This window comes from Rhipicephalus microplus, unplaced genomic scaffold, assembly GCF_043290135.1.
Source record: "Rhipicephalus microplus isolate Deutch F79 unplaced genomic scaffold, USDA_Rmic scaffold_24, whole genome shotgun sequence".
NCBI lineage: Eukaryota > Metazoa > Arthropoda > Arachnida > Ixodida > Ixodidae > Rhipicephalus > Rhipicephalus microplus.
The window spans coordinates 4,712,961-4,773,908 of NW_027464597.1; the positions used below are offsets into that span (position 1 = coordinate 4,712,961).

Genomic DNA, 60,948 nt, shown 5'->3' on the forward strand with positions numbered 1-60,948 from the left:
GAAAAGAAGACACAAGCACAAGAGTTGGTGGGATGAGGAAGTTAAGAGAGCCATAGCAAAACGTCAGGAAGCCTCTAGGGAACACAGACATGTTAAGAAACGGGGTAAACCGACAGATGATGTTGAAAGAAAATGGAAAATCTTTCTAAGCTGCAGAAGGGAAGAATTCCTCTTGATCAATGAAAAAATTAGAAGAAGGGGTGCTCAGTGGCTGGCAGAAGTACATAAAAAGGACAGAAAGGCAGCTCCGAAATTTTGGAACCATCTAAACTCCCTAAGAAATGAAACAACCCTGGAGCAGAGGTTTATAACTACAGCTCAAGTGCTAGGCTAGAAGGGGGCGAAGCTATTGAATATATAAAAACAAGGGTGACAGAAAATTTTCAACAAAGTGCCTTATGCACCACAATAGACAGGGATGGATCAAGTGGCACAATGGCTCCATTTTCACAATGAGAGTGGGAAAGGGTTGAGAAGAGGTTTCCAAGTGTAGTGCATCAACAGGCCCAGATGGCATTCCAATTATGCTGATAAAGACATTGGGTCCGAAGTCTAAGCAGGCTTTGAGAGAGGCGGTGAGCAAAATAATAATCGATGGTGAAGTTCCCGATGGATGGAAACTTAGCAGGTTGAGCATGATCTATAAAGGAAAGGGGGACACAGCTGACATAAACAACTACCGTCCTATAACAGTGACATCAGTGGTCTACAGGCTGGCGATGCAGATTATAAAGGAAAGACTGCAGGCATGGATAGAGGATAAGGGGGTGCTGGGGGAACTGCAGAATGGGTTTCGGAAACACAGGAGGTTGGAAGACAATCTGTTCTCAATAACGCAGTGCATCGAAATAGCAGAAAAGGAACACAGGCCCCTGTGGCTGGATATCAAGGGAGCGTACGAAAGCGTGGTTCAAGAGGACTTGTGGGGAATACTAGACACACTGGGTGTGGAAGATGGAGTCACTAATCTTTTAAAGGAAATCTATAAAAGTAACAAGGTAGTTATAAAGTGGAAAAAACGGGTATTCAAGCCCACAGAGATAAAACGGGGACTTAGGCAGGGGTGTCCACTGTCACCCTTGTTATTCATGATGTACCTAGAAGGATTAGAGGCCAATTTAGAGGGAAGTGGACTTGGCCTCGACCTCTCTTTAGTCAAACAAGAAAAACTCATTGATCAGGCACTACCAGCATTAATGTACGCAGATGATATAGTGCTAATGGCCAACAACAAGGAAGATTTGCAGAGATTGATGGACATCTGCGGTAATGAGGGAGATAGGTTAGATTTCAGATTCAGTAAGGAAAAATCAGCAGTTATGATTTTTAATGATAACAAAGGTAGTAAGCTTAGAATACAGGAGGTCACGCTAGAGATAACAGATAAATACAAATATCTGGGCGTATGGATAAGCAATAGGACCAAGTACCCAAGAGAACACGAAATATACGTGACGACGAAAGGTAACAGGAATGCAGCAGTGATGAAAAATAGGGCACTGTGGAATTACAATAGGTATGATGTTGTGAGAGGAATATGGGAAGGGGTCATGGTTCCTGGGCTGACGTTCGGAAATGCGGTCTTGTGCATGAGATCAGAAGTTCAAGCAAGATTAGAAATTAAGCAACGTGGAATAGGTAGGCTTGCTTTAGGAGCTCACGGGATTACATCAAATCAGGGAGTACAAGGTGATATGGGATGGACATCATTTGAGGGCAGGTAAGCTAGCAGCAAAATAAAATTTGAGAAGCGATTGTGAGAAATGAGGGAGGAGCGTTGGGCTAGGAAGGTATTCAGCTACTTGTGCATGAAGAATTTCGATGCAAAATGGAGGAATCGAAGCAGAAAATTGACCGGTAAATACTTAGAAAACAGTACGGGGCCAAACCAAAAAAATTATCGGTTAAGAAGAAGGTGAAGGAAGCTGAGACTGATATGTGGAGAATCGGTATGATTAAGAAGTCCGCACTAGAGATCTATCGAACTTTTAGGCAGGAAATTGCCAAGGAAAGGATCTATGATAATACTCGGGGTAGTTCTCTACTGTTTGAGGCCAGGACGGGAGTATTGCGAACCAAGACATATCGGGACAAATACGAAGGGGTGGACACAGTATGCAGTGCGTGTGGGGAGGAAGAAGAAACTACCAAACACTTGATAATGTTCTATAAAGGGCTTAACCCTATAGTTCAGGATGATGGCACGGAGTTTTTCAAAGCACTGGGGTTTAGGGACAGGGAGGGCAAAATATACTTTAAGCGGGTAGACCTAACTAGAAGGAGGTCATCTGATTGGTGGCTAAAGTCAAGGCACGAGTGAAAATTAAACCCTTCACTGCAAAGTACGAAAACTCACCCTCACTATTCAAAGAAAAAATATAAATCTAATGGTTAGTTTACTAAGTATTAAGGCTAAGTGGCGTTAGCCGCCGCCCGATCTGAAGGGTACAGCCACGTCCATCCATCCATCCATCCGGCGGGGGCTTGGAGACCGTGTGGTAGAATACCGCTGGGGTGTTGATGAAAATCGCCTCGACGATGGCGAGCGTGACTGGCACCCGGCAGATGGTGGTGCATGCTGCTGGGAGAGGTAGTTTTCGATTTGGCGTGGTCTTTGGCCGTAACGGTGTGGCGGTCAGTACGCAGAGAACCCGCAAAGCCCAAGACGGCGATATGGGCTCTGGCGGTACAAGTGATCAGCTACTCCGCAGTGAAAGCACAGAGGCCGGCGATCAGGTGTGCGCCAAACATCAGACTTTCGAGGAGACGTGTGTCGATCGTCGATGTACTGAGCTGGTTGCATTGAACGATGGGCGACAGAAGCGCCAGGGAGAAAGGGCAAGGGCGGTGGCGTGTACGTGCCTTCCTAGTATGGTATGTGCTGCGCTGACTGGAGTAAAACAGCAGGAACAGGATGGATGAATAATGGCGGCGATGCAGCAGGACGTTTGGAGGCTTCCGCATATGTTGTCTCACGGCGGTATTCAGCCGGAGCTGGCGCAGCTGCATCAGAAGGCAAGGGGTCCCGGAGGGTCTGGTGCAGCTCATCCTTGATGACAGTTGCAATAGTTAACCGTAGTATGAGGTGTTACACTAGCCTTTTGCAACTCTTCACGTACTATATTGCGGATGAGTTCACGTACACAGTCGTTGCTGGTTCTAGTGGCGGTGAAAATGTCGACAGTGGACATGCCACTAATTTGCCTGTCGTATTTGTTGGATCGCTGCTGCAGCATTTTTTTCCATTGTCACGGCCTCAGACAAGAACTCCGCGACCGTCTTCGGAGGGCTTCGCACGAGGCCGGCAAAAAGCTGGTCCTTGACACAGCGCATCAAGTGACGCAACTTCTTGTCTTCCGTCATTCTTGAATCAACCCGTCGGAAGAGGCGCGTCATGTCTCCTACGTACGTAGTCACAGTTTCGTTTGGCAACTGGACGCAGGCCAGAATAGCTCGTTCAGCTCGTTCTTGGCGATCAGCACTGGCATAGGTCTGCAGAAGTCTACGAGAGAATTCGGGCCACGTCGTCAGCTGCTCCTCTCGATTTTGATACCACGTACATGCCCCGTCTTCGAGATAGAAATAGACACGACCCAGTTTCACCACGTCGTCCCACTGATTCAAGGTGGCTACGCGCTCGAAGTCCGTCAACCAGTCCTCAACGTCCTCGTGCTCTGTGCCATCAAACGTCGCCGGTGCCCGTGGGCTTTCCAGCGTATAGCGGTTCGACGTCGTGCTTCTCGTTCCGGTTTATGATGTTTGCACCAAAGCGCTGGTCATAATTGTCGACGTGGTGGGAGCAGTATCATCGACTTCCGAAGGCAATCCCCTGATTCGGCGGCTGATCCGATGCACGGGAGTATTGACTGGCACTGGACTCGTATCACAGCTTCCTGGGGGGGGGGGGGCGGTCTGCAGCATCCATGAGACTACCCAGAACTTCCACCAGTTTGTCACGATGAGTCACAAGTACTGGGGGATTTATTAAACCACTGTGTAGCTAGTTCTGAGACGATGCGTCAGTCGTGGCTGGCTTGTCTTGTCTTGTCTTGTCTTGTCACCTAGGAGATATTGGCTCATACCCACAAAGGGGATTCCCCACACTGTACCTTATAATAGATATTTTTTACAACGCTTGCTAAAACAGGAAAAAGAGAGAAATTATATAAGAACAATAATGATGTTCCTTTGAAAAACGTGAGAAGTGCAGAAGAATTCGATAAACCAGAATATATAAAACATATTAACAATGATGAGGAAGGGGGACAAAGAATTGGATATATCTGGCAGTACCACTAGCAGCGTATCCTTCCGGTTGCCTGAATGAATTTATGTAGCACTGACAGAATAGCACTGCGGCCCACACCCAACTGACTGGCTCCAAACTATAATAGGGTGGATGTATTGACTGGCAATCCGAGCATACCAATCGGTCTTTCAAGAATTATTCGGCGCAGTGAGGCGAAGCGGCGGCATGTGAGAAGAAAGTGATCTATTGTTTCCGATTCATCGCAAACTGCACATATGTTAGTTAATGAAAATCCTGATTTGTGGAGATAAACATTTAACCGAGGAACTCTACAGCGAAGCTTGTGAGGGTCACCTCACATTGACGGGAAAGGCATTTTGCGGTGTTCCATGTGAATTGCAAGTGCCGAAATACTTCAGATTGTAGGAGTGATGTTTTGTTGATTTTTAAGATTAACAGGCGTTCAAATCGTTCAGCAGTAATGAAAGGAAACTGTGGAGCTACTAGCACCACCGGGAAATTTAAAGATGCCGAAGCGAGCGAATCAGCAATTTTATTTAGTACAATTCCAGCACGCCAGAGGACTCAAATAAACCGAACTTCTGATAGGCTATGCGGTACGAGAGACCAAAATATCCTGAAAAGAGGAGACTGCTTTGCGAACGTTAGATGTGTACATACAGACAAAAAATCCAAAATAAGAATTGCTTTTGATTGCTGATAATTTAGTTTGCGAAGAGCCAATGTAATAGCCAGGAATTCTGCAAAATAAATTGGTGTGAAGTTAAGCAATCGGAGCGCAAAAGACCATTTAGGCTGATGAGAAAAAATGCCTACTCGAGCTTTCTGAAGATTTTGCGTTCCATCCGTCGAAATTACTACGTAATTGTGAAAATGACTGAGATGGTCTTGAAGGAGGCCCTCCAGAACATGCTTTGGAAGTAACTTGGCATTTTTCGGTAAAATATTATCAAAAATTAAGTCAACTGGCACCGAGCATAGGGTTTGGAGAGTTAAATGCTGGAGGGAAACGTGAAGATTTGATAACAGAGACTCGACGAAAATGACTTGGGGTCTTTGATAACAAAACCACGGGCGCTGAACAAAAAAGAAACTGGATGTTTGATGAAAACTGTCTGTGAACAGAAGAGGGGCGCATCATAAAGTTTTAAAAATGTTTGCACAGTAAGCTATCAAAATCTAGCATCAAGTGGAATGATTCGAGCTTTCAAATAAAGCACGCTATTCGCGACACACCTAGGTAGCCCGAGACACAGCCGCAGAGCTTGCCTTTCTAGCAATATAAGAGGTCTTAATTTGTACTCGGCACTTCAAGAAAACAGAACGCAACCAAACTCCAGAGTTGGGCGTACGTAAAGTTTGTATATCATAAGTAACGTATCCCTGCGCATCCCTGAATTCTTATTGCAAAACCGGCGTAGCAATCCTAGGGCGCTTTCTGCTTTACGGGTGTTTGATTCTTTTTGTTGCTGCCATTTCAACTTGTCCACGTAAACAATGCCAAGATATTTTAGTGCTGTTACTAGTGGAATTGGATCATTTTGATAATGCAGTGAAAGAAATACGGGAATGGATAGAGGTAATACAAGCAGAGCACATTTGCTAACATTGAGTGAAAAAGACAGCCCACCAAGCCATACCTCAAGCTCACTCAAATATGACTGTAAGATTCGATACAAACTATTGATATCTCGGGATGACGATAAAAAAGCAATATCATCAGCGTAGACGTAAAGAGGAACATTTTTATGAACGGAAATGGATGATAATGATATCTTAAATAAAAGAGGTGACAGGACTGATCCTTGCGGAACACCTTTTGTTTGCTTATATGAGGCACAAGTAATTCCCTCTTTGCAACAAAAGAATTGTCTCTCAAAGAGAAACTCCTGAGCCCAAGATATAATGTACTTGGGCACCTCACAGTCTACTAATCTTGAAATTGATGTACTGTGTTCCACACTATCGTAGGCTTTTGCGATATCTAACGTGACTAATGCAGAAAGCTCACCAGATACTTTTGCAAGGCGATTTCGGCTTTCCAAATCAACATGAGCCGACCATATAGAGCACCCCTGTCTAAATCATACTTGTCTTGTTGAAAGTATGTCCGGACGAGCGATAAATTCACTGAGCCTTCTATCAAGAATTTTTTTAATTATTTTAACTAGGTTTGAAGTGAGCGAAATTGGCCGAATGTTATCCAGGACATATCCGTGGCTTGGATTTTTTCACAGCAACACAACGTTAGCAATTTTCTATGTGCTTGGAATCCATGTGTGCTGTAAGAAGCAGTAACAATATTCAAAAGCTCATCGGGATGGAAATTAATTATCAATTTAATCATAGCGTTTGTAATCTGATCTGGACTGGGAGCCGCTTGATTTACAGTTAGTATGGCATCTGCCAGTTCCACCATAGTGACTTCCCGGAAGTCCGAGGTTGCGCTTTTGAATGTCACAGGTCTGAAGCATGACGAAGCGAACCACGCTTCAAGTCCTTTCGCGATGCCCTCTAACAAATCTGTTGTCTCTTTAGAACAGCACTACTGTCACAAAACGAGCGCTCAAAAAGGGCGCGCCGCCAAATTTTCGCGACGAAACGCCGGAATGACGCTGCGAGGTCAACGATAAAAAAAAGAAAACAAACATCCAAAGACTCCCCGGGCGCGCGACTCTCTCCCTCGGAAGCGTAGGTTGGCCGACGAAACCTCCTCGCATAAGCGGCCAAGCGAGGCCTAGAAAATTCTCGATGGAAAGGGGCGTGGTGATGCCGGGTTGAGTCATCCGTCGCGGATGGCTTTCGAACCGTCTCGCCCTCTCCCCAGCCTTCGCTGCGTATCGCGCCGACAAAATGATGAGAACTTTCTGGAATCTCGCGCGGAAGGTATTTAATCGAGCAGCCGAGATGGGAGATCAGGAGAAGACGGAAGTTAGCGCCAGAGCGCGTGTAGTCGGCGAAGGTTTTGTCCGTAGTGACAAAGCAGGAGAAGAAGATTTCCACCTGAGGGGTGAAGGCTCGAGCTACAGGCAAGAGCGTGTGTCTACCGCTATCGAGCGAAGACACGTGGCAACAGCTGCGTGTGTGAAGCCGACGTGTTTCCGGCGAAGAAGTTTGAAGCTTGGAGAGTGGCCAGTTGAAGACGCGAGGTTTCCTGGAAGAGAAACTTCGGGGGCATCGGAACGACAACAGCGCTGGACTTTGAGTGAGTGATTCTCGGAAGAGTATCATCCAGACTTTTGTTCCAAGAACTTTGGACTGAATAGGTTTTCTATATATTTAGTCTTTATGTGTCTTGGTTGTTCAATGCATGCGACGGAATTGTAGTGCGTATTGTTGTCTGTGTCCGTTGTTTCGAATGTGGCTGATTGTACTGTGTAGCACGTTGTTTGATTGGTGACATAGTGTATGCAAATGTTGTGGAGTGTGCATCCTTGTGTATTGTTTTTGATCTGCCATTATTGAGAATATAATTTTGTTTTGTTTATCAACTCTCGGCTCTGACTTGTTCTTTGGGCCACAGCCGACGTCCGCTGGCGCGCCAAAAAGGACTACTTCTAAATTGTCCACGCTTTCGTGCTGCGGTTCGAAAGGCCGATACGTCGGCCCTTGGAATTAGCCCGGCGATTGCCTCCCTAATTAACGGGACCTGTGACAATTAATCTGGCGTGCGTGACGAGGACCCTTTGGTGCAGAGTGTGTCCAAAGTAGTGAGAAAGAGCCTCGAGTTGTTGATAGTGCTATCGGAACGATCTTGTGTGTTGTTCAGTGTTCTCGTTAACGAGTGCAGGAGACTGTTCCGATAGACTGATTTAGGCAGATATTTTTTGCACGCGGCAAGGTTTTATTTGCGAGACACAATGGATCTCGAAAAGTTAGTCAGTTAGTCGCTCTTGGTGAGAAGATGGGTCTTTCTGGCGCCGAACTGCGGAAGTGGGTCACCCAGAAGGAAAAAAAACGAAAAAGAGAGGGCCAAAGAAGAAAAGGCAGCTGAGCTGGAGAGAGAAAAGTTGGCAGCCGAAAGGGCGAGAGAAGAAAGAGAGGCAAAGGAGCGACAGCTGAAAGAAGAAAGAAAGCAGCAATTGAAGTTAGAGCTGGAGATAGAAAAGCTGGCCGCTGAGAGGGTGAGAGAAGAAAGAGAGGCAAAGGAGCGACAGCAGAAAGAAGAAAGAGAGGAAAGGGAACGGCAGCGACAGCACGAGATGGAACTCTAGCGGCTCCGTTTGCAACAGCGAAGTGAAACTCCGGTCCAAGCTAGAGTTGAAAGCAACGAACGGGAGGACCACGGCTTCCGCTTGAACCCAAGCAAGCTGCTCGTAGCGTTAGATGAAAGGAAGGACGACCTTGACGTGTACCTTCACAGATTTGAGACGATTGCAAGGAGCCATAATTGGCCGGAACATCAATGGGCAACTGCTTTGAGTACTTGCTTGAGTGGTGAAGCGCTCAGTGTGTACGGTAGGCTGACGCCGACCGATGCAGCCAACTATGCAAAGGTGAAATCTGCTTTGCTGAAGCGATTTAGATTTACTGTAGAAGTATTCCGGGACAGATTTCGGACAGGAACGCCAGCTGATGGTGAGACGGCTACGCAGTATGCCGCCCGACTTTGCCATTATTTCGACAGATGGATTGAACTTTCAGGGACAGCGCAGGAGTACAATGAACTTAGAGAGCTCCTAATTAGAGAACAATTTCTTACTAGTTGCCACCCAAGCCTGTCGCTGTACTTGAAAGAGAGGAGAGCTAGGTCACTTGAAGACATGCTTGAATTGACTGTTCAATTCTTGGAAGCGCAAGGTGGAACTAACTTGGCCAAGGTCAAGAAGGACTGTCCCGAAGATTCGAAAAATTCGGCACCTGAACAAAAGAAGCGTGCACCGGAGAGTGTTCCGCGATGTTTTCTGTGTAATTGAGTGAGTCACCGTGCTAACAACTGTCAAACTAACTTCACGAGCCCTACGGTTGTAAAATGTTTCAAGTGTGGTCAGACTGGGCATCAAGCAGACGCATCTGGCAACGGAGCGGGTCAAACTCACCAGGTATCCTGTGTGGTAGCAGCACCGAAATCCGATGATAATGCCGTCACCGACGGATTCGTAGTGTTGAAAACTGGGGAGAAACTTTCTATTGTGGGTGCTGTAATGACAAAACAGTCAACCGGTGTTACGAAGGGAATGCCAACGCTGCCTGGAAAAGTTACGGGCAAGAAGGTTACGGTGTTAAGAGACACCGGTCACTCCACTGTTATCGTGCGGAGAAATTCGGTACGGGAAAGTGAGTGAACAGGCAAAACGAAACTAGTTTGCCTAATTGACAGTACGGTTCGGATGCTTCCCGAAGCAGAAATCGAGGTTGAAACCCCATATTTCAACGGGAAGGTTACCGCTCTATGCATGACGACCCCCCTGTACGACCTTGTCGTCGGAAACATCGACTGGGTGCAAGGGCCGAATGATCCAGAACGATTGGGAGAAGACCCTTAGTTAGAGCCGTCGCCAACCCAGCGACCGCGCGATACAGTGGAGGAGCATCCTGTGACGGATCTCACTCGAACCCAAGGTGAAGCCTGGGCACAAGAGACAGCGAATGATAACATGATTGTATTAAATGAGTTTACGTGCTGGGCAGCTGGACTTACGTCGGCTCGACCTCAACTGACCAACAATGTAAAAGTGACGGAGTCGGCCAGCCAGGCCAAATGTCGTGACATGAACAAGCAAGTGAATAACCGGGCAGGATCGGTTGAGCGTCACGACCCGTTAACAATGTCGGAAGTGGCAACGATGGCTGAGACGCCTCCTCAGATACCGTCGTTGGAAGGGGCTCGCCGAAAAAAAACGTGGAAACACAAGAAGAGATCGAGCGAGCACCGCAAGAAAGGGCGCAAGCGCCGTTCGAAATGCACAGGATAAGTGTTGAGGACGAATCGAAATGTGTTTGACAGTGCTATATGTTAAGTTAATGTGGATGTTGTCCTGTGTCACAACTGTATGTTGAGTGAATCAAAATTTCTGTTACGGCGATGTGATGTATAGCATGGCACAAATGTTGTAAAGACAGACCTTTGTATATTTGTATTGCTTGAAGTATGTGATGGAGTATTGTATTCATGTACCTGTGTCTATATTCTATGTGTTGTGAGATTGAATTGTAATGTACAATTGTATTGAGTGATCTATTGCGAATGTGACGTGTCATGAGCGACGGACTATGTTACAGTCTCTGAGAGTGTGGGGACTGTTCGCGCTCATTTGTGTGGTTTTAAATATTATGAGATAATATTCCTAAAGTGGGGGGCAGTGTCACAAAACGAGCGCTCAAAAAGGGCGCGCCGCCAAATTCTCGCGACGAAATCCCAGAGTGACGCCGTGAGGTCAACAATAAAAAAAGAAAACAAACATCCAAAGACTCCCCGGGCGCGCGACTCTCTCCCCCGGAAGCGTAGGTTCGCCGACGAAACCTCCTCGCGTCGGCGGCCGAGCAAGCCCTGGAATTTTCTCGATGGAAAGAGGCGTGGTGATGCCGGGTTGAGTCATCTGTCGCGGACGGCCCCCGTATCGTCTCGCCCTTTTCCCCAGCTTTCGCTGCGTATCGCGCCGACGAAATGATGAGAACTTTCTGGAATCTCGCGCGAAAGGTATTTAATCGAGCAGCCGAGATGGGAGATCAGGAGAAGGCGGAAATTAGCGCCAGAGCGCGTTGGGATTCCGCCGTGTAGTCGGCGAAGGTTTTGTCCGTAGTGACAAAGCAGGAGAAGGAGAGGATTTCCACCTGAGGGGTGAAGGCTCGAGCTACAGGCAAGAGCGTGTGTCTACCGTTATCGAGCGAAGACGCGTGGCAACAGCTGCGTGTGTGAAGCCGTCGTGTTTCCGGCGAAGAAGTTTGAAGCTTGGAGAGTGGCCCATTGAAGACGCGAGGTTTCCTGGAAGAGAAACTTCGGGGGCAGCGGAACGACAACAACGCTGGACTTTGAGTGAGTGATTCTCGAAAGAGTATCATCCAGACTTTTGTTCCAAGAACTTTGGACTAAATAGGTTTTCTATCTCTTTAGACTTTAAGTGTCATGGTTGTTCAATGCATGCGACTGCATTGTAGTGTGTATTGCTGTCTGTGTCCGTTGTTTCGAGTATGGCTGATTGTACTGTGTAGTACGTTGTTTGATTGGTGACATATTGTATGCAACTGTTGTGGAGTGTGCATCCTTGTGTATTGTTTTTCATCTGCCATTATTGAGAATATAATTTTGTTTTGTTTACCAACTCTCGGCTCTGACTTGTTCATTGGGCCACAGCCGGCGCGCCAGAAAGGACCACTTCTAAATTGCCCACGCTTTCGTGGTGCGGTTCGGGGGGCCGATACTTCGGCCCTTGGAATTAGCCCGGCGATTGCCTCCCTAATTAACGGGACCTGTGACAACTACTGAATGCGAATATGCTGGTACCTGCGTCGATTTTTTGTTCCGTAGAAACCTGTACAAGGCAGATCTTTTATCAGGTTTTGATAAATGTGAATGTAAGTCAGAATTGTGTTTTCCTGTAGCTATATCAACTGTACGTTTAAACAGCGCTGCGTGGAATTCATAGTCAACCCAATTTTTCGGAGTATGGTTGTGGCATAAACGTTTCCAAGCAGCCTTACGTCGCCTATACGCAAGCGTACAATCTTCATTCCACCAAGCTGAATTTGACGGTGTGCTGCAGTATTTAACATAAAACTCTGCCGGCTGGACAGAGTCACTTAGACACACTACTACTGAAGCAGCTCGTTGCTGTCCGACACGACGAGAGTGCGGAGTTTAAAACAGTTTCATAAATTTTATAGTTGGTGAACTTTTATTGCCGGATCGCAGAGGTGAGTCGTGGTAGCATTATTTCATAGGTAAACGGTACATGATCACTACTCGTCCCATTATCAAACGTTTCCCACGATGAAATTATAAACTGGCTCCCCGAAAAAGTTAGGTCTAATGTTGATGAGCTTATCCCGCGTAGAAAGTAACATGTCCAGAGTTATGACAGCAAAAATTATTATCCTGCAACCAATTCCACAATTTTTCGCAACAGCCATCTGTTTTAAACCCCCAAGAAGTGTGATGTGAGTTAAAGTCCCCAGCTGATCAAATTCAATTTGACGAAGAATTCTTGATAACACATTCTAGGTGATCTGTGCGTCTTACTCCATTCGGAAAGTACGTATTAATTCCTGTAATCCTGTTGGAGTCAGGTAACAAACAATCTATTCCTAACAATTCACAATGCGGACAAATATGTTCAAAAGTTACTGTAACATGATGACACATTTTTGAAGATAATAGGGCCAATAATCCACCTTCTCTACCTGGCCGATCCAGTCTAAAAGTTCGAAAATATTTCAGAGTAAATTTTTAGTTTACTGAAAGCCAAGACTCTTGAAGTAAAATTATATTAGGATTTGTTTGCTGTATGATATAAATAAGATCTATGTAAGCGGAAGATACGGAACGACAATTCCACTGGAGAACTTTTACAGGCGCTATGATGGACTCAGTATAGTTGACTCGACTGCAGAACGCAAAATGTCCTGCTCATTGTTGGTATCAGTAATAACTTTTTTGGTTTCGACATCGGCAAACTGGTTGGAGACAATAGAGCATTGCGTCGTTTATGAATGATATTACCAAGTCTCATGTCACCAAATGACCCACTGGGCCGCACAGGGGTCGGCGACTGAGCGCTGACGAGCGTTTCTGGGGTAACATCTTGACGCCGGTTATTTTGTTCATTGTCGAGATGCTCAGCTTCACCCTGGACCGTGACAGTGTGTGCAGCGAAGGAGGGAATAAGGCTGTTTAACCTGGAGGTGAGCATCCTTGTCAGACCTTCAGCAAAGGTGTTGAAAAGCCGTTCCATAATCATCGGCATGGCCTTCTCTCGAGCAGAGGAGAAACACGCGATCTTCTTTTTCCTCCAGATTTAGAGCCGCTCTAGCTGTCGACCCACTACGCGCTGGTGGCCACTTCGTCTATAAAGAACTAAAATTTCTTGGACATGTAGTTAGTGCCGAAGTAGTCCGGCCCGATCCGGACAAGCTTGCCACTGTTGCTGAATTACCAGCTCCTGTCGATAAGAAAGCCGTCCGGCGCTTCCTTGGTTTGTGCGCCCACTATCGCCGGTTCATTCATGGCTTTTCACAGATAGCAGAACCTCTGACTCGTCTCACAAGGGACGACACGCCGTTTGTCTGGGAAAACGAGCAACAAACAACTTTTGATGAGCGGCGACAGCGCATGCAATCAGCGCCCGTTCTCACTCATTTCGACGATGATGCTGACATGGAGGTCCATACCGACGCTAGTGACATTGGGCTTGGTGCACTGCTCATTCAGCGTCAAGAGCACACCGAAAGAGTGATAGCCTACGCCAGCCGCTCTCTATCCCGTGCCGAGGCGAATTATTCCACTACGGAGAAAGAGTGCCTCGCAGTCATGTGGGCAATCACCAAGTTTTGCCCGTACCTTTGTGGTCATCCCTTCAAAATAAAGACGGACCATCGCGTCCTCTGTTGGTTGGCAAGCCTGCGCGACCCTTCAGGATGGCTAGCACGGTGGAGCTTGCGGCTGCAGGAATTTGACGTCACCATCGTTCATAAGTCCAGCCGTAAGCATGAAGACGCTGACACACTGTCACGCGCACCCCTTCATGTCGTCAGTCAAGAAGAAGAGGAAGACGAAGGCTTCCTGAGCACCGTTAGCGCATCACACTTGAGCAAACGGCAGTGAGAGGACGCAGAGATTCGTCCAATCATTGATCATTTAGAGGGCCAGGGCGCAATCATACCACGTCATTTATCCCGCTCGTTGACATCGTTCTGCCTGCGAGACGGTGTGCCTGCGAGACGGTGTACAAGAAGAACGCTCGTTCGAACAACCATGCTTACCTCATGACTTCTTTGCGCAAACACGTACACGGATACAATGAAAAGAGGCAAACAACACGCGCGCAAACTCACAACTGCTTTATTTTGAACAACAAACTGTACTTATATCTTCACGTAGCCCACACGCCACCCCCATCGGTAGATCCAGGAACACACAAGATAACCTAAAGAAAGCTTATTCAGCGCTACGTCATGATAAGAACAACAAAACGACAAAATTTGAAGAGTTCACGCATCTGCAGACGGATTGTTGCACGTGCCTTTCAAAAACTCAAATTCTTTATCGGACAAGGTGACGGAAGCTTGGCTAACACATGCTTACCTCCTGGTGGTTCCTCGAGACATGCGAGACGACGTCCTCTTCGCTTGCCATGACGAACCCACAACCGGTCATCTGGGCTACTCAAGGACACTTGCCAGAGTGAGCGAGAAGTACTATTGGCCAGGACTGTCGGCAAGCGTCAAGAAGTACGTCAAGAGCTGTTGGGAATGTCAGCGCCGAAAGCAACCATCTGTTAAGCCAGCTGGTTTGCTTCAGCCCATCGAAGCACCCTGCACGCCGTTCGACGAAGTCGGCATTGACATTCTCGGGCCATTTCTTCTGTCTGCGGACAGCAACAAATGGGTGATCGTCGCGGCCGACTATTTGACGCGCTACGCTAAGACACAGGCGATCCCACGAGCCACGGCTTCTCAGGTAGCACAATTTTTCATGCGCCACATCGTGTTACGACACGGTGCTCCTTCCAGTATAATAATGGACAGAGGGACGGCATTCACGGCGCAGTTTACGGACGAAGTTTTCAAACTGAGCAACACCAAACACCGAGGGACAACTGCGTACCACCCGCAAACCAGCGGGCTTACCGAGCGACTGAATAAGACCCTCGCAGACATGATGTCAATGTACATCGATGTACAGCACAAAACATGGGACCAGATCTTACCTTACGTGGCCTTCGCGTATAATACCGCCGTGCAAGAGACCACGCGATTCACGCCATTTCGGCTTCTATACGGCCGCGAAGTGCAGACCATGCTGGACTCTATGCTACCGTGTCAAGACGAAGACGAGTTGGCAACTGACGCCGAAGAATTCGCAAAGCGTGCTGAGGAAGCCCGGCAGCTTCCGTGACTGCACATCGGCCACAAACAGCAGGCAGGCGCACGACGCATTAACACTCGCCACAGAGAAGTGTTTTACAACCCCGGAGACCAAGTTTGGGTGTGGACGCCCGTCCGCCACCGTGGCCTTAGTGAAAAATGACTGAGCTGGTACTACTTTGGCCCATATAAAGTGTTACACCGCGTCAGTGACGCGAACTACGAAGTGGTTCCAGACTCAACACCGCATGCATGTAGTCGGACTCTACCGCGGCAGGACGTCGTTCGTGTGTTGCGCATGAAACCATTTATTGCGCGTTGTTCGTAACTTTTCCTTTACTGTAAAGCGTTCTTGTGGTTTTGTTTATTTTTGTGAACCTGCTTTCTCGTTCATTGACGTTTCCTATATTTGCACGCTCTTCAATTTCTGCTTTCACTTTATCCAAATTTCGAATTTATTTTTTTCGCTTGCCTATGTAGTAGCATCGCGGTGCTGCTGTGTACTTTTCTTTCCTCTTTTTGGGACTTGTTTCTTTTTTCTTTTTTTTAATTTAGGAAAGGGGGATAATGCCACCAGCACGTAGTGGGTTGACAGCAAGAGCGGCTCTCAATCTGGAGGGAAAAAAAATGGCAGTGGCTTAAGTCAGCTATGCCACAATATACGTAGCGTTAGCAAAGGTTCAGCTGATTATTCTTAGCTTTCCAGATATCTTGCTTACAGCTGTTCCAATGAAACACACACACGGTATACGTATTATGTGGGACATGTATATTTATTTTCCCGGGCAACTACTTCGAGATCCGATGAGTTAAGCTTCTCCGCTCTACTGCACCGTTGAGCAGCATTTGCACTCTCCTTCTCCATGGCTATACCACAGTGGCAAACGCCAGTCAGAGGCGCTATCAAGCGGCTCCAGCGCAGTGTCAGATAGCGACTGCACGGGGAAGGCGCGCGCGTCGGCGTCCATATGTCTACCAAGGCTATGACGGCACTCCTCTGGAAAGCCCACACCGGCGGCGGCGAGTCGCGCGCGGCCGATTGCGAGGGAGGTGCCGGCTCCGGTGCGTGACACCACTGATCGTCTGCGCAGCGCATCGAATTGCGCGCACACCGGCGGCGAGCCGCACGCGGAGGCTGCGGAGTATCGTTGCGCATACGCAGACTAGTGCCACGAGAAATTGGCTCAGCGAGGCCAGTGTAGCTAACGCTACAAAAGAAGATCGCGTGTTTCTTCTCTGCTCGAGAGTCAGCCACGACTGACGCATCGACCTAGAGCTAGCTACCCGGTGGTTTAATAATTCCCCCAGTACTTGTGACTCATCGTGACAATATGTTCGAAAATTGGGTGTGTGACACCCTTTAACCGTCACAATCACGGGACAATACGGCAGTTTCGGCTATTCTGGGGGCTTGCAACAAGGCGGCAGTAAAGGCCGTAGACTCCAGCACGTTGAGAAGCTGTGGTGGTCTAAAGCCGATAAAGTGGGAGAGGCTTGCCCTCACCTCCTTGCTCCTCGCGAACAAGTTGGTACGCCCATAGTCCGGGCCTGCCCATATGCACGCACTGCTGCATCGGCCGGGTGAACGAGAATTCTCTCGCGGATCAGCTAAGCGCTGTTGGGAGGTTGTCTATTGTGCGGAGGTTTGCACGATTCGTGCCCTCCCAATGTGAAAATTGTAAGATGCAACTGCATGCTGCGCGCGGGCTCGTCAGCACTGCTACGAAGGAATGATCGACGTCACTAACGGCACTGCCAATGGCGCGCACACTTTAGTGCGGCACGGAGAATGACGTAACTAACTCACAGCGCAGATAATGGCGACCGTTATACAAACTCGCGGCCGACTGCTCGAGTTGTTTGTCGTCGCCGCTAGACGGGTTTCTGGGCCGACAGACATGCGTCGCAAGCTTTCACTTTGCTCTAGCCACCATAGCTGTGTTGCAAATACCTCGGTACGACAGTTACTTGCCTGTCTTTTTTCAAAAGCTGGCTACTTCACTCAGAAAAGTGTACCAGAGATCGTGGAGCTTAAAATTTTCTACTAGGCGTGGGTAATATCGATAAGAGACAAAGTCTCGATCGCAGGGGACGTGCATGTATTTATTTATGTATTTATTTATTTATTTAGTTATTCATTCATTTATTTATTTATTTATTTATTTAATAAATGCGAAGCATTTCTTAGCGAACTTCGGCAACTTTGAGCGTATCTATCTACCTATCTATCTATCTATCTATCTATCTATCTATCTATCTGTCTGTCTGTCTGTCTGTCTGTCTGTCTGTCTGTCTGTCTGTCTGTCTGTCTGTCTAGCCATGTTGTAGGCCCGTGTGCTCAGATTTGGGTGCACGTTAAAGAACCCCAGGTGGTCTAAATTTCCGGAGCCCTCCACTACGGCGTCTCTCATAATCATATAGTGGTTTTGGGACGTTAAACCCCACATATCAATCATCAATCAATCTGTCTAGCCGCTTATGACTTTAGCTCTCCTGGCCGTTCCCATAATGCTATCGATACCAAACTTGGTATGACATAACATGACTGTATGAAGAACATATTTGACTAGTTATAACATAAAAATCATGATATGTATTGTTAGGAATTTGCTCTGTCGCGATGGTAGCGGTGGCGAAGAGCGGCGAGCCGTCGAGCGGACTTCGCTGAAGCCTTAGCCCGAAGGCGAAACAGGGAGGCCATCCGTTTTGAAAACAGCAACAAAAGTAGCGTTTACTGTAGCAGGTTGTCGTTTGTACAGAGCCGGCCAGCACGACAACGTCGGTGTCACGGGTCCCGTTAATTAGGAAGGCGATCGCCGGGCTAATTCCAAGGGCCAAAGTATCGGCCCCCCGAACCGCACCACGAAAGCGTGGACAATTTAGAAGTGGTCCTATTTGGTGCGCCAGCGGACGCCGGCTGTGGCCCAAAGAACAAGTCAGAGCTGAGAGTTGATAAACAAAACAAAATTATATTCTCAATAATGGCAGATCAAAACGATACACAAGTATGCACACTCCACAATAGTTGAGTACAATATGTCACCAATCAAACAACGTACTACACAGTACAATCAGCCACACTCGAAACAATGGACACAGACAACAATACGCACTACAATGGAGCTGCATGCATTGAACAACCAAGACACTTAAAGACTAAAGAGATAGAAAACCTACTCAGTCCAAAGTTCTTGGAACAAAAGTCTGGACGATACTCTTCCGAGAATCACTCACTCAAAGTCCAGCGTTGTTGTCGTTCCGTTGCCCCCGAAGTTGCTCTTCCAGGAAACCTCGACTGCCCCCGAAGTTGCTCTTCTAGGAAACCTCGCGTCTCCTATTGCCTACTCTCCAAGCTTCAACCTTCTTCGCCGGAAACACGTCGGCTTCACACACGCAGCTGTTGCCACGCGTCTTCGCTCGATAGCGGTAGACACATGCTCTTGCCTGTAGCTCGAGCCTTCACCCCTCAGGTGGAAATCCTCTTCTTCTCCTGCTTTGTCACTACGGACAAAACCTTCGCCGACTACACGGCGGGATACTCTACGCGCTCCGGCGCTAACTTCCGTCTTCTCCTGATCTCTCATCTCGGCTGCTCGATTAAATACCTTCCACGCGAGATTCCAGAAAGTTCTCGTCATTTCGTCGGCGCGATTGGCAGCGAAGGCTGAGGGAAAGGGCGAGACGGTTCGAAGGCCGTCCGCGACGGATGACGCAACCCGGCATCACCACGCCCCTTTCCATCTAGAATTTTCCAGAGCTTGCTCGGCCGCCGATGTGGGGTGAGGAGGTTCATCGGCGAACTACGCTTCCGAGAGAAGAAGGACGCGTGCCCGGGGAGTCTTTGGATGCTTTTTTTCTTTTTTTCTTTTTTTTATCGTTGACCTCGCGGCGTCACTCCGGCGTTTCGTCGGGAGAATTTGGCGGCACGCCCTTTTTTGAGCGCTCGTTTTGTGACAGTCGGCTGGGGCAAAATCCTCTAACATGGGGCCGGCATGGCCTTAAATAGCGTTTTGGGACTCTTCTGCGAGACCAGTTCCCCGGAACAGCACAGTGGCTCGGCTGAAGAGACGCAGCCATACCCGAAACTGCAAGGTGGTTCGGCGGAGGAAGCGACGTTATCCCCGGAACTGCACGGTTCTTCTGCACGGAAGGCGGCGCTGGGAGGGGGGGAGACAGTTCGTCGGAACAGGTCTCGATCTCGTGAGACGTGCTCCTGAACGAGGAACATGTCTGTGGCTCAACAGCACCCCCGCCACCAGACAATGCATCCGGAGTTTTGAGCCGTCAGCGCGACTCGGAAGGAGGGATGCTGGTTGACCGTCGGTAGCCGTTCCGCTTTCTCCACTCGTTGAGACTTCCATAGGCCTGCAGAGGTTCACTGGAACGACGGAGTCGAACACAAAGCCGAACCACTCTGGCCAAAGCAAGCACCCTCCAAAGGCTGATCAAATCGCCAGACCACCAGAAACGAAAATATTTCTTCGAGATTTAGCTGAGCTAAAAAAATAGCATCACGAGCAATGCATCTGAGGAGCAATACATAATGTGGACACACCTTCAGCCAAGTATCAGTGCATGACACTGTTGAACCAAACATTTTTTGAGCGATTCTCAATTGTGATTTGGGCAGAATAGGGACGATCGAAGCTGCTGGGGTTAACTCAATTTGGCCCCAAAACTACAATTTAGAATACCAAGCAATTCAGAATCACGCACATTGGCGTCGCTTGCAAGCGTCAGACTGTTAAACATAACAAAGTTTGTCATCCTACAAGCAATCATTCATTGCGCGCCGCCAACGATCATCACGACAAGAGAAAGCACGCTTGAAAACTAAGAAAATAAGACTGAAAATCAAACTTGCGTGCATTAGACAGAACAAAGGTAAAAGTTAACCTTCACCGACGTGCAAAATAACACGCAATGCTAAACACAGAAGGTATCTTAAACAGGGGTTTTTACTATGCCTTCTCTGCTAAAATAAAGCACACTAACTGTTACCTTTGAAATATTATGAAAACAAATTTAATCGAACAAACATATTAATGTGAGCTTCTGCGATGACAAGGCAAGTAAAACTTACAAAAATTTAGAACCATTCCTTGCTCATCGGCAGACGACAAAACTAGAAAAAGTTATTCTCAAAACTAAACACAAAGTACACTCATGGTATTGGCAAGGCAGCACTGTCTTAGACGAACTCTGGGGAGTCGCGCACTCCACAGTTTTCGAGGGTTGTGGTCTGGACAATGGGACGACGAACCAACTTGTTCGCCGAACTTAGTAGCACCGACTTTTGACGTACACCCACTTAAATCAGAGGAAGGGGCATCTGCACTGCGTCGTTTACCCCTCCGGTTTGACCAGTGACCCTCTCGCCACGGTGAGGATTGAGAGCCTTTGTTACAGCTCAGGCGTACGCGATGCTCCTCCACGTGATTTACTCTATGTGGCATCGAAAAAGATGAGACCAGGCGATGATCTCGACATCCGAATTTTCCTCAAACTCGGTTTTTCTTGACGGACTTCCCGCCTGATCTCAATCTCAGTGATGGTCTGAGATGCAAACATTTCGCTGAGGACCCTTTCGCGATCCTACGCCTAGCCTTAAGCCTGGCGTCTCGACTGATAACGCCACGGCACTTAAAAGCAGCTTTAGCGCGCTTGTCATCAGTCGTCTTCACCGCGTTACGCATACGCCGACGCCTCTTTCTGTGCGAACTTCTCGCAATACTGGCAGTCTCAACACACTTACTCACAAGTGGGCTGCCTCTAAATAGTACTGCTGAAACTCTAGACTGGTTAGCTACATTTTCCTCGGGCCCTATGCTAGCTGTCTCTGCCTGTGACAGAACGGGAGTCCCGATGCTTTTAAAGTTAACCATCTCGCCCGAGATTTTCTCTTCAGTTTGTAAGGGTCTCTCTCTTTCCAAGATAGCCCTTGTTCCCAGGCCTTCGTAGTCAGCCTCATGCTCACTTTGACGCGATTCATCCTGTTCACGTGCGCGGCCAAGCAGCCCCATCTCTAGCGCTTTACGATGCGCCTCTTCGTCCCGAGCTTTCCGATGGGCTTCCTCCCCTAGCTCCTCGTGCGGCTCCTCAGTGCCCGGATCTCTCTGACGCACTTCAGCGCCTTGTGCATAGCGACGGGCCTCAGCCTCTTGCACGTTCCGTCTCTCTTTATTATAACGCGCTTCTCGACGCGCTTCTACATCTAGCGCTCTTCGGTGAGCCTCATTTTCACGAGCTTCTACCTCCATCGCCTTATGCTGCGCCTCATTTCGCTCTTTCTGACGCACGTTGACGTCCTGCGCTTTGCGATGGGCCTCAATTTCTAGCGCTTTACTGCGCGCTTCAGCGCTGTACTTGTATGCTCGACTTTCGCAGTCGGCAGTACTCATAGCAGCAAAGTGCTGGAACAAAGCGTATTTAACCCTTTCGAAGTTATGCGCTTCCTCGGCAGATAAGCACTCCAAAATGCTTGCGACTTTGCAGGGAAGCAACGTGGCAAGATTCACCGACCATAAATCTCGCTCAACACCAACATCGTCACAGACCTCTTCAAAACTAACGAGAAAAGACAAGATGTTCTGATCCATTCTGAAGAGTCCGAGTCGGTATTGTGCTCGTTGTCACTTAATCGCTTCAATTTGACGATCAAGCTGTTTCATTCTGAAAGCATGCTCTCTCCTTTTGCGACTCTCTTCGGCCTTCCATTGTTCGTGCCTTTGAGCTTCTTCGGCCTTCCATTGTTCGTGCCTTTGAGCTCCTTCGGCTTTCCATTGTTCGTGCCTTTGAGCTTCGAGCACTTCGTGGCTTTTCTCGGCCTTCTGCTTTTGCTCACAAATAAGCTCCCAAAACTCGTCAGCTTCCTCGGCCATCACATTCTCTACCCGCATCACCTCGAGAACCGCTTCCCTTGTTTTAGCGGACCCGGCGGAAATCCCCATGGCTCCACAAATTTCAAGAAGGTCCTGCACCAGGTACTGCTCCATCGCGATCTTGTCCCTCGTGATGCTCTACTACTGATATTCACCGTACTCTAAAACTAATCTCGTGGTTTAAAGTAGGTGAATATTAAATTATAACCACCCAAACAAAACAAAACACTCTCCTAACATCTGCATGTGCTAGAGAGGTCTGGCGATATGAACAGTAAACGTTGGGCACTCGCCCAACCAAAGTAGCCGATGATTATCCAACTCGTGGCTGCCTTCGAACAGTGCCGTGGGTGTCGTCAGGCCTGCAGGGATCCGGTTCAACTTGCCAATGTTGAGATCTGGGGTAGCTTGTCCCAGCTTGCCGAACGATGAGAACAGGGTAGCGTATACCAGCGTATTCAAACGCTAATATCAGGACGGTCGTGCTCGAGCTTCCAGGGGTCCGATCCGGCGTGCCAAACGTAGGGTAGCGTATCACAGCGTAGCCAGACGCTATCACGGCGGTCGTCCTCGTGCTCAGAGATCCGATCAGACTTGCCAAACGTAGGATATCGTATCCCGAAGCTGCCAACCACTGTTAGGAATTTGCTCTGTCGCGATGGTAGCGGTGGCAAAGAGCGGCGAGCCGTCGAGCGGACTTCGCTGAAGCCTTAGCCCAAAGGCGAAATAGGGAGGCCACCCGTTTTGAAAACAGCAACAAAAATAGCGTTTACTGTAGCAGGTTGTCGTTTGTACAGAGCCGGCCAGCACGACAACGTCGGCTGGGGCAAATTCCTCTAACATGGGGCCGGCACGGCCTTAAATAGCATTTTGGGACTCTTCTGCGAGACCAGTTCCCCGCAACGGCACAGTGGCTCGGCTAAGGAGACGCGGCCATACCCGGAACTGCAAAGTGGTTCGGCGGAGGAAGCGACGTTATCCCCGGAACTGCACGGTTCTTCTGCACGGAAGACGGCGCTGGGAGGCGGGGAGACAGTTCGTCGGAACAGGACTCAATCTCGTGAGACGTGCTCCCGAACGCGGAACATGTCTGTGGCACAACAGTATGCCATGAATGCCATGATTTACATTTCATGGGCCTGCAGCTGTTGCGGTGGTTTCGTTTCACATAACATGTTGCAAAACTGCTAAGGTATGACATGATTGCATTGCAAACACAAGCGACAGACCCGAACATTAAAATCATGACATGCCTGTCATCTAACAGCATGACTACATGCCACGCTCATGATGCGCTCGCGGCCGTTTCACTGGCGTCACGTATACCAAATTTGGTATTACGGTACGTGAATGGATGACGACGGTATAAGACTGGTGCAAACATGATAATCATAAGATGCGTGTCATGTAACAACATGACTACATGCCTCGCTCATGATGCGCTGGTGACCGTTTCACTAGCTTCACTGATACCAAATTTGATATTACGGGACGTGAATCGATGATGAAGGTATGATGCAGCAAGGTGGCAAGTTGGTGGCAAGCACTGTCCTTGTCAGCCTCTTCTGTCCGTCCGTCTTTAGTGCGCTTCAACAAAATTTTCAATTACGAAGGTATGATACTGGTGCAAATATGATAAACATGAGATGCGTGTCATGTAACAACATGACTACATGCTACGCTCATGATGCGCTCACGGCCATTTCGCTAGCTTCACATGTACCAAACTCGGTATTACGCGACGCGAACGAACGACATAGGTAAATTGCACATCCAAACATGATAATCACGACATGCATGTCATGTAACAACATGACTACATGCCACACTGATGATGCGCTCGCGGCCGTTTCGCTAGCTTTACATATACCGAAATTGGTATTATAACGTGGCGCCAATGAATAACGAAGGTATGTGACTATAGTGCAAACATCACAATCATGAGATGCGTGTCATGTGAAAACACGACCTCATGCCACAGTCAAGGCGCCAATACATTTCGACGTGACGCGGTGCGCGTACTCGCCGGCGTTAGTTTCGTCGCGTCACGCCAGGCGCCGGTCCTGCCATATACTGGCAGGCGCGCGCCATGCTGCGTTGCTTTGACGCATGCGCGTTGCGGTGAGTCCGGCGTCCCTCCGTCACGAAAAGAGCGAGACGCATTGTTGCCTGGGTAACGCAATGGCCCCAAATGCAGCATGTCGCCTTTCGCGCCGGTTGCCATCGGGCCGCGCTGACGGACGCTGGTCACGCCTGGTGTCTGACTATAGAGTGCTCGCGTTTTGCAAACGTAGCGTCACTGTGCCAAGCGTGCGCGCGCGTCAACGCTACATTGAGGTATAATGGGCCTGTCATGATGCGCTCGCGGCTGTTTTGCTAGTGCCACATATACCCAATTTGGTGTTACATGAAGTCAATGAATGACGAAATATATGACTGGTGCAAACATGATAATCCTGACACGCGTGTCGTATAAGAACGTGACAAATGTTTCGCTAGCTTCACATATACAAAATTTGGTATCCCGCGACGTGTTGGATGACGAAGCTAAACAAGACATTCAAACATGATAATCATGACACAGACCTCATGTACGGCATCATTCAACTCCGCCTCGTACCACTGTGCTGATATTAAAGTGGCATATCAACTTTTCTCATTCGTGCTTCGCATATCATCGATTCCCACTGTACGTGGGATCTCCCAATTTTTTATTTTTCGAATGCGTGAAAATTCCTACCGGCGAGTGTATAAAGTAAGGAATATCTGGTTTTCCCGTTTTTTTAGGTAGAGCAGGGTTTATGAGATTCCGTCAATATATAGGCTGTATTCTACGAAATTTCACTTTCACGCGTGGTGCGTGTGTTTGTGTGCTTTTGGAAGAAATATGCTCTTACATTTACTTAAAGGTTATCCCATCAATGTTGCAATCGGGAAGAAGAATACACATGCGCGTGATAACACATCGAAGCGATCTTTGTTTCAAACGCTACTCCATTGGCAATGGCGTGTTATTCACCGGAATGTTTTCAGGCGGAATGCGTTTCCTGTTTAAAATGAATGGAACAAAAAATAAATATGCAAGTAATGAGTGCCATGTCAGAAGCCATAGTGCCAGTGCGAATTCGCGCGAAAGGCCCCTTCTAAGCGACAGCAACTCTTGATTGTTATTCAAGACCTTTTATGTACGTGAAGACCTTTCTGAAAAGTCAAAGACGAAAAAAATTGGCAGATCCCACGAACACTGGGAATCGATGATATGCGAAGCATGAGTGGGCAGTGTTGATATGCCACTTTAAAATCATCACAACGTTATGAAGTGGAGATAAATGATGCCATACGTGACTGCCGTGTCATGATTATTATGTTTGGATGTGTCCTTTACCTTCGTCATCTGTTCTTGTCACGTGATACCAAATTTAGTACATGTGGAGCTAGCGAAACAGCCGCGAGCACACTATGAGCGTGGCATGTTGTCATTTTCTTACATGACACGCATGCCAGGATTACCATGTTTGCACCAGTCATATATTTCGTCATCCATTGACGTCACGTAACACCAAATTTGGAATATGTGGCGCTAGCAAAACGGCCACGAAGGCATCATGAAGGGCCCAATAATCTGCAATGTAGTGTTGACGCGCGCGCATGCTGGGCACAGCGACGCTGCGTTAGCAGAAACGCGAGCACTCTATAGCCTGACGCCAGACGCGACCAGCGCCACCAGCGTCCGTCGGCGCGGCCTGACAGCAACCTGCGCGAAATGCGACATGCTGCATTACACGCCCATGCGTTACCGAGACAACACTGCGTCTCTCTCTTTTCGTGACGGAGCGACGCCGGATGCGCTGAAACGCGCATGCGTCAGAGCAACGCAGTGCGTCACGCGTCTGCGAGTAGATGGCAGGACCAGTGTCAGCCTTGGCAACGCCGGTGTGACTGTGGCAAGTAGTCATGTTCTCACATGTCAAGCATCTCATGATTATCATGTTTGCACCAGTCACAAACCTTCGTCATCCATCGACGTCACGTAATACCGAATTTGGTATATGTAAAGCTAGCGAAACGGCCGCGGGTGCATCATAAGTTTGGCATGTAGTCATGTTGTTACGTGACACGCATGTCGTGATTATTTTGTTTGTATGTCTCATTTACCTATGTTGTCCGTTTGCGTCACGTAATACCTAGTTTGGTACAAGTGAAGCTATCGAAACTGCCACGAACGCATCATGAGTGTAGCAAGTAGTCATGTTGTTACATGATACGCATCTCATTATTATCATGTTTGCACCAGTATCCTACCTTCGTCATCCGTTCACGTCCCGTAATACCGAATTTGGTATAAGTGAAGTTAGCGAAACGGCTTCCAGCGCATCATGAGCGTCGCATGTAGTCATGTTGTTACAGGACACGCATCTCATGATTATCATGTTTGCACCATTCACATACCTTCGTCATCCATTCACGTACCGTAATACCAAATTTGGTATATGCGACGCAAGCGAAACGCCCGCGAGCGCATCATGAGCTTGGCATGTAGTCGTGTTGTTACATGACAGGCATGTCATGATTTTCATGTTATGGTCGGTCGCTTGTGTTCCCCATGCAATCGTTTTATACCATACCAGTCTTGCAAAATGTCATGTTAACGAAACCACCGCAAGAGCTGCAGGACCATTAATAGTAAATCATGACATTCATAACATCCGTGTCATGATTTTCATGTTATGACTAGCCAAATATGTTCTTCATACAGTCATAGTATGCCATATTAAGTTTGGTATTGTTACCATTATCGAAACGGCCAGGACAGCTAAAAGTCGTAGGTGGCTAGATGATAGATACGCGCGAAGTCACCGATGTTCGCTAAGGAATTCTTCGCATTTAAAAAATGCGGATTAAATGCCTGTAGCACACGCTGGATACGTACTTTAAAGCACACCATAGCAGACAAATCATCCCATAATACTCCTGTCACCACCTTGCAGAAAAGTGCTGTCAATATAATGCCATGAGAATATATATTGCTACGTGTGCCAGCGCTCCCTTCAATAAAAAAACTGCCACCATCATTAAACCTCCCCATGGAGCAACATCGCGGCACAATTAATAGGCGATCCAAGACTAGCCAATCGGGTTTGTTCATTGCGAAGAAACGCCTCTAGGGGGTGTTGTTGCGAAGAAACGCTTAGGAAAAAAAATCACCCAGCACTCGACCAATCCACTGCAAGCCATGAGAATAGAACAAGAAGGAGAAGAAGAAGCGTTCCATCGGCGTTGAAGTCATAGTGGTGGTTACTGTGAACTTTTATTGTGGTGGAAAGGCTTTCGACGACTTTGAGGAGTTGGAAAGCAGCATTTTTACTCACCGAAGGTATTTTCCACATCTAGTAATACTTATCCTTAATTGAGCACTCTGTGTTTAGCGTTTTTGTCACTTTGATGACAACACGCGAGATGCCAATTTTCAGTACCTACAGCATTACATTTACGGGTGCCGTTTCATGTTCTGCCTATGAATTTCGTCGTGATAATAATAATATTAATTTCTAAATGTGCATGCGAAGAAATAATGCAGCGTGAATGTTTATTCGGCGTACCGGTCTGCAATGCTGCAGCGAACCCGTGGAGCCGGCGTCCCCGCCGACTACATCGGCGCGACCACGGTTTCTTCTTCGTCCTACCCGGCCTAGCGAGGAGAGGAGACGCAACAGCGGCGACGAGAGAAATGTAAGAACATTCAATTCCGGTACGTACTGTGCGTCACTATCTTCTGCTTTTCGACCACCGCGTCTGCCTTCCATGCTCGCCTTTGTTCTCCCGTGTCGAGCGCGGCCAGCGTCTCGTTTAACTCTGCGCCACCATTCACGCTTTCTGCAGATCCTTTTCTAGCTTCTGCTTCTCTTCTGACCTACTTCACGATGGTATCTGTTATTCTTTCTCCTGCGTATCTTTTTACGCTCCGCTGATTTTATGTGCTGTATGGGAGCTCCTCTCACGGCCTTACGCGGATGCTGTCGGCGAAAACACCACCTAGCCCGGGCTCCAAAACGGTCTCCGATGCCCTCAGTGTATGCAGACTAAAGCTTCATTTAACCCTATAGACGCCGACTTCTTCCTCCGACTCCGTGGCATAGTTTGATTTCCACGTTGAGCAGACGTCCTGCACGCATGTCCCTCAGCAGTAGTTTGAGGTACGCAAGCGATTTCCCGGAGAGCCAGTCGCAAACTTAATCGCCAGTCTTCGTACGCTTGAAGCGTTTTGCGGTTTTGTTGCCTTGGAAAGTCACGTGAGTTGATATCAGTCGCTCATTGATCGTGTTGGTCAGGGCCAAACCTCATAAGCGCGAAAATGCACGCGACAGCGACGAGCGACGCTATGAGCGACGAAACAGGGCGTTCGCGCGACGTGTGCTCATTTTCGCGCGATCGCTTGGTTCTCCAGATTTGGAAACCGTCGCTCATCGCCCGGAAGTGCTGGGCTCAAGCAGCCAATAGCGAAAAACCGGAAAAGACGAAGACTACATAGGTGCACGTGACCCTGCCCGAGTCACGTATGCGCAACAAGAAATAACGCAATGTTTATTACGCATGTGCATATAAAAAATGCTGCAAGGCAATAATAACCACTTTCCGTTTTATTACACAACAATATATCTTATTTTTAAATTGCATACCGCTCGCTACGCGGTTTTCTTGGTGCGAGTAGACGGCCTCATGCCATCAACAGTGGAATTCGCTCGCCGAAGCCGTCGCGTGAATGAGGTTTGCCTGCGCTAGCGACTGATCGCGCGAAGAGGATCTACGTCGCGTCGCTTGTCGCTGTCGCGTGCATTTTCACGCTTATGAGGTTTGGCCTTCAATGATCACTGCCGTCTACTTCAAAAGGGCTCGTTCGTCTCGTTGACCAAAGCTGTTTCTATCGCTCGCGAAGGCGAGCTGGTTCGTTTTCATATGGAAAAGTTTTCTCCGCAAAATGTAAAAAAAAAAATCCGCTACGGGGCCACATGGCGCCCATTATTTGTCGGCCGGGGCTCGCCAACATGACCGCCTGTCTTCCCAGTCGTCTCGAGCAGGCCAGCACGGCAGCCCGTCAGCTCCGTTCCAGCAGATCAGTCCCAGGGGTGCAACGGCTGCGACAGTTTGATATGATTCCCTATTTTCGCGCCAAGCTTAGCCAAAACCATCAAATCTGTTGAAACTGCCCCATGCTGCTGCATTTTTGGCATCATGTAACCAACATGATTGCGCAGACCCTAATTCTAAACCACGATGTATAAAATATATAGGTGTTTTTAGGAGGACACTGACGAGACGCTATAGATCAAATAACGTAACGCCGCACGCACATCTCGTCCACTGACCGCAGCGAGTATCTCTAAGCGAGACGACGCAACTTAAAATAAAAATAAAATTGCCCGCAGCTTCCCTCGGGGGAACACTGAGGAGGATGCGGACCATATAATTGGTTAACGGGGTGTTAAAGTGCGACTTACTTGGGTCGATGGCTAAATTGGTTAACGTGGTTGTGAAATGGGGTGTTAAATTGCGACTTACTTGGGTCGATGGCTAAATTGGTTAACGTGGTTGTAGGAGGGGGTGTTAAATGAGTGAAAACGTACACACGTATGCGAAAGGGCGGCGCTGGTCGAAGGGACGTCGATCATTGTGTTTGTGGATTCGTTGGAATTCATTTCACCGCGACCTTGGACGTCGACGCGCCGTACAAACCAACCGACGAGCGGCAACTGAGCGAGCGAGCGCCGACCTTGAGTATATATACAGCTCGACGGCGCATGCACTGTCAGCTGTTGAATGTTCTCGAAGCGCGACGCCACATGCGCGTCCACTGGAGAATCAGGAGAATTGTAGATGTCGAACGCGGTGTGTAGAGGAGGAAGGGTGCACAGATGGTGGAGGAGTGAAGCGCGCGCGGTGTGTAGAGGAGGAAGGGATGCACAGATGGTGGAAGAGTGGGCGACGGCGCGACGGCGCATGCGCGCGCGTCAGCTGTCGAATGTTCAAGAAGCGGTGCGGACGGCGCGGACGGCGCACTACAAGGCGCGAGTATAAGATGCTCCGCATCTAAAAATGTCACGCGTAGCCACTTCTCTTCGCCGAAAATATAAATTTCTAGTCGGCAAACACAGCCATGGCACGTTGGGAACTAACCCCTGTAATCAGAAATGCCCTTGATTTGAACTTGACTTGTCACCGCCTTGAATACAGCCCAAACGTGTTTCGAACGCGCTGTGTTTAGGTGGTGCCAAGCCAGCACAAACGCGTTTCAAACGCACTGCATGGGGTGGTGGCAAGTTTAAGTAAACGAGTGTTTCTGAATACGGGGTTTGCTGGAGATGTGTGCCGCGTTTTCCGTGGGCGAATAAACACGACGTACTTCGAACACTGGCGTTGACACAATCTCCGTATTTTCGTCCTGGCGATAGATATCCGGTGCCACCGCTGGACTAATGGACGCGTGGCGTTGTTACTTGAAATGGTCGAACGCGCCTTACAAGTGAGCTAAGAAGTGGCATCATAGAGAAAGAGAGAGAAACAACTTTTATTGAAACGGCAAGTGTTAGAAAGAAAAAAAATTGTTGTACGCTAAAGCAATTTGGACCTTGAAAAGGAAAAAAAAAAGCAGCTGTTGAAAATTTTCTTGGCGTTTCTTTTTCGTTTTTTTTTATATCCAGTGCTGAATTATGCTGATGCTACCTTTGCCGCACGACATTGTTGCCTTACTAAAAGCTTACTAAAATTTGGAAGGAGATGTTAGTACTACTCACGGGACGCAGCACATTTTGTTCCCCAAAACTCATGCGTATCTGTCGCATGATTATAAGTACAAGTAAGATCACTGACGCCTAAATGAATCACTGGTGGTCATTTGTAGCTGTGCAGGATATTTCTGCATCCCTGAAAAACAATAAACAAAACCGTATGCATTATATTTCCCTCCCCTCTCCCCTAATATACTGCTTTATGAGTCTCGAGTTCCAAGGTCGCCAGCTTGGTAGATCCACGTCTGAGCTTGAGCAGTCTCTCAAAGAATTTTAAAAGCGCCGCAAATGCTAATTTGAATTTCATCGTTGCTTCCACTTCGGGGTAGTTTCAAATGCTGCTTTTATTAAAATAGCAGTTTAAATAAACACTGTGCGCACATTAGGCGATGTTGAATGGTTTGCAGATATTTTTAATGCTCAAAGTTCAGAATTTCGTGAAAATTTTTGGCGGTTTTTTTTTTCCGTAACCTACTCTAAATTTTTGTTCTCGTGCTGCAAAAGCTACATTTTAGTGCTCCGAAAATTGCTCCAAATCTTATTCAGGCTGTTGCGCCCTAGCAGTCCGCAACACGGCGACTTTGCCTTGACACATTCAGCTTCCCAGAGTTAAGACGAAGCTTTTATGTCGTTTCAGTCGGCATCTTAGTATTTTGCGCATGCTCACGGCCTATGATGTGGCTCTTGTCGCTCTTTAGGAAACTTTGCTCGTTGCCCGGCGGAAATTGTACTTACTTGTTGTGCGCGAAACATGGACATTTTCGCTCCGTTTGCGATTCACAACCGTCGATTTCTCCTGGTACAATTGATTCTTATCGATAGGTCACTGTTTCAAACGTGGATGGATTCCTCAAGGCCCCAGGACTTTGCGACGTAGCTTTACATAGGGAACATCCTTTTCTCATTTCTTGTCGTCATCGGTGCATCCATGTCTTGCATGAACGGCAGCGACGCTCTGTGCTCTGGGTAGGCAGCCATTTTTTGCCAGAGGCGGCTGGGGAGTGCAGCAGCGCAGTCGTGTTTGTGAGCGTCTACGGAGCCTGCAGGCGGGATAGAGTGAAAGCGTGACGCACGTTTACATCCAAGGAGTGTCGTGTACGATGTCAGCCTCACTGGAATACTACACCACAATGCTGTGCCAGAAAGACCCCGAGCGGTACGAAGACGAGACGAGAATTCGCTGAGTGGACCCATTCGCACTTCGTACGGGCGACTACGTAAGCGACGTGGACTTGTGGTAGCGCGTGTACAGCCCCTATATTCACTAATTTCTCGTTCCGAGGACGAGCTTGATCACCTAGGAGTGGTTGAAGTCGAGAAAGGCCCTCTAGGGCCACGTCTTTGTAACGAGGGGCTGGGTGGGGGTGCCATGCACGTTATGTTCACGTTAAAGCACCCCACCCGCTAAAAATTTACAGAGCCCTCTACCACGGTGTCTCTTGTAAGCATATCGTGCTTTTGGGACTTAAAAGCTCCTACAGTTGTTATTGTGAACACAGAACAAGGTGCTGACCTGCATTTTCCGCTATTCTGATGGCAAGCCGATAAAAACTATTTTTTGTTTTTTGTGAAGATAGACTGGTGAAATTTGTCATGCAGATGATAATTGTTATGTTGATATCATAACTAAGATTGATTTCAAGCTGTCTCGTAGTTTCTGAGCTGCAACAATTCGTATCATCCCAAAATTAGTTATTGAATTAAGCACGAGTACATGTGAATTTTTCTTTAAAGATGTTTACGAAGGCTTGATGAGTGCTATAAAGTTAAGGGTTGTTTATTTTTCCTTTTCAAAAATAAACACCAAACTTGTTTTTCAAATCGCCTGTACTATTCACTTGTACACAACTTTTACACAAGGCAATTTTATTTAAATTTATACCATGTGCGGTCAAATATGGACAGATTTGCAGCACCCACAAATGTTTCAGGATCTAAGAGCAAAACATTGAATGGTTATATATTTATTTATTGCAGAATGGCACATCAAAAAAGTGCCAGCAACTACACAAAAAATCGAAGCTGATCAAATGGAGCATAAAAAAACGAAGGTATAAGCAAAGAAAACGCAGCTGCGATGAAAATAGTGTTTATCTTTCTTTCATTTGAGGTATCATCGTGGCTACCCTGAGTTCCTTCGACCTCTACTCCAGGCAATAATGAAAGTTGGCGACTCTGTTCCAAAAGAAAGCTGCAAGTTATGCATTCTCCATAGCCGATTTTCTCAGTTTTTGATGACAGCACAGTAGTAAAGCATTTTTCTGTACTTCTATTGGTTATCTTGTTCTAACATTTTGCCACGATGGGAAATGTGGCCGGGGAATTGCGAAAAAAATAATGAATTTCAAAATTGAATCTTGCAACCAAACTTACCATTCCCATCGCCAAGTTACCCCTTTAAGAAGTGTACCGCTTGAGCGCGTTTGCTACTAAACTTGAGGAAAGGGGTTTTCTTATTGTTGCAAACAGCAGGCTGTGGAAAGTGATTGCAAACATACCGCGCGTTACTTGGGCTTTCAGCGTTTTCTCTCAAGACCAGTGAGATGTCCACTCCGTTCAACTTCGGCACAACGCTGCGGCCGACGGGCTTGGCGTCCCCCGCCCCAGCCACGGCCACCCCAGCCACGTCTGTCGCGTCACCAGCCGCCATCAAGGCTACAACAAGTGAGGCTGCATCGTTTTGTGTTTTTAAGAGAATATTAATGAGCACTTTTGAAGGGAACCAAAATGGGCTACGTGGCTCTCCGTAGTTACTAAGTGGTACTCCGCAAATAAATGCAGGAAGAATAAAAAGGCCTTTGCTCTTGACTTTTTTTTTTCAATCCTCCGCTCTTGCTTTGTGCCTAGCCTTTATTTTTTGAAGTTTACCACAAAAGGGTTACATTCGCAACGTGTCAAGGTTTGCAAAAATTTTTCATGATTTCGGATGGCTCAATGAGCTCTAGGAACCCCAAGCTCATCTAGAAACACCAAGTCCTATCTGCATTAACGTAGCATTATTACTACGCTTGTGCAAATAGCAAATTTCACGTCCTAGGTTGATTGGAAGCGGATAGGGTTTTTGGTAGAAAACACTTGGACAAGTACGAATTCAAATGGTATATATCTCATGTTAGAAAACAACGAGCATATTTCTCATGACCCAACTAAGCTGCTCAATTTGTTTAATTGAAACAAGACATGCGTAAATGTCATTCTTTTTGTTTCGAAGTAAATGGACGCACCTTTTAATAGTAGCAGGACTTGACTTCCAGTAGAATGCAAGTATCAACCTGTAAAATATGTCAAGTTCTAAAAATTTCTATACTTCAAACAACTAAGCCGGTGTCACAAGCTTTTAAACGTTAAAGTATTATGAATCGACTTGGGAGAAAAACGTTCTTTTTAACCATAGAGTGGAACTTTGTGGCTGTGTGGGTTACTTTTTGCATAGGTGCATTCATGTTACAGCATTTCTCTGCTGCAGTGAAACCGCTTTTACAGAGAGATCACCAACTATTAGCTTATTTCGAGTACTTCAAAATTTCCAATAACTTAAATTTGAATCAGTGCATTCAAACACTGTAATATTCGTTTTGTAAGAATACTGTTAGACGCCGCGCGGGGCTGAAGCAACCGTTTAATGGGCCTAAGAGCAGCGAGGCAGCCACCAGTGGTTTTATCAGCAGCTGCAGCAGCACGAGCCTCCGCCACAACAAACGTCTTCTTCGTCGTTTCTATAGCAAAGCCCGTATTTGTCACTACAGTTTCAATATTCGAAGTGTTCGAATATTCTCACAAGCCAGATCATTACATCAGCCAAAGCTAATGCGTATATATTGCGCACGTAAGGCTAGGTCAGTAACACTGACAGCTAGGTGAGTTGGTTTGGGTTCATAGTTGAGAACGGCGCAAAAAAGACACAAAATGAATAAAAACACAATAATGGTGCCGTTCCTTGTGTTTCTCTTCGTTTTGCGTCTCGTGTTTTTTTTTTTTTTTTTGCGCTGTAAGGTTCGTTGCAGTTTTTTTCCTCATGGGCCGGAAGGGAAGTATTTTTATTTTTTATTTTTCTTTTATTTACAAATACAACAGGTCCTACTCGGTCCCAAGCAGGAGTGAGAACGCCATTAAACATAAACAATACCAACAATAGTATTTACAGCAGTCGCTAAATTACAGGAAGAGTGAACGTAAACTACAATTAACAAACAAAGAAAAATTTGTAAATATGCTTCGAAATTCCTAGCAAACAACTTTATAACAGTGTTAAAACATGCGCATACAACAATTCGACCCATGAGGTAAATTGCACACTATACATAAAAAAAGTGAACGCGGGAATCAACTGCCAACATAGCTGTTCAGCATAAGCGTAGCTTTACGTGTAAAACGAAAGGTTATTTAAAAACTGAACAAATAATTCTGTTGTATTAGCATTAACTACGACTTCAGATAATTTATTCTATAGTGCAATTGCGTGCAGAAAAAGAGAATGCTGATGTATTTTAAGATTATTAAGCTCCTGTGTTTTGATGTAGTTTGTACGACCAGACAGCATAGGGGGCTCAGTTAAGCAGCTTTAGTTCTGGCACATTGTCACCTGCTTATGGCTTATATTCGTCAAAGCTATGCGGGGAACGTATCACACAGCTCTGATTGTCGTTATGTCTGACAGTACCACTCCTGCCGTCATGACTACGACATTGGCTGACGTGTCCAGATTTAAGTGAAGCGAAATTATTTCGGAAATGCGCAGAAATTTATTTTTAATCTCTTCTACCGTGAGTGTATTACCTCAGCGTCTGCGAGTTTCCGGGCTATGATTTTGAACTCCATGTTTATACGCCAGACGATTCCCCGTGGAGAAGCTTACTTGTTGATCTGCATTTTTTTTCTTTGACAGCTACGACCAAAGCTCCGACAAAGATAACCCTAAACGCTGCGCCATCTTCGACGTAAGTACGCTGTAGCAGCATTATGTATCTCGTACAGCAACAAAGAATGTCTCTTCTGCAGGTGGTTCCTTCCATATTGTTTTTTCTTCTGAAAAGTCAGTCAAAGAAAATTACTACGCTCGTGCTGCGCAGTATCTTGCAAAGTTTGAGCATTCGTTCAGTGAGACAGTACATGCATCTTAACGGCTGCAGACTCTGTTGAAGTTGTTGCAGGTGGTGATGATAAATTATGCCTTTTAGCAGACCTTCAAATTGCCTACTCTTTGCGTAATTCACATGTTGCGATACCTGGTGCGATTGTAGACTTGATCCATGAATTTGTGTTCCAATTGCATCATTTGTGCCGATTTATGACGATCCTGTCTGTCGGCACCTTACTGCGCCTACTCAAGTGCAGCTCGTTCCAAGAGCACCGTAGTTCGTTATCCCACCTCCTTGCTCGGCGGCGGAGCGTTTTGGTTTCAAAATATCATCGGTCGGTCCCAAACACAGCAACAACCTTGCTATGATTGCCCTCAAAAAACCTCCCCTCTCTGCATTTTTACCTCTGCGCTTTTTCTTGGTTCACAATCAGCCGAACTCGTGTACGCACAAGTTGTCGCCGTTGGGGACGAATCGCCGTGTCTTTAGTCCAGCTGAAACCTAAGCAATCTGGTTGATGAAATGGAAGAGCAATAGTTCTTAGAAAAGCTCTTCTATTTCTCTATCCGCTGTAAATATCCTAATGTAGTGCACACGGGTCATCCAACTGCTGTTTTTGCCACCGGTCACGTGTTGTAAACGACGATTTCATGCAAATAATGATTCGAGAGTGAAACAGTGTGTCTGATAAAACAATAAACCATGATCAAAACATCGTGAGAAGAAAGAAAAAGAAGGCCGTTTTCGCCTTCCCGTCGGGTTAGGTCAATCCGTAAGTTGATTGATTCAATGAAAACTTTATTGAGTTATATAGAACGAATGTTCTCTCGCTTGTTGGATTCAACCTCTCATATCTTTTTTTAAGGGGAGTCAGGCGTGAGGGGCAATGTGTCCTAGAGGGCACCAGGGGGTTTTCGATATACAAAAAGAATGACCTAGCCATATACATCATTGCTGCAAAAGGAAAACGACGTTTGCCTCTAAACTATTCAGAGCCCCCCAATGAACGCACTTTTGGACACTTTCACGAAATCTCGACTTGAAGCAGATATGCCAGGCAAACCGGTGCATGCGCAAATGATAGCCTGGAAGCACTGCGAGAATGCTCTTGCCACATCACGCAGAGGCATCAAAGAGAGTGAAGGGGTGGTGTCTAAGTAGGTTGTTTCTTTTAGGCATCATGTTGCGCTCAGTAGTGCGGTATTTACGCGGTTGTAGGTCGACCCATTTTGTAATATGTTGAAATCCTAAGTTGGGTGGTTGACCTAGAGTCGAAATCTTGTTTCTGTTCTAACGTCTTTCTAAATATAATCCCCGCGTATTCTCGCGAAGCTAGCTTTTTTGCACAACTTTCCAGCCCTGCCATGAAGCCGCTTTTTTTTTAGTGTGGAATTTTTTTTTTTTCGTGCGAGTTTGGGTGGGTCGACCAACATTCGAGTCGGCTGACAATTGTGTCAATACGGTCTGATCGATTGGGAAGAAAAATAACTTTTATTTTTTTTTTGTCGTCGTGTGAGGGGAAAGTGTTAGAGAAAGTGCGACGTTTAACGTTGAGGCAGTGTTGCACGTCGCCGCGGTTGTCTACACATCTGATGATAACCACATAGGTGTATTAAGGGTTTTGTAATATGTTGAAATCCCAAGTTGGGTGGTTGACCTAGAGTCGAAATCTTGTTTCTGTTCTAACGTCTTTCTAAAGGGTAGCCAGCCGGTCTGAGAACTGGCTAACCTCCCTGTCCTTCCTCATTTATTCCTCCTCCTCCTTATCTCATAAAGAACAATTTTAGTCATCCAATATCTCGTTCATTTGTTACTGCTGAAGACAATCGCTGAAGTGGTTATTCCAGAACGCTTCATTACGTGGTGCCACTTTTTTTTTATTTTCGAGTGAAATATGAACAGCTCCTAAGTTGATTTCGTCCGTGAGATTTGCGATCCATCGAGATATTTTTATATCTCCATTAGAGCACCACAATATTATTCAGGTGTTGTAATGCAATTGCTACTTGCTTCTACACTGCACTCATATATGTAAAATTATCTCTTTCACAGTGCTCCCAGGTCCGAAATTGCGCGCTCCAAGAAGCTACAAGATGAAACTTTCGCTTGCTTCAAATCAATTGCTTCAAATCAAAAGTCCTCGATATCATTGCTGTCATAGTCTCATACACTATTTGCAAAAATGTTTCATGCAAAGCTGAATGATCATTTTTATGAATTGTACGAAACGCTAGCACAATAGCAGCCCATCAAAGCATGAATATTCACCTGCCACACACCGTGCCTTTATCACACGCAGTTCAGTAGTCCATTGCTACTAGACACATAAATAAGCAACAGAAACAATTCTCTCGCACTAAAGTTTTCATTATCTCTTCTATTTAAGCTGCATGGTGTGCCGGTACTCAGTTCGTATATTTGTAGCAAGCTTTCTGCATATTTCGGCGACACTATCGCACGAAGGTTTTCATTATCCTTTCTCTTGTTTATTTATGTTTTTTTCTTGTTCCTTGTTCATTTTCTTCCTAAACCAGTCGACGCTAACCACGGGAATAGCGTTTCGAGGTTTTCATGCTCTGCAAATTAAACTGAAACAGAGCAATCAAACGATGGAACATGACCGGAAGCTGCATCGTGCACTTGTGTGCATCTTGATTGAATAACTTTCCAGAATGACCTACGGTCTCCTGGAGGAGTCCGTCGACCAGTGGATGCGGGAAATGGGAGACCTCGAGAGGAGCTTCATCGACCAGGCCACTGGGGTGAGTGCAGAAAACAGTGACGTACGAAGCGCGCAGCAGCGCCATCAACGTTACTAGAACCAAAGCTGGAAATGATTCCCACGCGCTCACCTTTCTCTTATTTTTTTTTACATTATTCATTTTTGTACATACTTCATCCCTATTTAGGCATGTAAAATGGGAAAAATGGGGAAAAAATTCGAACAAATATTACTAATGGTAAGGCACGGACACTTGTTTGAAAGCAAAAGTAAAATGAACGTAATTACACGTTAGTAAGATTAACATCGGCTGCAACTTTTGAAGACATTTAGTGGTAAAAAGCCAATGTTGCTTGACAAGAACTTCCACTGTTCCATTGCACGCAGAAAAAAATAACTGTATTCAAAAATATGAACAAAGATATTTTTATCTTTTCTCACAGGTGTTAGCATCAGTACAAGCAAAGAAATGTGCTACGTTAAAAGCGTGGTAACTACGAGTACAGGTTTAATAATTAAATGTGGTGAGATTATTGACAGAAATGTCGGAGGAAGAGTAAATAATCGCGTGTAAAAATTTTAACATTAAAGGTGCTTGTTTGTTTCATAATTTATTGAGGAACAACCGTCATTCCATTAGCTGTGGCTATTCAAACATAGTTTAGACCATTCGGACCACGGGCCATGATATAAGTTCTGTAAATAACACAGGCTGCGGTAAGAACATTGCCATGAAGAGACATCGGCTACATCATGGTATCTGAGTTACCAGATAACAAGCTTTTTTAATTATTTGTACGGTGCACGTGTTACAACTAATTAAGTGCGGCTAAGTCTTTGGACAGCTGCAAATGTATTTGTGAAGTATTACGTGCCGAAATTGGGAAGATATGAGGTATGCCGTTACATTGCGACGAGACATTACGTCGTTACTATAGGCAATATGTTATGCATGTACTCTCAGGTAATGTTGACTCTGCTAAAAAGGCTGAGGTATAATAGTACAGGGACTTATTGTAAATTTACGTCCACGCATCTATCCATCCGTCCGTTTGTCTGCCAGTCTGTCTGTCTGTCCGTCCATGCGTCTTTCTAAAGAGACTGGGTCTGGTAATAAGAACGTGTTGATACGATCAGTACTTACTACATAACATTTCTGAAATAGTTTCCTTGGGCTTTAACACGGCGTACAACGCGATTCCCTCGCTACATAGGCTCCCAGAAAGTCAGCTGCTGTGCCCTCTCCCAGGAACCGCAAGTCGGTGAACTATCTTATGAGTCGACCGCTCGGACTCCCTCAGACTCGGATCAAGCTGCGATTGTGAGTCTTGAGTGAGTCAGGGCGAGTAATGCTTTCGTGAATTTGTGTCCGATTGAGTCCGGTAGAAGAAAATTTTCGTTAGTGTGAGTTGAGTGTGTCCTGCTCAGGAAAGTTTTGGGGGCTCTGAGCCCGAGCGAGTCCAAAGCGAATGTATATATGTTTTCTATCCGCTTATCTTAACCGTCCGTATTTAGAAACGCTGCTTGACTTGCTCTTGCCTCCGACTTCAATGCAGCACAAACGCGTTTCGAACACGCTGGTGGTACCTATGCAGCACGAACGCACAGACGCGTTTCAAACTCGCTGCATTGAAGGCGCTTCCAAGTCAAGTTCAAGTCAAGGAGCGTTTCTGAATACGGGGAAAGCCATGAGTCTTACCCCGATTCATATTTATGATCACTTCTACTCGCAGGTATTCGAAGCAGTGTCATTCATACACTGTTTCACTATTTATTAGAGACGTCAATTACGTAGGAAGTTGCCTTGACCTCTGTCACACAGGTCCCGTTTATTAGGGAGGCGATCGCCGGGCTAATTCCAAGGGCCGAAGTATCGGCCCCCCGAACCGCACCACGAAAGCGTGGACAGTTTAGAAGTGGTCCTTATTGGCGCACCAGCAGACGCCGGCTGTGGCTCAAAGAACAAGTCAGAGCCGAGAGTTGATAAACAAACAAAATTATATTCTCAATAATGGCAGATCGAAAACAATACACGAGTATGCACTTTCCACAATAGTTGAGTACAATGTGTCACCGATCAACCAACGTACTACACAGTACAATCAGACACATTCAAAACAACGGACACAGACAATTCACACTACAATGCATTCGCATGCATTTAACAACCAAGACACTTACAGACTAAAGAGATAGAAAACCTATTCAGTCCAAAGTCCTTGGAACAAAAGTCTGAATGATACTCTTCCGAGAATCACTCACTCAAAGTCCAGCGTTGTTGTCGTTCCGCTGCCCCCTGAAGTTTCTCTTCCTGGAAACCTCGCGTCTTCAATTGGCCACTCTTCAAGCTTCAATTTTTTTGCCGGAAACACGTCGGCTTCACACACGCAGCGGTTGCCACGCGTCTTCGCTCGATAGCGGTAAACACACGCTCTTGCCTGTAGCTCGAGCCTTCACCCCTCAGGTGGAAATCCTCTTCTTCTCCTGCTTTGTCCCTACGGACAAAAACCTTCGCCGACTACACGGCGGGACACCCAACGCGCTCTGGCGCTAACTTCCGTCTTCTCCTGATCTCTCGTCTCCGCTGCTCGGTTAAATACCTTCCGCACGGCATTCCAGAAAGTTCTCGTCATTTCGTCGGCGCGATACGCAGCGAAGGCTGGGTAGGGGGTCAGGCGGTTCGAATGCCCTCCGCGATGGATGACTCAACCCGGCGTGACCACGCCTCTTTCGTTCTAGAATTCTCGCGCGCTTGCTCGGCCGCCGATGTGGGGTGAGGAGGTTCGTCGGCGAAGCCACGCTTCCGAGGGAAGAGCGCGCGCCCGGGGAGCCTTGGATGTTTGTTTTCTTTTTTTTTCTTTTGACCTCCCGGCGTCTCCCCCACGCGTTATCGCAAGAATTTGACGGCGCGCCCATTTTTAGCGCTCGTTCTGTGACACTGCCCCCCACTTTCAGAATATTATCTCATAATATTCAAAACCACACAAACGAACGCGAACAGTTACCACACCTCTCACAGACTGTAACACAATCCGGCGCTCATGACACTTCACATTCACAATAGATCACTCAATACAACCGTACATTGTAATTCAATTCCACGACACATGAAATATAGCCCCAGGTACATGACTACAACACTTCATCACACATTCCAAACAATACAAATGTATGAAGTTCTCTCATTACAACAATTACTATACTCACATCATTACTATACATCACATCACCGTAACAAACATTTTCACTCACTCAACATACAGTTGCGACACAGGACAACAAGAACACTAACACAACATATGGCACTCAGCCCTGCCAAACACAATCCGATTCTACCTCAGCACCTATCCTGTGTATTTCGAGTGGCGCTTGCGCCCTTTCTTGCGGTGCTCTCTCGATCTCTTCTTATTGTTTTTGCTCGTTTTGTTCCGGCGAGCCCCTTCCAACGACGGTATCTGAGGCAGCGTCTCAGCCATCGTTGTCACTTCCGACAACGTTAGCGGGTCATAACTTTCAACGGGTCCTGTCTGTTTATTTACCAACATGATCATGTCTCTACATTTTGCCCGGCTGGCCAACTCCGTCTACTTTACACTGTCGGTCGGTTGAGGTCGTGCCAACGTAAGTCCAGTTGCTCGGCCCGTGAACTCATTCAACACGATCATCTTCTCATTTACGGTCTCTTGTACCACGGTTTCACCTTGGGCTCTAGTGAGATCCGTCACGGGCGGCTCCTCCCTTGTATCTCGCGGTCACTGGGTTGGCGAGGACTCTACTTAGGGTCTTCTCCCAAACATTCCGGATCATTCGGTGCTCGCGCCCCGTCGATGTTTCCGATGACAAGGTCGTAAAGGGGGGTCGTCATACATAGAGCGGTAACCTTCCCGCTGAAGTACGGGGTTTTCACCTCAATCTCTGCTTCGGGAAGCATCCGAACCGTACGGTCAATTAGGCAAACCGGTTTCGTTCTGCCTGTCAACTCACTTTCCCGTACCAAATTTCTCCGCACGATAACCGTGGAGCTACCGGTGTCTCTTAGAACCGTAATCTTCTTGCCTGCAACCTTTCCAGGCAGCGTTGGCATTCCCTTCGTAACACCGGTTGACTGTTTTGACATTACAGCACCCACAATAGGAATTTTCTCCCCATTCTTCAACTCTACGAATCCATCGGTGACGGCATTATTATCAGATGTCGGTGCCGCTTGCACACAGGATACCTGGTGAGTTTGACTCGCTCCGTTACGACATGCGTCTGCCTTGTGCCCAGTCTGACCACACTTAAAACATTTTACTGCCGTAGGGCTCGTAAAGATCGTTCGACAGTTTTTCGCGCGATGACCCACTCGGTTGCACAGAAAACATCGCGGAATGCTCTCTGGTGCACGCTTCTTTTCGTCGGGAGCCAATTTCTTCGAATCCTCGGGACAATCCGTCTTGACCGTGGCCAAATTAGTTTCACCTTGCGCTTCCAAGAATTGATCAGCCAATTCAAGCATTCCTTCAAGTGACTCAGCCTTCCTCTCTTTCAAATACAGCGACAGGCTTGGGTGGCAACTAGTAAGAAATTGTTCTCTAATTAGGAGCTCTCTAAGCTCATCGTACTCCTGCGCTGTCCCTGAAAGTTCAATCCATCTGTCGAAATAATGGCAAAGTCGGGCGGCGTACTGCGTAGCCGTCTCACCATCAGCTGGCCTTCCTGTCCGAAATCTGTCCCGTGTTGCGAAGCGCACCTCCGACGACGTTACGAAGGGCGCCTCGAATCTCTCCGCTGCAACCACTGTTTCGAAAGACGGCGACGCCAACACGGTCCCGAAGGCGCCACTGCTTCGAACTCCGCCGGGAAGGTCACCAGCCGTTTTGGTAGCGTAGGTTTCTCAGCTCGCGACTGCTTCTGCGCAGAGCTGATAGACGAGCGGACGAGACGACGGTGAGTTAAACAAGGTTTATGTACAGCATATATACAGAGGCGTTACAAATTCGGCACTGGAGCCGACAGAGACTCCAAGAGCCGAGCTCTCCTCTCTAACACATAGGTCTGCTCTCAAACGGGTCCGCTCTGACACACATGTCAGCTTTCACCTAGGACCCCCGATCGCGACGCGCCGCAGGGCTTCTTTTATATGCACCGGGTCCAACTCAAATGTCCAACCAGAAGCGCCGCTGGTCGTCAGGGCAGATTCCTTCAATGGGGTCGCCGCTGGGCCGCGTCAGACCCCTAGACATGAAGACGCCCGTTGTTTACTCGATGGGCTCGCTTGCTGGGATGACTCACTGCACGTGCACGCCAGAAAGGCGCCGTCCGCCTGTTGACGCCGTTGAGTTGTTCGTGTCAGGCGGGCTAGCCTTGACACAGATTGCCTTTTTCAGAGGCACGGCCGTTCGCTGTGGACTCGCAGGCATAACAGCACCCCCGCCGCCAGACAATGCGCCGAAAAGACGAGCTGCTTCCACGGGGCTCGGATGACAGGCGCGCTCGTTCGCCAGGTCCCTCCAGGTTCGCCTCCAGGGCCATGGGGAGAATGCAGCTCCAGACTCTGTCCCGGGAACACATCCCATCCTTGAGGACGGATCCCAGCTCTACTGGCTTGTTGCCACAACTTGTTGACCAGCTTCGCTCGTCTCTTCTGACAATCTTTGGTTTCAGCACTTGTCGATGGTTCTGCAACTTGCCAAGAACGGATCGACAACAGACAACACACGACACAAGCAAGCGCCCCCGCTTACCCGACAGAACACCAGACAAAGTATAGTACAACATATACCTAGCTATGTGTCTATCGGAATTTCGTTCCCTCTACATCAAGAGGCACATGTGGGACACAAGACTCTTAAAATGAGAACTCGAATTTTTACACGTACAACAACGCAACGAATTAGAATACCACATAAAGTTGGCCCCTTGAGATCACTCTGAACAAGAGCGCTCAGCCCAGGTCGTGATGAGGTCAAAATTTTGCCCCGAATCGCCAGCGAGAAACCGAAAAAAGAGAGGGTACTAGCTAGAACGCACTGCTGCTCAATGCACCTGCATTAGCGTTAAGCTTCCCCCTTTCTTTTTTTTTAGCGAACGTCAAAGTTGCGCTGTGGAGCAACATGCTCCATCTCAGTAACCGGCCACTTTTAGGCGACGATACCTATGCGGCACCAAGAGCGGCTCACACTTGCGACGTTGCACAGGGGAACAATGATACGGCTTGCTACGGATTGACTCCTCACCGCTTAGCTCGATATCGTGTTCGATCACCCTCGTGTTTCCGGGACGGTCTGAAAACACGTCTCCAAACTCGGAAACAATCTTTCTCAGGTCCTCCTTCTGGACTTCACTTAACGTAGGCTCTAGGTTTATCTGCTCCCAGATTACTTTCGATCCCCCTTCGATTACCTCACAAGAACTAAAAATTTCTGCTTCCTCTTCCTCTGAAGCATTCAACAGCTGATTTACGACCGTTTGATGTTGAACTTTGGGTTTCATCAAGTTGTAAATTTTGTTCTGCCGCCTTCCTAATTTCTCTTCATAATTGGGGTCAGAAAGCTTTGATGTTACTTTGGCGGGCCCTTCCCAATGAACCTCAAGCTTGTTCCTTTTGGATGGCTGCAACAGCATTACCTGACTTCCTACTTCAAAAGCACGCTTCTTCACCGATTTCTCGTAGTGCTCCTTCGACAGCACTTGTGCCGCGTTTTTGTGTCTTTCCACTAGCGCTTTAATCGTGAGGTCCTCACGCTGCTCTCGAATGAGCGTCTCTCGATCAACTCTCGGCAGCTCGCTCCAACTTTCCGCTACAGGCGAGAGCGTTGCAACCCTCTCGCTCTGACTCAATGGCGCCATGTCGTCTCCCCCTACGCATACCGCGCTGATCGCTTCGGCGACGGGCCGCTCGCGTGACTGCTCACATGACTCACGCGGAAAATTTCCTTTCTGGGGTTCCGTCGACCCGCCGACAAGGTCACCTGAGAGTTCACCGCCTTGAACAAGGTCAAGCTTCCGCGCTTGCGATCGCGTGAGGGCCATGCACGCTAAGTTGGGGAAGAACGATTTGCCCTGCTCTTTGAGAAGCTGCTCTGAGTTGTTGAAGAAAAGGTAAGGAAAACCATCATTTAGCGTGGCAGACACAGCTGCTTCGGTGCGAAGCTTACCGAACGGGCCTTCAATGACAACCGTAGCTATTGGTAGGCAAGCACTCTGCTCCTCGGCGACTTGCCTGATCCACGCGCGTTCTCCTGTAAAGTCATCCGGAGACACCAATGAAGGATGGACAACGTCCATGGTTGCCGCTGAGTCTCTAAGTGCTCGGCACGTTTTCTCATTCACCCTAATTTCTTGGAGATACGGCTCCAACAACCGCGTGTTTTTTTCTGATTCTCGGATCGTTGCGAAGGCAAACTTTTCCTGGCAGTTTCTCGCGATGTGTCCTTCCTTTTTGCAGTTGTAGCAGATTAGCGGCTTCCGTTTGTTTTCCGATTCAAATGCCCGTGTGGTAGAAACCTCACTCGATTTCTCCGCTTCCGTTTGTCCTTCCCCTACAGTGTCCTTCGTAAGAGACGGGTCCTTCTTGAAATTACGGTGCGGAGCGGGTTTCCGTTGATCAGGTTTTCTTGAAAAACCCTCTTTCCTTTCATCCTTTTCCACGCGCACTGCCCTGCTGTGCAACTTTCGACGAGTATAATACTCCTCAGCTAACTCTGCTGCCTTGTTTAGCTGTACTTCACCAAGTTTCTCCTGCAGCCAAAGTTTGACATCCTCCTCGATGCAGCGGTAGAATTGCTCCAATGCAACGCATTCCACCACTTTATCGCGGTCGTCATAAACACCTTCGCCCTTGAACCATTCAATTAAATCGGCTTTAAGACGAAACGCGAAGTCAACGTGTGACTCATTCCCCTTTTTAGCATACCGGAACCTTTGCCTGAAAGCCTCGGGTGACAACTTATAACGTCTTAAGAGCACTTCCTTAACCTCGTCATAGCTCTCAAACGCTTCCCTCGACAAGCAAGTTATCGCGTCGGACACTTCGCCGGGAAGAAGAGCTAATAGGTTCCTCGCCCAATGAGACCGCTCTAAAGCGTTTCGCTCACAGACGTGTTCAAACTTGACGAGATACTTCGCCATGTCCTCGCCTACTACGAACGGTGGCAGTTGGTCCCGAACTCTAAAACCGCTGACCTGAATCGTCGGAGAAGCCACGCTAGGCGCCTGCGAACACTGTAGGATTGCCAATTCTATTCGTTTCAACTCGAGGCGCTCCTGTCTCTCGGCCTCCTCGCGCTCGCGACGTTCGCGCCTTTCAGCTTCTTCACGTTCGCGAGCTTCGCGCCTTTCAGCTTCTTCGCGAGCTTCGCGCCTTTCAGCTTCTTCACGAGCTTCGCGCCTTTCAGCTTCTTCACGAGCTTCTCGCCTTTCAGCCTCCTCACGTTCGCGAGCTTCTCGCCTTTCAGCCTCCTCGCGGCGTGCTTTGAGATCCACCCAGGCCTCATAGACTTCCTCAGCCGACACTCCCACATGCTTCATGATGTCAAGGATTGCTTGCTTTCGTTTCGCACGACCCAAAGTAATGCCGAGTTCCTCACAAATTTCGATGAGTTCCTTCACTTTAAGGTTCTCCATCGTTCACACTAGCCTCTTGCTGTTTGCCCCTGATAACAATTTACTTGCCGTACCCACTATAAGTCAACTAGCAAGACGCGCAAGCAATTTTTCACACTCCCGTGTTTACACCCTCCGCATTAACTTTGGTTTCAAAGCGCTTCCACTTGGCTTGAAACGATCAAAGCTCACTCTAATGCTTCACACAGCCCTTCTCTAAACTACTATAACCTGAGCTAGAGTAGTCTGGTGAACTGAGGGGAAAACATCAGGCACTCACCGCATCGATGTCGCTGACGCCGGCCGATCCCGCAGCTGCCAACCACTGTTGCGAAGCGCACCTCCGACGACGTTACGAAGGGCGCCTCGAATCTCTCCGCTGCAACCACTGTTTCGAAAGACGGCGACGCCAACACGGTCCCGAAGGCGCCACTGCTTCGAACTCCGCCGGGAAGGTCACCAGCCGTTTTGGTAGCGTAGGTTTCTCAGCTCGCGACTGCTTCTGCGCAGAGCTGATAGACGAGCGGACGAGACGACGGTGAGTTAAACAAGGTTTATGTACAGCATATATACAGAGGCGTTACAAATTCGGCACTGGGGCCGACAGAGACTCCAAGAGCCGAGCTCTCCTTTCTAACACATAGGTCTGCTCTCAAACGGGTCCGCTCTGACACACATGTCAGCTTTCACCTAGGACCCCCGATCGCGACGCGCCGCAGGGCTTCTTTTATATGCACCGGGTCCAACTCAAATGTCCAACCAGAAGCGCCGCTGGTCGTCAGGGCAGATTCCTCCAATGGGGTCGCCGCTGGGCCGCGTCAGACCCCCAGACATGAAGACGCCCGTTGTTTACTCGACGGGCTCGCTTGCTGGGATGACTCACTGCACGTGCACGCCAGAAAGGCGCCGTCCGCCTGTTGACGCCGTTGAGTTGTTCGTGTCAGGCGGGCTGGCCTTGACACAGATTGCCTTTATCAGAGGCACGGCCGTTCGCTGTGGACTCGCAGGCATAACACCCGGAATCCTTCCGCGGTAAATCTAAATCGCTTCAGCAAAGCAGCTTTCACCTTTGCATAGTTGGCTGCATCGGTCGGCGTCAGCCTACCGTACACACTGAGCGCTTCACCACTCAAGCAAGTACTCAAAGCAGTTGCCCATTGATGTTCCGACCAATTCTGGCTCTTCGCAATCGTCTCGAATCGGTGAATGTACGCGTCAAGGTCATCCTTCCTTTCATCAAACGCCACGAGCAGCTTGCTTGTGTTCAAGCGGAAGCCGTGGTCCTCCCGTTCGCTGCTTTCAACTCTAGCTTGGACCGGAGTTTCGCTTCGCTGTTGCAAACGGAGCCGCTCGAGTTTCATCTCGTGCTGTCGCTGCCGTTCCCTTTCCTCTCTTTCTTCTTTCAGCTGTGGCTCCTTTGCCTCTCTTTCTTCTCTCGCCCTTTCGGCTGCCAGCTTTTCTCGCTCCAGCTCCAACTTCAACTGCTGCTCTCTTTCTTCTTTCAGCTGTCGCTCCTTTGCCTCTCTTTCTTCTTTCGCCCTTTCAGCTGCCAGCTTTTCTCTCTCCAACTCCAACTTCAATTGTTGCTCTCTTTCTTCCTTCGCCCTCTCAGCTGCCAACCTCTCTCGTTCCAACTCAGCTGTTTTTTCTTCCTTGGCTCTCTCAGCTGCCAACCTCTCTCGTTCCAACTCAGCTTCTTTTTCCGCTTTGGCTCTTTCGACCGCCAGCCTTTCTTTTTCCAGCTCAGCTGCCTTTTCTTCTTTGGCCCTCTCTTTTTCTTCTTTTTTCTTCTGGGTGACCCACTTCCGTAGTTCGGCGCCAGAAAGACCCATCTTCTCACCAAGAGCTACTAACTTTTCGAGATCCATAGCTTCTCGCAAATAAAGTCTTGCCGCGTGTAAAAAGTATCAGCCTAAATCAGTCTATCGGAACACTCCACTGCACTCGTTAACGAGAACACTGCACAACACACAAAATCGTTCCGATAGCACTATCAACACTCGAGGCTCTTTCTCACTACTTTGGACACACTGTGCACCAAAAGGTCCTCGTCGCGGACGCCAGATTAATTGTCACACAGGTCCCGTTAATTAGGGAGGCGATCGCCGAGCTAATTCCAAGGGCCGAAGTATCGGCCCCCCGAACCGCACCACGAAAGCGTGGACAATTTAGAAGTGGTCCTTATTGGCGCGCCAGCAGACGCCGGCTGTGGCCCAAAGAACAAGTCAGAGCCGAGAGTTGATAAACAAACAAAATTATATTCTCAATAATGGCAGATCGAAAACAATACACGAGTATGCACTTTCCACAATAGTTGAGTACAATGTGTCACCAATCAACCAACGTACTACACAGTACAATCAGCCACATTCAAAACAACGGACACAGACAACAATTCACACTACAGTGCAGTCGCATGCATTTAACAACCAAGACACTTACAGACTAAAGAGATAAAAAACCTATTCAGTCCAAAGTCCTTGGAACAAAAGTCTGAATGATACTCTTCCGAGAATCACTCACTCAAAGTCCAGCGTTGTTGTCGTTCCGCTGCCCCCTGAAGTTTCTCTTCCTGGAAACCTCGCGTCTTCAATTGGCCACTCTTCAAGCTTCAACTTCTTCGCCGGAAACACGTCGGCTTCACACACGCAGCTGTTGCCACGCGTCTTCGCTCGATAGTGGTAAACACACGCTCTTGCCTGTAGCTCGAGCCTTCACCCCTCAGGTGGAAATCCTCTTCTTCTCCTGCTTTGTCCCTACGGACAAAACCTTCACCAACTACACGGCGGGACACCCAATGCGCTCTGGCGCTAACTTCCGTCTTCGCCTGATCTCTCGTCTCCGCTGCTCGGTTAAATACCTTCCGCACGACATTCCAGAAAGTTCTCGTCATTTCGTCGGCGCGATACGCAGCGAAGGCTGGGTAGGGGGTGAGACAGTTCGAATGCCCTCCGCGATGGATGACTCAACCCGGCGTGACCACGCCTCTTTCGTTCTAGAATTCTCGCGCGCTTGCTCGGCCGCCGATGTGGGGTGAGGAGGTTCGTCGGCGAAGCCACGTTTCCGAGGGGAGAGCGCGCGCCCGGGGAGCCTTGGATGTTTGTTTTCTTTTTTTTTCTTTTGACCTCCCGGCGTCTCCCCCGCGCGTTATCGCAAGAATTTGGCGGCGCGCCCATTTTTAGCGCTCATTCTGTGACAACCTCACACCACAAACTCATCAAAAACGTTCTTGATTACTATACCTTACGTTGTCACCTCGTTCAAGAAAAACGTCCTTGCTGGTTTACAAGCACTCATAACTCGTATTCGAAGGTGCTATATCAGAACGTGCCAAGAAGAGCACTAAATACGTGAGGTATTGGGGTTAATTAACATAAACACCGTGATTGGACGAGCTAATTCTAGACTTGCGGACTCATGAGTCGACACACTCGAACTCACCCAGACTGACACTGAGCCGCGAGTCTGGGTGAGTAATATTTTTATGAACATTAGTACGAGTGATGCCGGTTGATGCACATTTTCATAAGAATAAGTCCGAGTGGGTCCGCCACAGGAAAATATTTATGATTCTCAGTCCGAGTGAGTCCCAAGCGCAAAATATATTTCGTGAGTGAACCTCGGTGAGCTCCGCAATTTTTGCGGACCTATACTAGAAAGACTGTCATGGTCCATTGGATGGATAAAACATTGATGAATTGATGACCTTTTCGGATTTTCGTGAGCCTTGTGAAGAAGATCAAGTCTGCCGGACTCTCATCGGGGTTGATTCAGTGCTAATGCAACACTGGTCTGAGCCCGCCAGACACCGTCCTTTTTGCCAGAGCTCGAGAGAAGCTAAAAAAGTCACCAACTTGTCAATGTTCCCACCATCCAACAAAGTGTCACCGAGTACCTAACAGAGGTCTCAAAAGCTGCCTGTGTGAAAGCCTTTCAAACATGTAAATTGCATTATACTCACAGCATATACACCAAAGAAAAAAACTACTTCGAAGAATTCAAATGACATATGCTAATCAGGTCAATAAATCCTTTTTACCTGACACAGTGTCATTGCTTTACAAAGAGACCATGTGCTCAATCAAACATGCTTTGGGGCTGGTTGGTGTAATGTACCGTAACGTCAATAGCACGACAGATTAAGGCCGATTGAGCCCGGAATACACGCAGCTTTATTTCGACACTACTTGACAACAACCTGCCTCGCTTCCCGCCTGTACAGGGTTGCCTTACGACATTTCAACGTATGCTAAGTAGGGACACACCAGTTGGTTCATACATGCTCAAAAGGTAATGACGCAGCGCAGGACGAAGGAAACAAGAATTAAAAGAAGGAGCGCCACTTGAAACTTTCCATTACCTCCATTTTTCTTCGTCCTCAGTTGTGTCGTTACCTTTTGCATCGACTGTACTCTTTGGCAGCTAAGGACTGTTTGTTCAACACCCTGCTCGACACACGTCTGCACACAGGTGAATGCCAGAGACCATGCACTCATGATGAGTGCCGAACGGGTGAGCCAGCTGAGCTCCCAGGTGCAGCGTGCGCAGCTGGACCATCGACAGCTAAGACAGAAGCTTGAATACATGGCTGCGCAGCAAGAGGAGCTCGAGCGGCTGCTCGCACCTCTCGAAGCTGCAATGAAGCGGGCGCCTGGCCTGTCCGTGCAGCAGCACGCCGACCTACAGCGAGAGGACACGTGAGTTCTGCAGCTCGTGTGTTAATTAGTTTTAAAAGTGGTGGCAGCACAAGCACGAAAGCGCTGGAGGGAAAAGCAACGCGGTGAAGAACACAAGGCAAAGAGGGGTGCACACGAGCACTTCATTGCTCTTTGCCTTTTGATCTTTGCCTTTCGTTCCTGGTGGTGGTGCGTGTTCATGACAGGCACCACCACCAGTGAATGACGTCACCACTAACCCCTTTAAAACTAACACGCCAAAGATGACACGGCGCCTTTGAAAAAGGTAGGTCCTCCTATCGAAACGTCGGCCAGCCAGTCTGAGGCACTTCCACTGTTCACCCTGATTATCCCACTACACTTATACGAGTATGCTATATGCTAATTCGGAACAAATTTTCGAAGTCAGTTGGAAATTGTTCTCTTCTCTTTACAAATGAAGGAAGAAGCTCAAAAACCACTCGTCACAGCCGTTCTATTGGCTGATTTGACCATGGCGCGCTCGGTCGTTACAGGCATCACCGTGGAAGCCGCGACTTGTCCACGCGTACGAACGCTATCGCACTGAAAATTCACGTGTTCTAAGACGATGCTTTGCTTTCTCCGTGCCATTCCTTTCCACTTAGCTTCCAGCCATTTTGCCGGGACGAGAGAAAGAAGAATGCGATTGCAGCATGCGACAAATCTTTGTAACTTCTCTCATAGTCGACGGGTCCGAAAAGTTTCTGCGGTGGTGAATTCATGAGACAGTAAACTTTTTTAGTGAATCCATTTTATAGCTGCATGAAAAAGGTGTTGCAAAGTTCATTTACGAAACCAATATAATCTGCGCAATCTCATCATAAAACACATCGTTTGCACGTATAACGATCCACGACGGCAGATCCACGACAGCAGAATATATCAAAAGAAAATCTACCAAACAACAGAGAAACATCAGAAGTCCAATCAACTTAACTAGTTCGTCTGGCGTCACCTCTTTCCATGAGCGGCCAATCTCTGCATACTTTGGAATTCCAAAATGTGCATCCAGGTATCTTTATTTGTCTTCTTGCGGGTGGTTTTAATCACCTCCTTTGTAAAAAAAAAGAGAACGAAAGGCGGTTGAATGAACTTCTCATGTCAGCGATATAGATGAGTTGTGAAAAAAATTGCAGCGCCATCTGTATCTACAGAAAACAGCCAACGGCTGTCATTGTGCGTTAGCATAGGCGCGCGTTTGGCCAAACACATACCACCTGGATTACAAAAAAAATGATCACATCGAATTGGAATCCTATCTTACGTTTGTACCTCTTTTCACTCGCACAAGCACCGCGTTCTTGCGGGTTTTTAATTTGTTTTCATTAACAATGGCGCTCAGCCCAGCGTTGCTTGAACGCTTTTCGGCATAAATTTTGGGCACTTATTACCGCTCAACACTGTCAGAATGTGAAGGTCAGATCAAAATTTGATACTATTTGACTTGCAGTGGTTCGTTATATAATAGAATTCAGACGTTAATGCAGAGTAACCACAAACGGCACATATTTCTCTAAAGTGCGGTAGCCAATCATACTTCAAACATTTTCAACGACAGATACATTGGTTAACACAAGGATCGGTCTAAAATCGCTATGTTGCCAAAGTGGGCTCATTCAATCTGTTTTAGTAAAGTTCAGTGGTGGGACTAACCAATAGAAAGTGCTACGTACGCGATAAACATCTCCAACACGCCACAACTCAAAGCATCGGTCGCTGGTGATCGATTTCAGCAGCGTAATAACGAAAGAGTACACTTCGAAAAGTGAGATAGGTTTCGTAATATAATGTGGGAAAGAAGAACAAATTTGAAGGACTCATTTTTTTCTTCTTTGTTAGACACAATAACGAGAACTATACCAGATAATTTTTGCATGTTTTGCATGTCTGTTATGTTAGTCCTTGTTAATATTATAATGTCGTGATTGATGGTCTTATATCTAACTAACTCTGCCATAACCTTTCCTTTATGGCTTAGTTTTCAATAAGCAGGAACGCGGAGATGCACATTTATGAGTAGATTATACTCTGTTCTCTTGACCTGTGGCCCCGCATTGGCAGCCAAGTGAACTAGCTACCTCTCTTGCTGTTTTAGGCATATGGTGTTAATGCTGCATTTTTGCTAAACAACCTTTCTAGTTGGGATGAGTGGGATTTGTAACGCTGTCATGTGTACTGTGTCGTCTGTATACTCTTGCAACAATTACAATGCTTTTCTTTTAAGAACATGTAACCTTTGGGTTTTGCTTGTCCCTCTTGTCGCGCATGGCCTACTTTTGACCCTTCTGGCTGAGAACCACAATGTGCACTCCGTAACAGAACATACTGTATAGCCGAACATTCTGCATTAGACGCCGTGCGTCATCACCCTCTTTTAAATGTGTCGCAGGTATCTCATGGCGGAGGACATCTACTCCCAGCTGAGCTCTGTGTCGCAGAACGTTAGAAACCTCACAGCACAGCTGAATGCGGCCAACGCATCTGTCGTGCAGGACGAACCGGTCAGTTCAGTTTCAGCCTTTAGTGTGACTAGGTTGGCCAATTCAAGTTTTAAGCGTTGGTGTTCATGAATTTTCGTTCGAGCTGTCAGGAAGGATTTTGTTGCTGTTGTGTTGTTATTTTAGGTGCCTTGTTCTGTTGTGTCTTTTCTCCTGCAGTTCAGTGTACCTTCAAAGATATCCACTGAAATCTCGTTACACTTGCGATGGGGCAGCAGGAAAGAGATGCGGGATTCCAAAAAAAAAAAAAAGATGGGGATTGCGCGGATAAAGAATGTTAGGTTCGAAACGAATAGTGATTTGGTTCAAATAAGTTCAAATTGAATTTGAATAGTATATCGTATATCATAAAGTGAGACGTCCCCCGCTACGCCACCGATTACCAAAGAGAGGGAAGGCCACTCAACCCCTTGTCTATCCGGTTCCCTCTTGGCTATGTGTCTCAATCACTTCTCACATACAGGGATTCGTGCTGGGGCCGGGAAGTAAGAGACGCTACGACCTGTCTCTGTTTACTGATTCATTTAATTTAATAGCAAGTGCAAATGGCGTACACACGTACTGTTCGTGAACAACATCTCTGTTAGACGAAATTGCAACACATCAGGAAATACTCGCGACACGCGAAACAGGATACATAAGCGAAGTAACGGTGACAATACAAGGGTGCCTCAATACAGAGTAAACACAGGACGACACAAATGGTAAAGTTATCAATGAATAAAACCGCGCAATGTCTCAATATGCCGCATCCCTACCCGCAAAGCTCGTTTAAGTAAGGGAGGTGAAGTTCGTCTCACAGAATGTCCATGTAGTCGGGGCCTCGGAGTTGGCTGCTCGAATCGGGGCTGAAGGTTGGTTCTTGGCGTCGAGGTCTGATCTGTCCGATTCGTCAGTGTCTTCGTCTTCGTCATCGTCGCCTACATCGTGCCTCTCAGTGATTTCCATCTTAGCGCTCTTTCGTAACGCTCCATTCACTCGCCTCTTATTCCTAACTTTCATTCCTCATTGTACCGTCCTTGCCTCTCTACCATCTCGAGCTCATCGCATCATATATCTCTGACCCCCCTGTCGTATCGTCTCGTAGTTCCTTTTTGTAGAACCCAACTCCGCCCTACCGGGGCCCCAAACCAATCGCCACTATCGGCGCGGCTTATTTTCTTGTCAGTCGGAGTGTATCATCTTCGACGGCCGCCCCCGCGGCTCACACCAGTAGAAAACCCTTTCCCAAACAAAGGTGAGAAAGTAACAATGTAAAAACTCAAGCCTCAGAGAGAGAAATGGGCGAGCTGTCCCAAGACACTTTAATTACGGGCGAACAATGGTCCCGATGCTTCCGACAAAGTGCGTCGTCTGTAATGACCAACGTCCGGAGTTTGCAGTGTTGTGCCGAAAAGTTTTCGGCCGAACCGATTGACCCGGTTTCTGGTACTTGATGAGCCGATGTCCAGAACGAGTCTCGACGTCTCCATGCAGCTCGGTGTCTCCCGCGAAATTCTCCGTAGCCGCCGCTTCTTCGTCATTCAACGCCGCGGGTGGTCATCCGCGCAGAACGCAGTAATGAGCCCTGGAGCCACGGAGGCTGACGAAAAGTCAGGTCGGACCCGGCACAGACGCTGCGGCAGGGTCGCGTTCCCCGAACCAACAAAAAGGTGCTCTGCTGCTCCCCCATGCCACAAATCTGAAGGGTGCGCGCGGATTATCTCCACCGTACACTCTCACACTGTCTGTAAACGACAAGGCGCCGCCCGATGCTCGTGTTTGCGCGGGGGAGCCCGCGAGAATAGTAGAAATAATCCTTCCAGGTACTCCACTCCGGAATGCCCAATCGTTACACCGAAGGTTTTCTTTCCCTTTTTTTTATTCGTGGGTTTAAGAAACGAGCGAAAACATCTTGAAAGGACCGGGGTTCAGTTCGTGTTTGCGGGGACGCCACAAAGAAAAACGTATATATTTGTCCTGACCCTACTAACTTGCACAATACTTTGTAAAGGTATAAACAAGGTCTCTGCAAATGTCATTCGGTTTGCTTCAACCAAAGTGGAAACAATTTTGAGTAGTAGCAAGATTTCACTGTCGGTAGAATGCAAGTGATAAATGTTACAAAATGTAGAACGTTTTAAAATTTAATATAATTAGGGAACATAAGCCGGTAGGCAGAAATATTTTTCCAGGGGTAGTAGGGGGCACCTTTTTGTATGGCATTCTGAAATCAAATTACGGGGCAGGAGGCACAGGCCGGGTGTAACGCCCCCTGGCTACGCCACTAATTTGATGTGATGGTAATATGTTCATTTTACTTGAATTTGTATTTAATAACGGCAGCGCAAATTACCCCTGAATAGTTTTTTTTTTCATGCGTACTGCAGTAAACCCATTTTCACAAGAAACTAAGAACCACGACGACCCAAGCCAAGTATCAGCCATTGGTTGATTTCAGTATGACGCACTCTCTCGTTACTGGGGCTGCCACGGGAGGCCGCCACTGGTCCATGCGTGTGTGCGATCGCACCGAAAAGCCAAGGATTCGAATAAACAAACTGAAAAAAGCACAGCACATCCACGGAGTGGATGATGAGTGAGGCGAAGCGTCCATCCGTCCATATGTCCGTCCGTCCGAGAATGCGTCTATGCGTCCGATCGCGTTCGAGAATGCAGACGGTGCATGGGTAACACCGACGAGACGCGAGCAAAAGATGCCGAGCGCAAAAGTCTTCAACGCGCCCGCCGCTCTACTTCGTCAATGCCCCACCGACGATCCGCCACATTCGGCGACTATCCAGGAAACTGAGAGAGGCACTCGTTATGCGCGTACTCAAGCGCAGCCCACGCAGCAGCCAGTTGGAGAGTGACGTTACAGCGCCATCTAGAATATCCTTGCTCAACTGCAGTTTGTCTGTACTTCTATGAGACAACGCCGTCGATTATACTGTTTGGGAAACACTGCCTTCTTTTCTTTCTAGTCTCTTCTTTGAGTTACGCGTGATGAACGACAAGGTTAGACTAAGAGGAGCTTCACCCCTAAAGGTGCTCAAGGTCATTAGGCGCGCATGACGCATTTTCTTCCCCCTTGTCATCCCTCCCTGCTTAGCTCCCTGTGCGTTCGCCGGGATGAGAAAACAGAGGATGCAATCGCAGCGTGTGACAAATATTTGTAACTCCACTCATACTGGACGGATCCGAAATTTTTTTGTGGTAGTGGATTCGTGAGGCAACTAACTCCTTCAGCGAATGCACTCCGCGACTACTTAAAAAGGTGTTGCAGGTCTCCTTTAAAATACTAAGCACTTTTCGCTTATTTTTGTCGCCATTTTAGGTGACAACGTGTCACACACTACGAGAGTACTGTGGCAGTGTTTAGGCATTACAACCGGAAAGGAAAATGTAAAAAAAATGAACCTGGTTAACATGATTGCACAGGAATCGAAGGTAGTCGCACTTACAAGTTCCGGGTAGGAGGGGGGGGGCGGGGCGCGAAACGGGAAATTGTACCACTGTGGCTTTTGTCGTAATGTCCACTCTCATAGACCCCAGATGTGCTTGGACGATGGTTTCAAGCTTACATAATGAAAATTTCTAAACAAAACCGTGTAGGTTTTCACATGCGGCTCCCAGGACACTTCCATATTCCTTTCTGCGCTGCTATAAATAGGCATAACCCCCAAAAACGCACTGCCGAGGCTGTAACGTCAGCCTATGTACTCCAGCGTGAAGACTAGCTGGTGGCATTTTTTTTTCTTTTCTGAAAATATCGATACACAAAACAGCTACCATACTCCATCAACTTTCGAAAGGATGTGTCCTGCTTGTCCCAACTCATTCGCAACACTGATTGCTGTAGCACCAACTCTTGTGCCTCTCCTTCCTTGCAGCTGCAGCAGCTCTCAAAGGTGCTGAGCTCCCACATGGATGCCCTTGCGTGGGTGCAACAAAAAGCGGGTGAGCTGTGGCAGCGTAGCAGTCGCAATCATCATTTAACATCACATTACATCATTAAAGAGCGATAGCGTGACTCCTCCCAATGCCAATCCATAAAATTGCTTTGTGCATGCATTTCTCCTTGAAGCTCAACCAAGATCAATTTTCTCCTTCTCGCGCACGTTTTGTCATAGCTATACGGACACGCGCCTGTGCCGGTTTGTTGTCCTTCCCTGCGCACCCATCTCCTTCGATTAGCGAGAACCGTTACCTGGTGCCTCAAGACCTCATGAAAACGTGAAATGTAGCGAGCTTGCCGATGCTTTCCACGCAAGACACTGTGACAGCGTGCTTTACCACTGTACACTCAAACCTCATGTGACATGTCACAATAATAACTTCGTTATACCCGAAAATTCATTATAGACATTTATTCGTGAAACTGTTGGCAATACTATTCTTCATTTACTTAGTTATATTTCATTATTCGTTTTATGATTGTTCGTTATGATGAGGTTTCACTGTATTTGCTAAGACTGCATTCAACCACCAAATTTCTTTTTTTTTTTAATGCTGACTCTGATTTGAAAGGAGCTAAACGTTTCAGGTATTCAGTCGCACTCTGTTTGCTTCACTCGTGAGAGATATGTTTCTTGTACTTGTGTGTGTCATCCGGAGTGTGACACATCGTTGCAGGTCGGTCATGTCTATAGGTGTCACGTCTGCAAAGCACTCCACAAAGTGTCCGGGGAGATGACCGCAGCTGTAGCTTAGTTGGTAGAGCATTGGAAGCGTTATTTTAAGGTCGCAGAATCAGTGCCTGCCAGCGGCAAGTTATCTTTTCATCCACTTTAACTTGTTCTCATTTGCATCTTAATAACTGCAAGTAACATTCTCGATACTTTCCTTCACTTTTCTGCCTGTTTGCTCAAATTAAGGTTATGCTCAACAAAGAAAAAACAAGCCTTTGAAATTGACCGTCTTTCGTTCGTGGCTGTGTGCGTTTGTATTGGTGGGAGCTTCAAGTGAAGTTATGAAAAAAGAAGCTCAGATTCATGCATCGGACTGGGCCACGTCAGTGGGAGTGAAATGCAAGACACTTTTGTACCTGGAGTTGCACAGGCATATTAAAGAATCGCAGAGGTTCTACACTAATTTTCAGGGTCACACTAAGGCATGCCTCATAATAATAATGTGGTGTTGGCACACGCAACCACCCAATTGAGTCAATGCATGCGGTCTTACGAGAAAATTGCACTCTATGTGTTTGCATAAAGTGCGCAAAGCATTGTGTAAGGTAAAAAAACCAAGTCGTAATAAATCGCCCTTGTGCCATCTCCATGTGTGACACACGTCTCATTCACGTTAATTCGACCACAGCATCGACTCCTACGATGGGCGTACGATACTGACAGGCAATGTGTTCCGAGATGTGGTTATTTTACATCTGTAGATTTGTGATAAAGGAGACAGAAACAAATGTGATAAGAAAAGCAAGGTAAACAGATCTGCTGTCTTGCCCTTCCGTAACAATGGCAGGAATGTGTGATACGGAGTTCTAGTGGCAGGCATTAACATGAACTGACAATCCAAAACCTGGAAACAAAAAAAACACTCAAACGTTATAGTTGAGAGAATCCATGTCTGAAGTCGATTCTTTAGGCATTATGCCCAAACTGCCATCTGTTATTGTGAATTCGTTCACTACATTGGGCAGGCAACGCAGTGCATAGTAACTACGATGCCTGGTCTGTACACGGCTGTGTAGTGTGTCAGTGAACAGCGTACCTTGTTGAACGTAGACAGATTCCCACTTCTTTTTATGTTTCTGAAATTGAACTATTGATGTTAATTGATGACTACTCCACTCAATTTAAGCACAGCAATGCTGAACTTTTATTTGTGCCACAGGTATCTTGCAGCAGAAGCTCCAGAAGATCAATAGTGACTGCCAGCAGCAGAGGACCAAACCACCGCTGAAGCGCTGACACCACGGCGACCCCATAGCTTTCTTGTATGTGTGTTAATAATAAATGTCTTTGATCATTCAAATCAGTGTGAGCTGTAAAACACAAGTAAATGTTTATCGGGGCTTTCACGTAACACTGCGGAACATGAATACAGTGTTCTCTCGTTAAACGGAACAAAAAAAAAAGACTGGTAGTTAAGGTACGTTACTTTTCAGAGGAGCTCCGCTTTCTATATAAAAGGTGAAAGCACGAAATAAGTCGTATCAGTGGCAATTTATTTTGTGAACACAATGCTGTACTATGTTGAACTTGAACAATATCACGCGATGAACAGTTCTATATGTGATACTGATAGTTCGAGGCATAATATTTTTGTTCTTGAAGCTGATCTATTAATTCTGCCTCTTGAAACGCATCTAGAGATTGTAAAAAGTGGCAATTACTAGTTTATTCATAAAAAAAGTATTCAAGGCAGAAAAACTTGCCTATTTCATTTTTTGTCGAAGTTTTGTAGAAGCCATGT

The 60,948-nt window shown here is 47.3% G+C and overlaps 1 protein-coding gene across 1 annotated transcript; it reads left to right on the forward strand.

Moving 5' to 3' along the window:
• Positions 1–27,790: 27,790 nt before the first annotated feature.
• Positions 27,791–60,465, forward strand: LOC119181579 (nuclear pore glycoprotein p62-like). The gene is made up of 8 exons (XM_075884204.1): positions 27,791–27,903; positions 33,477–33,620; positions 35,842–35,893; positions 38,706–38,796; positions 51,813–52,039; positions 54,429–54,540; positions 58,410–58,476; positions 60,367–60,465. The coding sequence occupies exons 2-8, from the start codon at positions 33,500–33,502 to the stop codon at positions 60,441–60,443; spliced, it is 747 nt and encodes a 248-aa protein (XP_075740319.1). The 5' UTR covers positions 27,791–27,903; positions 33,477–33,499; the 3' UTR covers positions 60,444–60,465.
• The last annotated feature ends 483 nt before the right edge of the window (positions 60,466–60,948 follow it).

What these genes read in the sequence shown, in the direction of transcription:
- LOC119181579 (XM_075884204.1), top strand. Translation starts at nt 33,500, where the DNA reads ATGTCCACTCCGTTCAACTTCGGCACAACGCTGCGGCCGACGGGCTTG. An exon ending in AACGCTGCGCCATCTTCGAC is followed by an intron (nt 35,894 to 38,705) that starts GTAAGTACGCTG and finishes ATAACTTTCCAG; the next exon opens with AATGACCTACGGTCTCCTGG. An exon ending in GACCTACAGCGAGAGGACAC is followed by an intron (nt 52,040 to 54,428) that starts GTGAGTTCTGCA and finishes AATGTGTCGCAG; the next exon opens with GTATCTCATGGCGGAGGACA.